This window comes from Odontesthes bonariensis, chromosome 19 (genome assembly GCF_027942865.1).
Source record: "Odontesthes bonariensis isolate fOdoBon6 chromosome 19, fOdoBon6.hap1, whole genome shotgun sequence".
Taxonomy (NCBI): Eukaryota; Metazoa; Chordata; class Actinopteri; order Atheriniformes; family Atherinopsidae; genus Odontesthes; species Odontesthes bonariensis.
In genome coordinates, this window is record NC_134524.1 from 18,512,074 (window position 1) to 18,583,827 (window position 71,754).

Sequence of the window (71,754 nt, forward strand, 5' to 3'; positions counted from 1 at the left end):
TAATAATAATAATGTACTATTGTGAGTTCTCACGAGAGGAGTCTTAAGGCGTCTAACTTTTTCACTTCGTGTCCCCTTTGGGGGGTCTCGGCAGCAACACAACAGCTCCCATTTATCGTTTCAGGAAAACAAATAAATAAAGGGATCAAAGTTGAAGTGATGAAAGTGCCTAAAAATGTGTGATTAGTTGTCAAGTGATTTGATGAATGACCTTTTACCTGAAGCAGCTGATCAAGTGGGCCGAGAATTCATTGTTTGCAGCACCAACATTTATCATTTGCACAGCTCTGTTTTTTATTGCCAATCTGAAAGAGAAGAGAGGCGGGTGCTTCGGTCAACTTAACTGTCTGCAGAACATCAAGCGGCTCCTTCACGATTTAGGCAACGGTGTAACATTTTGGCTTGCATAAATCAAACTATTTCTTTGTGGTCACATCAGCAAGAGAGCAGATCATCTGTTCTCTTCTTGGATGATGAAAGAACAGGGCCACTTAGCCCCCTCCAGCCAGAGGTCAGAAAAGTTCATCCCTAAAGTGCATCCTAAATGTTGGATGCTATAAATCTTAAATGGCCCCCAGCTTAGTTTAAAAATAGTCAAATCAAATCAATTGACAATTTATCATTCTACTTTTCACCTCCATTTCCGATTTAAAAATCCATTTTCCAGGCTTCAACTTTGACCTCCTTTCTTTTGTTATTTGAGGTCAATTTCCTGATTTTGTCTCGCAAACCGTGGCTTTCGGTTTGGTTTGAACCAAATCAAATTTAAATGAAGCAAAATACTTGGTCGTTTATTGTTAATGCTAGTTACTGTTGTTGAATGGAAGGTGAAAGCTAGCGAACGCTACCAACTGTCCTCTGAACCCGATTTCATTGTTGTACATTTGTGTTCCAAGATGTCGGAGCTCTCGGAGCGAGAACCTCTACACCATCAGGAGCAAGCACCTTACCCATCAGGTTCAGTTAGCAGAGGTTTGTTTTAGCTGCAGATTTTAGGGAGAAGAGAAGATTCTGTGAACATTTGCGTGAACAAAGTGACCTACAGTGGATTCTGCAAAAGAGACAGAACTTAACAAATCAGTAAACGTGTGCTTCTTCAAACACGCTTGAAAGAAATGCAATGTTTTGAGTGTGTTGTGTTCCCATCGATGCCGCCACAAGTCGGAGCAGATAAATACCTGTGACTACAGCGGGGGTCATTGAACTTGGGACTGAAAGCCTCCTCAGGAAAATCTTTCCCACTGCCGTCAAAATGCAAATGTTAGCAGGTGGTGGTCCATGTAATTGTCTACAGGCTCCGAGGTAAAACACAGTGAAAACAAACCACAGTGAAGTCACGAACGGAGCCGGAGGTGTTTAAAAGACATCAGTTTTACTTTGACTCGAATGAACCAGAGCAGCATATCAAGAGGAATAACACACAGGTCACGGTTTCAAGATCGTAACATGTAATAAATAAAACATTAGACGGTTGTAAACTCGTTCATCGTGACACCACACGATATTAAACTCGTTGGTGTTCGTTTGCAGGCCGTGAAATAAATTTGTTTCTGCCAACCAGCCAATCAGGAATAAGAAAGATCAGGAGGAAAAGTGCGAAATATGAGGATTTACTGCAGTACAAATGACACTATTGAGCCATTTGTGATGTTTTATTCAAATCGGCTCTTTGAGACGCACTTCGAGAGTCAGAGAACAACAGGGGCAAATATTTCATTCAACAGAGTCCGGCGGAACCGCACATGCAATGCGTTTGGCTGGTGGCTAACAATTCATTTCAGGGCATCTTTTTTTGTACAGACATTCCTTCCTGCTGTCTAGTAACACAGCAAATGGAGTGGGCTTGTCTTGCCTCAACTGACAGAAGCCACCTCCGTTGGATTTCAACAGACAGAATTAGTGGTAAAGAGGCAACTGCACCGATTCGATGAAGCCAAACAAGCAAAAACCCCAATGAAACAGAAAACACAAACAGAACACACAGATCAACCAACAGAATTGACCAATTTCGTCAGCACCCCTGATAGTTAGCACACACGTCTGGACAGAAAAACATTTGCAGTTTGAAATTTTTTCCACTTGTTTTGACAACACGAGGTGCAGATGTTTTCAGTTTTGAGTGCTGGTTTGCTCCCTTTTCTTTTTTTTTTCTTTGGACTGCTGGTTATCCAGACAAAAATCTGAATGACAACTCTGACCCAAAAGGTCGACTTTAGGGCGAGACTCCTTGAGACTCAACCCAGTGTCCCTCGTGATTTCAGCGAAAACATTTCAAACCTCGATTTGTTTTACCCAGATCGTTAAAACAACAGAAATGTTTTTGTTTTTTTGTAACATTCCCTTCATGAACATTGCACAATATAAAATACGAACCTTCATATTTACAAAAAGAACCAAACCTGGGCCAGGTTTACGGTTGTCTCTATATGTGTGGAGAGCTGTTACGAGAAACGTTATGGAGAGATGATTCATTTCAGGTCAGTCGATACATATTCATTCATATCCTGAAGTCACTATAAAACGATACAAAACAACTGTAATAAGGCAGCTTCTATTCCCTTCTTAGACATGCATTCACAATAAGGACAAAGGGATCTATATCGATTACCTGGAGCCCACTGGCTGATAATCCGGACTGCTTTAAAAAAGTAGTAATAGTAAATGGTCAAAACGATGAACTTTTGGAAACATGGAAAGTAGTTTATCGTCGAAAGGTAAATTAGTCGTTCCAATCACCAACTTTTGAGCCACTCAACCGTTTGCATGTTTTATTTACATGGTAGTGTGGTCAGCATTGCAGCCGAGTAAACCAGTCCTCTTATCCAAGATTTCTCTTAATAATACAGGAGCCCTTCAAATATTTTTGAAAAGCCTGTATTCGTCAGCCTCTGCATCAAAGACATTTGACAGAAAACTGCGAGACAATAACCTCTGCTTTTATTGCAGCTTATTGCTTTTTTTTTTTTTTTTTTAAGCTAATGATCATTAACATAATTTAAAGAAAAATGCATTTTTTTCAAGTGGCTTGAAAATGGCAATGTATAAAACATGCTCGTGTTGCCTCCGGCTTAAATTAAAGAACCGAAAAAATGTTCCCAGTCTGAAAGGGATGCACCGGCATATGTGGTCTCCACTCCTAATGGGTCAATAATATGACGGATTTAATAGTTTACAAGTATCTCGCTATTCTCCAGCAAAGGGAATTTGAGAAATGCAAATGATCTACTGCTGCCTGTTCACTAAACTCCAGAAAATTGCAGTCACCCTCGCCAGCAATCAGACCAGAAACTAAGAAACCTTGGGGCTAAAGTGAACGGGTAGTATCTTAGTATCTTATTATGTATTGCCACTCAATGGTTGTGTTGAGCGTTGTGCAGTCGTGTTCTGTTCTATATTTAGGGAGTCAGGCAGCCAAACAGTTTAACGCAAATAGTAGCCAAGTTGTTCGCAGTGTGAATGCAACATGACAACCCTTTTGACAACTCTGCATGTCTCTCATAACATCTCTCCAAAAATTTGAATGCTTTGATAGAAACTGAATAAATACACTTGAGTAAATGTCTAAAACGTGTTTGAGTCTCCTGAAAAAAGATGATCAAGCCATGTTAAGTCACATGATTTAAGAAAAGGGGCTTTTCAGGGTAAACAAACAGTTGAACAGTTGAATGAATAATCCATATAATTCACTGAAGCACTTGTGTATTTGAAACTTAGCCCAGGTTGGACACAATTCAAAAAATCTACATATGCATACATAAAAACACACTGCAGGGTGAAGCTGCCTCCGTGTTGTATTTCAACCAAGAAGTAGTTGGATGGCTACATGATCTGCTACCAAGGTAATCTGACAACTTTAGGTACGACTTAAATTGCGGATTGAATCTTAAAATAAATAAATAATGTGTGCGTCTAAAGTCATTTTGAGGTTAAAAAAAATAATTAACAGTATTTTTACAACATTTGCTGCTTTTGAAAAGTTAACAAAAAGTTTCACCAAAATAATTTGGGTTTATTCATAGTAACTGGTGTAAAGATTATAGAAAAAAATTCAACAACTGAATTTGCAAGCCTGGGAATACTAGTTTAAATCCTAGGAATACTAGTGACTAGCCAAGGAATGATAGCTGAAGGACTTGTAGCCAAGGTACACTGGCTCATGGTACACTAGCTCAAAAAACTGACACTGGCAATGACTGCAAGCTAAAAGCCCAAGAATGCCATCTAAAAACCTAAGAATTTCAAAGACTAGCCAAGGAATGCCAGTGGAAATTCGAGGAACTGTAGTGACTAGTGTAGTAGTGCTGTGATGAGCCTAGGCATTGTAGTTGAGAGCAGAGGAATACTGGTTTTAAACCGGGGAATATCAGTTAAAAGTCTAGGAATGCTAGTAGCAACCCTAGTAGCACTGGCGATGAGCCTAAGTATTCTAGTTGAAAACCTATGACAAATTTAAAATCTAGGAATGCCAGTGACTATCCAAGGAATGCCATTTTAAAAACAAGGAAGTCTAATGATTAGCATTAAAGCATTAACTTTTCTTAAAGTTAAGAAAATCTAGGAATGCCAGTGGCTGCCTTACTAGTGCGAGTGATGAGCTTTTGCATTCCAGTTGAAAATCTAGGAAGACTATTTTAAAACTTTGAAATGTTAGTGACTAGCCTTTGAATGCCAGCAGAAAGCTTAGGAATGCCCGTTAAAAGACTAGGAATAATAGATAAATGTAAAACTGGTGATACCAGTAACTATCCTATGATTGCCATCTAAATGCCTTTGAGTTCTAAAGACTAGCTAGGGATGCTAGCTAAAAATCTAGGGATGCTAGTAACTTGGTTAGAAATGTGGGTGATGAGTCTTGGCATTCCAGTTGAAAGCCAAAAAAGTTGAAGCCCAAAGAATACTACTTTAAAACTGTCAAAGCTAGTGACTAGGAATTATTATGACTAATCTTGGAATGCTAGTTGAAAAACTAGCAGTTAGATAAAAGCTGAACATGCTTGTGGCTATCAAAGTGAGTTACTGTACCAGTCAAATGTCTTTTGTCTTTTTTCTGCATCATACCTGAGTGCATTTCAGTATCAGTAGAACAAGCATTTTCACATGTGTGGAACATTCTCTGATAAAACTAAATACCTATAAACCAAATAGCACTTTAAATACATATCTCTGACTACCATATATGCATTCTTTTAAGCACTTTTACCTCAGTAACAGTAAAACTCGCTGTCATGGTTTCTTTTGCCTAAGTATAATATGGGAAAATCTAACCATCAGCCTTTCATTGCCTTTTTTACAGTGTGTCAGTAGCATAACAATGAAGCAAATAAAGATCATCATTCCTGCCTAAAGAACTTTAAATACATTTAAGGCTGACACAAAGGCAGCTCCACCCCTTACATGAAAATACACAATTATTGGTAGAGTTAACAATAAATAATTTAAGAATTCACTGAGATTGAGCAGAATACTGACAGGCGTACTCTGTATGTGTGTATAAATGTCAAAGAGCACTACTTCCGCTTTTCAAGGATAAAATTAGAGTTAAAGAGTGCTGTGACAGCAAACAATCCTTCCCGCCCAATCAATCCTTCTTTTGTGATTTAAATCGCACATGTTTGTGTTTGTGTATGTTGTAGCAGTAGAGTAAATCTGTAAGTTTAACACAGTTTAGTTAGTAGCATGTCAAAGTTCTTTAAATAAAACACGAGAAGAATTTTGAAAAAAAGAGAATCCCTTTGTGGAAATTCGCATCTTCTTGTTTTCCAAGAAGCAAAACTCCCAATGCATCCTATTCGTTTGTTAATCTCTGGTGTTTGATCATAGGTTTGTTTGACCATAAACACAACTGCACACCCTAACTATGGAGTCCAAAAGCATGTGGACAAATAGTTCTGGATCGGCATAATTTGCTTTCGGTGCCGATAGTTTGGGAGGGCCCTTTCCTGCTTTAACACGATGAAAGGTTAGATACGAGAGTATTCAGCCAAACTGATCTGCACAGAGCTCTGTCCTCGCTCTCGGCCAACATTTAAAGGATGAACTGTGACCTGGATTTTACACCCTTTTGAGCGTCACAGAGATCCACTTTTATGACTTTCAAATGGAAGCAGATCTCCTGAAGTCTCCTGGACTTCTCACCAGGGGTGCGTTCAGGTGTCTGCACACTTTTGGCCATAAAGTCTACTGTAGTTTGCGCTGATTCAACAACAGAATTAAAGTTTGACCTGCATTTTTTTTTTTTGCACTTGTGAGCTCAATAAGCTCCTATAATAAAAATATCAAGTATTGACTTTTCCCTTAAAAATTCACATCAGTGCAGCTCAAATAATAATAATAATAATAATAATAACAATAGAGATTCTGTCCATAAAAACTAAACTGTTCATGTCTTTTTGACAACTATGTTTAAAACTACTTCACCAACCTCGTGGACAGTTTTCATTGGTAGGAAGTGGACCTCAATTCAAAAAGCCCCTGACCTGCTTTAGTAACTACATGTCGAGGCCGATGGTTGTTACAGTCAGACATGAAAAAAGCATGTGCTGAAACGTCCATCAGCATAAAAACTGGCAAGAAGTCAACTCACTCCAAAACAATGCCATAAGGAAAGACACTGGGATTTGACTGATGATTATATCACCACAAAAATCCCTAAATTTTTCCATCTTTTGAAAAAAAAAAAAAGAGAGAAAAAAAAAAGAATGTGTATCAGACGTGTTTCCGTTGAATGGTGTGAAGTGAATAATAGAGGCTGCGTAGAGTCATCAGAGTTTGGCAGTACAGGCTATGTTGCTATTAAAACTCAATCATAGAAATGTTAAAAGTTGATAGGGCAAAAACTGCTACTTCACTCACCTGTAGTGGCAAAGTTAAGGTTTGAAGGAGCCGCTTCTTTCAACTGTGAACAAAGTGTAGACGCCAGCATCCACACAGTAGCCCCCACCCTTCCGCCTCCATAACATTAGCCTCATACCTACATCAGCACAACATGGCAACTCACTGCTATCGATGTGTGCTCCCAGGCTAATGGACGGTGGTTTGGAAGTCATTTATGGCTCTTAATATACAACAGCTGACTGGATATCTAAAAACATCTCGTCTCCGTATATGTATACGACAGTCTGACTACAAACTATTGACGAGTTGCGCTTACTTCGGCTGGATGCAGAGCTAGGTAATAGAATGGAATGATGTATATTTAGGCGTGTGGTTTTTGTTTAAGACAAAAAGTGAACATATTTTCTCCATCAGGTTGTAAGTAAGCCAGTTTTAACTGTGGGTTACAGCACCCGAAAATGCTGGATATGAGATTTATAGGTGGTATCCAGTTACCCTACTATTTCTTTGTGGTTCCAGTTTTAACAGAGAATATCCAGAGTGTGTGCGCAGATCTTTTATGGTTTTTGTATCAGCATGTAAAGGTTTCCGTGGAAGGTTTTGGTGGCCAGCACGTCTGAAACTTTGGGGCTGGAAAATGTTCCATTTTGAGAAAGCTGACAACATGAAACGATTAAAACTCCCCAGTCAAATCCCAGTGTCCACAGAAGGGTCGACTCTGCCAAAAACATGAAAGTAATCCAAGGCTGCTGGTAATAAAACAACAGATCAGGGCACGAAAAGGGCCATCAGTGCTCTTTCCTTATGCCAGGAAAAACAGGAAACAGGCTTTCATGATTGTGGGGTCTGAAGCTGAACTTCTTGTTTGGGTCCTAAGTCATCAAGACTCGGTGACTCCCTCATTCAGTCGTCATATGTATGCACACTCACTCTGCTCATTCATTCCCACCCCCTTCCTTCATCTCCCTTCCTCTTCACCCCACAGGTCAAAGATAAGACATCGTAGGTAGGCAGAAAAATACACATTCCCACACATTCACGCAGAAAACCTCCCTCGCCATCTATTTCCCCCCCCCGTCTCCTCACGAGCTCACAGGTTAAAAGATCAGACATCGTAGTCCGGCAGGGCGGAGTAGATGATGCCGCCAACTGACGGAGGGCTCGAGTGGAGGGGAAGCAGCCAGCAAAAAATTGAACCTGAATGGATAAAGGAGTGAAAACTGATGAATCAGGTTTCGGTTTTGGTGCCCGAACGATTGGAAAATGTGGGCGACAAACGTAAAAAACCCCCACCTCGTCCGAAGACCTCCCGCAGCAACGCGAGCTTTGGCTTGCGGGTGTGTGAGAGGTTGTGGGGCTGCTGGGAGGCGGCGGAGGATAAGGAGGATGAAGATGAGGAGCCCCTGTCCTTGACCATCAGCCTGTTTCTCATCTGCTCGATGGGGGTCTCGTCTGTGATTATGGAGACCAGCTGAGAGGAGAGACTGAAGCTGTCACATGTTGCATCAGGTGAAACACATTTGTCGTTTTATTAAGAAATTACAACGGTAGCGTCTCACGAACAAGACTGTTGCTGGAGGTTATCATGTAGTATCTCAGGAACTCTAACATAGCATTTGTACTTGATTTCAGTCGCCGTACAGTGACGCTAAAGCAGGTCTGATCATCTGCCGTCGATAGTTTTTTAAGTCTTTTGTCCTCAACTCTAATAAACCAACAAATGAAGCACATTTTTCCATACAAGAACTGGACCAAAAACAGTGACAAAGCTGTCAAAAAAAGAGACAAAATCCCTTCAACAGACTGTGAAAAGCAACAAGCTGCCTGGAAGATTCTGACTCTGTCCTTGTGTGTCATGAAAGAGGGAGATAATGAGTTTCTTTATGTTTAAAAAATAAATCAATAAATAAATCAGCTGACCCAGATAAACAGGGGTTAGCGACTTTAGCCCCGACAGTGGGAAATCGTTTGAAAAAAACCGTGAGGTGTATGTATACCTGATCGTAGAAGATGACCATGACAAACACTCCGAACAACACCGACTCCACCAGGAGGATGATGTAATGAGCTCTGTGACAAAGAGAAGAGAAACGAAGGAGCTTGAGTGAGGGGCCGACAGACTGAACTGAATGTGAGGCCAGATGGCCTGAAAAGTTGTCTGAACTCACACTATCAGGTGTTTGCTGGGCGTCTGCTCGCCTTCTTTCTCTGCGTCGCCTTCCCTCTCAGTCCGTATCCGCCACACCCACGCCCACACCACCAGCACCATGGAGTACAGACTGGCCACGCCTGCACACACAGAAGAAATCACAGCTGCAGCCTGCGGACTTTCCATGCAGAAATTTCAGACTTCTCCAGGCACGACTTTCCTGATTTTTTTTAGTTGGTTTCACGGGGCATTTTGACACCTAAGCAGAAACATTGAGATGCTACACATGGTTTTGAAATCCGGTGGTGAACATGTATGATATATTCTGAATATCCTTATATGTTGCCAGTAAATAAACTGGTCTGTGTTACCTATTGCTATTCTACTGTTACCTCCCGTGTCATCAATGAGAGAAGGACCCTAAATTTGAATTGATTTGTTAACCTTTCTCCTGATGAGTTTATGGTTTCAATCATCATGTTCAACTCTACTTTAATATCAAATGATTAAACGGTTTTCATTTTGTCCGTCGCCACCTTGGAGCTTCTCAAACACGACTGCTCAGTGATGTAAGGCTCACAGAAGGACTCTCTTGCGCTAGCTTTTTGCTGCCGTCCAAATGTCGCTTCCGCAGCAATTGGGACAGTCAGCACTAGGGCTGAGCAATTTTATCAATACTGCGATTTATATCGATATTCAGTTTCCCGATAAAGTATCGATTTTTCAGCCACGAGTATCAATTTTTTTAATTAAAAAAAAAAAAAAAAGCAAACTTTATTGAAAAGTCAGACATTACAATTAGTGAAAACACAGAAGATTAAGGTAATACAATACAATGCCAGGGGGTCACATTATACAAAACAGTGATAAATTAGTTCATAAAAATGTTGTATAAAGTGCATAGCTATCATGTTTGTGACACGTTCTTTGTTTCTGTTTGTCTGGCTGTGTTGTCCTTCCGGTTCAAAGGTTGGACCACCAGTCCAATCAGCGATGATTAATTTCAAATCACACTGTCCTCCCCCCCCAGAAAATCATGTAAGTGTATTGAATCGTATTGAATCGTATCGTGGGCTGAATATCGTGTATCGTATCGTGAGATCGTGTATCGCTACAGCCCTTGTCAGCACTGAGATACTGTTGAAACCTCCTCAATTTTTACGCGTTTTTCCTTATGTGGGCGCTGAGCTAGCGTAGCCGCACTGACTTTTGTCCGCTAAACGTCACCAGCAGGGTAAAGTCTCAAATCACAGGAGGAGCCTGGAGTGCGATTTACCTCCGTGTGGCCTTCCTCTGGGAAGCGTTTAAAACTGAGCTGCTGACTAAATAGTGCAGAATGCGTCCCAATTGTTGCTGGTTGTATCTTTTTCCATTGAAAAAGAACTGTAGTAAAGTTTTTTTTTTTATTATTCTGGGACTCCAAATGAGTTTGTTTAGTATATACTGGCCCCTTTTCCACAAATAAAGCTTAAGCTTTGAATACGATATTCCAATCGAGTGCTGCAAGACTCTATTAACAGCAAACCCAGATTTACTGTGGAAAAACTCAACTGGTCTGAGGTGGTCTTAATCTTAGCAGGAAAAAGAGAGCAAATAAGCGTTATATCAGAGAGTATTTGGTTTGTTTTCCACCTATTTGCCAGCATAAGCTAGTTGCTGCTCTGTGCCTCTGTAAGGCCGTAGAACCCCAACGTGTGACCATTGGCTTCCCCTTTATTGTTGCAAAAATAGACTCAAGCTGCAGTTTTCTGCATTCACTCACCAGTGTAGAAAAGGAACTGGATGAAATACTTCTGGTTTAGCTCCCCGACACAATTGTTGATCCTGAGAAACAATCAAAGACATGAAAGGAAGGGTCAAGTCAAGCCACTTTGGAGTTTTTAGCACGTTTAAGATGACAGAAGTCTACTGTAAGTGTTTTTCTGTTCAGGGTAGATCAGAGAAATAAAGAAACAGATAATAAAGACAATTAAAAAAAAAAAACACAACACAGTAAAAGAAAAACAAAACACAGTGAATGAATCTGCAAAATGGTTCAAACAAATGTGAGACATGAATTTACAGTTAAAAAAAAAAAGCTGCCACTAATCAAGCAATTATAGAATATAAATAAGGTGAACTTGACAAAAAGACAGAATTACACAGAAGTGAAAGCAAGAGAACAAAGTTAAGCCTTTAAATCTTATTTAAAATGGCCAATGACGGCCAAGATTTAATACGTGATGGAGGACAGACACTGGGAACAGCAGCCCTTCTTACTTTCAGTGACCTGGTAGTGGAGAGAGCAGTGAACATGTCGGCACTGGTCTGTGGAGCTGGACCACGAGAAGATGTTCAAGACAAAACGGAGGAGGAAAAAGTAGGACTGGAAAAGTTAGAAACGTGAAAGAAAGGCCATTTCTCACCAGGGGCAGTGATGGTCCATGCGGCGTATGCACCTCTGGCAGACACGGCAGTGGTGCGCTCTGGGAGGTCTGTAGGTTTCGCAGCGACTGCAAACTGTCCAGCCCTCACAGCCCTGAAATCAGTAACATCCATCAGCAGTGATTCCCACTTTCATCGAAAAACACCAGACGACAGAGACGAGCTGGAGAGGTTTCATTCAGGCCTTTACTCAAGCCAAGAGCAAGAAGGCAAGATTCACACGTTTCAGTCTTCAACTTAGTCTCACTTCCATTTCAAACATCAGATACACCTTCCACGCCACGTTAAAGCAGCCCAACGAGGACACTCTCACATGGACAAAGCAGGCAGCACCGTGAGGATCACGTTCTTTGATTTCTTCAGTGCTTTTAATGCAATACAGCCTGCAATGTTGTGTGAGAAACTCCGGAAAATGCATGTTGATTCCTCCACAACCACCCTGATTACCTCACAAACAGCCTGCCGTTTTTTGAGACAGAGGTTGTGCGTCTGAGGAGGTGGTCAGCAGCACAGGAGCACCGCAAGGTACTGTACTCTCACCATTTCTCTTCACTCTGTACACCTCGCTGTTTCTATCCTGGGAGAAGAGATAGAAGCAGTGGAGGTACACAGATAGCTGGGAGTCTACCTGCCTCAGCAGACCACACTGGAAATGCAACACTGATATTGTTTTCAAGAAGGGGAGGAACACGCTGTACCTCTTAAAGAAGGTTAAGTCCTTCAGTGTCCGCACCAAGATGTGTATTTTCCACAAGTCTTTGGTAGAGAGTGCATTCTGCTTTGCAGCCCTCTGTTGGGGCAGCAGCATCAAACAAACTGAACAAACTGATGAAGAAGGCTGGCTCTGTGCTGGGGACTGCTCTGGAGTGGCTGGAGGCGATTGTGTTAGTGCTGCATAAAAGAATGAGCATAACGGACAATACTGCCCACCCTCACCAGTCAGAGGCTTCTTCAGCTATTTTCTGCAACCATAAAATACCACAGGAGGAAATTCCTGCCCATCAGCAATAAATCTACACAATTACTTTTTTTTTAAAAACGACCACTGATTAATAGTCGTTATTAATTCCTTATGATGCAAAAATAATTTCCCTTTCAGTAACTAACAAAGAAGCATTCAGTTACATTCATTTTAGAAATCTGACGACACGAAGTCAAAAGTTTCCCTTTTCTGGGGCAGAAGTCAAAAAGACGTGACTGTTGAGTTCATGACATGAACAAACCAGACAAAACTTTTTTTTTCCTCGATTAAAACCTTCAAACGTTTAAGGATATCGATCATGTTTTTGATCTGTGTAACATTGGAAGTTTTTAAACTCTTTAAACCTCACATTTTCTTTTCCCAGATGACAAGTAAATCAGAGTGCTCTTCTGCCTTATGAAGCGGAGCATGAAGCTCCAGATGTTTACTCCCTGCGACGGACAACACTTACCCTCAGAAGAGTAACAGTTTGGAACTTATTGCTTTGCTGGCAGTGATTTCCGGCAAAATGTTTGAGCTGATTTGAGGAATGCTTTTTCATTGTTGAGGGATTTACATACATTTCAAGGAATTAACCAAAGCAAATAAAAATACCCGCAACTTTTTTTCAAATATATCCCGCGCTGATCTGTACAGCTACGGCTTTGCTCAGCAGTGAGAGGTCGCTCTAAAACTAAGTTTTAGACTTAAAGGAGAGAACCAACTGACCCGCTCGTTCATCCGAGACGACTGGGAGCGCAGGTCTGAGAAGTCTATGGCTGTGTCAGGGAGAGGCACCATACCTGGACACACAAACACATTCGCGCAAAATGTCAAAACAACAGCTTAAACGTTCGGTTGATTTACTTTTTCCTGTGGGAGAAAACCGTCTTGGGTCAGATGGAGAGCTTCAACTGACCAGAAAGTTGTAACAAAAATTGCAGCTGTACATCATCTGAGGTCCAGATGATCCATGATTTTTTTTAACTTTTTAACTTTTTTTTTAAAATAGGCATGCCACTGATTCTTTTGTCCTCCACCATACTGAGATAAGCTAAGTTTCCAGCTAACAGCTCTTTGGGAATCACCTTGTCGGTGCAATCCTACTATCTTTTGTCCATCAAACTGTGTTATCTTTGGCATTTTTCAATGTAACTAAATAAACAGGAAGTTGTCAGTTGTCTGTCATATGTCAAACACATTTCTCTGAATTTGGTCAGGTACAGGGAGTAGACTGAAAATGGGAGACAAAGCAGACTAATTCCAAAGAAAGGGCTTGAAAGATCCTCAGGAAACCTGGACAACTATTGTCCAAGGCCGCTTTAAAAGATTACAAGAAAGGTTTATTAAGTCGTATTTTAGTCTCCTCCTGACAAAGAGTGAAAAAAAACCCAAAACACCAGCAGAGGACACATCTTAAGAGATTTCACTGACCAGGATCTGAGAAGACAGCTTTGGAGTGGCAGGCCAGCAGCAGCAGCAGAATCAGGTTGAAGACTGACCCGTGGAGAGTGCACCACACACTGTCAGAGAGATCAAAGAGGATTCAATGTACAAAAGGGCTCTCATTCTCCCTCAAAAAGCCATCATCTTTTATGAAACGCGCAACACGTTTGCAGGTCTTCATACCGGAGAGGCTTGAACAACCGAAAACAAGCAAAGGTTAAAAGAATTTCCCACTGTTGTCATTATAAGCTAACTTACTACTTGTTTTCTTTATCAAATGGGTCAATGTCAAGGTCATCAAACGCCAGAAAAGAGCAAAAAGTGAATTTCTAATCTCTTCTGGGGATAGGGGAATGTCATGAAATTGCTTACTTTTTTTCCACCCATCCGCCAAAGTCCAAAAAAAGATCACATTCTTTACCACGTAAGACAAAGTTACTGAATAAAACTCCAATTGAGAATAAATAAATAAGTTTATCTACTGTTTTTTACATTTTTCTTTGTGTAATTTGTTATGTAGCCATTGCAAACCTGCAGTTACTGTCAGTTACATCAAAACACCAAAGGATTTTTCCTGATCTCATCATTGCTCGGCATGAACACACCAACTGTGAGACCATTACAGCTTCTGTAAAAACTGATGTAATGATAGATATTTCGTGTTTCTAAACCAAAAACATAATATAAACAAGCTACAGTGTGATCTTTAAAGCGCTAAATGATCAAAAATCAACAGCTACACGTTGTATCCGGCAAACAGCCGACGGGCTGTTTTCATGCTCAAAACATGCAAAACAAAAAATGTCATCTAGAGACACCCCAATATAAAATCATCACCTTACATTTAAAGACACGTTACTGCGAGAAAAACGAGTGTTTTGCCGCAGTAAGGGGGTAAAGGGATGCTGATAGACCTGTTTGCTGTCAAATGAATGGAGGCAACGCAGAGGAGCGGACGTCATGTCGGTTTTAAGCGGTTTTAACGACATTGAAACACACGGTACTTGCCTGTCAGAGTAGGCCGGGATGAGGACATACTGTATGACCACGTAGTCCGCGTAAAACACGCTGAAATAAGTTAAAATCAGGCAGATAACCCCACAGGGATCTTGCTTACAGCGGAGGAACGCCATCTTCTGCTGGGCTCCGCCCCTAATTCCACCGCTTCCGGGTGACGTCAGATCAAAAACTTGGTCATTCTTAAAGGGACAGTTAATCAAAACTGGAAAGACTTTTATTTGTCCGTTGTTAGAATGTCAAAAATGCATTTGAACGTCTAATGTACAATATTTGGTTATGTTATAAATATAATATCATAAAAGCAAATCATTGACAATCTAGCAACTCATGACCAAGCATAGTGAAAATATGAACTAACTAATGTTAATATAAAATCATATACTTTCTCCAAATATCTAGAACAAACTTTAAACAAGTGTTCTGTGTTGTCATGTATCAGTCTTTCAGCTCTCTTTGAGTTCATTTGCGCTTTGATTTTTTTTGGTTTCAAGCCATCTATCAGTCTGTTATTGCATCATAGATATGAAAAGCATGGTAGACTAATTGATTTGAATTTCTTAGTCTTAAACAGACTGCATTTATATAGCACTTTTCTAGTCATGTATAAAAGCGCTTTACACTGACAGCCACATTCTCACACACATACATACAGCACCTCTAAGTTTATACAAGCTTAACAAATGAAATAATCTTTTTTTCTATCTAACACTAGACTAATAAAAGTTGCTGAGGCACTGTGCAGTTCAAAGTCTTACCCAAGAACACTTTGACATGTTGACTGGAGATTAAATGACGGACCCTCTAGTTGGTAGATGACCCCTCTCCTAAGCCCTTATTGCTTCTTTACGTTTGTTTTTAACATTAGTCAGATCAGCAAACGTCTTTCCTGTTCAATAAATTAAAGGCAGGGTAGGGGATCTTTTTCTGGAACATTTTTTTACATATTGTTTGAAATACTCTTCACACCCCCATTGCAACCAATTAATTAAAAGTTTTGACACAAATATGAAAAGTTTTAGTGGCCTCTAGAATGTACAATCTAGGAAAAACAGTATCCAATCATTGTGAACGGACCGTTCACAATGATTGGATACTGATGCCGTCTATCAAACTGCAATCTGCTCCTCCCTCCCCCTCCTCCCCCCCGTGCGCGTACCCTGCTCCGTGAACGAATTACACGTCCAGAAGCTTGGCAGGAAGCTAAACTAGAGGCAGCTTGGCTAGCACCTAGCATTATTAAACATATAGTTAGCATAAACTAAATACTAAATACTAAATACGGCAACGATCGATGCTTGCTGTCAGAACAGCGCTCGTGCACCTTCGTGCTCGTGCGCGTTCATGTACTCTAGAGGCGTGCCTTCGGGGGGAAAGTGAAGAAAAGGGTTGGGACTTTTTACCTGTGTATTTTCAAAATGCAGCTTCGCTGGACTCAAAATCCAGGATCTCCTACCCTACCTTTAATAAATAAATACATTAAGTCAAACAAACTGACAGAACAAATTTAATTTTGGATTTATGGTGTTCAATACGCAGTTATCAACAGGCATTAGTATAATTAACTCACTTACACGATTAGTATTTATAAAATCAAGAAATATTTTCATGTGTGGGGCCTGTTCCCAGACATCAGACACATTTGGGCCTTATCTGGCTCGATGATGGCATTGGCAGTGGTGGAACTAGGCTTTTTTTCTTGGGGTAGCAATGGGGTGGCCAAGTGTTTTTCAGGGGGTCAATGGTTTACACCACACACAAATAAGTTTATGCGCTAACAGTGATGTGGCACCAGAAGAACATTAAACCATCTGTTAGTAATTGAGTAATGTACATCTGTTTATTATTATTGTATTATCATTATTTATTCCTATATGGACTTACGAATGTTGTTCTCTTGTATTGTGTTCTTCTTTGATATGTCATGACTTGTGATAATTTTTGTCTTATACTATATATATATATATATATATATATATATATATATACATATATACACACACACACACAATTTCCAGGGACTACAGATGAAAGATGTGAAGTGATTATTTCTGGTGCCTTTACAAGTTAATTAATGTGTATTGATCTTTCTTATATAAACCTATAAACAGTCATTTCAATTTGCAATAATGTTTAAGTAGCCACGTATTAAGCAGACAGAAGATGCCATTTTGAGTGCAATTTTTAGTTTATTTATGTACAAAATGAATATGGTGCATTTACCAACACCCTGATACCATTGACAGAAACTAAAATGCACATAATAACTGAGTCACACAGTTACTCAGACACTGGGTCTGTTACACAGTTACTCTCACACACAGATAGTCAGTTGTTCACACAGTCAGCAGTCCCTCAATTGTCAGCAAAAAAACAAACAAAAAACCCAAAACAAAAACAAAAAAGTAAACTGACAACAATTTGACATGACATACAAAGACTGACAAGGTTTTAACTAAGCAAAACATACTACACAGGTAAGTAGGACACAGTGCAGAGCATGGCCATAACCAGAGACAAACAATACCCATCTTAGCTTCAACAAAGCATAGATCTTCTACCTTCTAGGGCAGGGGTATTCAACTAAAATTTAAAGAGGTCCAGTTAGAGAAAATTTCTCAAAGCAAAGGTCCGGAAGATCATAATGTCTAACTATTTAGTGTGATATATATTTAAGTAGCCAAGTAGTTGTATCAACATCTGCATGTAATCAAAACCTGAATCAAATGAATTCAGTACAATTCAAAAACTTTTTGACAATATTTATTGTCACATAACATAGAACTGAACATGTATGTATGACTGCAGATAAGTATAATGTTCTCGGTCATAGCAGGGGCTCCATCTGTGGTTATTGAAACCACTTGTTTTGGCTCTATTCTTCTCTTTGTTAACATCTCCTTTATGGCCAGATAGATGTCTTCTCCTCTTGTACTGGTCTGAAGGGGAGTGACACCTAACAGGTCTTCACAGAACGCTTTCTGGACTGGTCATATTGGGCTCTGAAATCACTTATTTTCTGTGATCTCACTTCAGATTTGAGTGGGTATGTTTGTTCAAAACCTTTATGTTTTGTCTCATGGCGTTTCACATTGGCACCTTTTATAAGTGCCACAGTCTCTGAACATATGAGACACACTGTTTTAATGCTCCCAGTGGGAAGTATGAACAGAAACGAGTCTGTCCATTCCGGATTAAATGCTCTATTTTCGCTGTCCACTTTTCTTTTTTTGGAGAGTGCCATTTGTTCCTTAATTTTCTATACCTTTCTCTGGCTCCGTCGTCCGTTCCTCTCCCTTTGTCCGTCTCACTCCTGTTTCTCAACTTTCTTCAAGTCAGTCGTCTGTATATCTCCCTTTGTTTTCTCTAACTGTATGCTATCTATCGTCTTTTCATGTGTGACTTGACTCAATCTCTTTTCTGTCTGCACTGTAGATTCGCAATGTTTACCGCCTGTAATGCACAGACTTGATTGGCTGAGTAGTATCACGTGGGATTGGTCTGTGCGTTTCCATAGCAGCTGAACTGCTACCGTAAAGACTACAAAAGCTACGCCGGTGAAAATGGAAGCGCTCCGTCAGGTTTTATCACAGCAGCTGAACTGCTACCGTAAAGACTGCAAAAGCTGCGCCGGTGAAAATGGAAGCGCTCCATCAGGTTTATCATAATCTTCTGTGCTGTAACATGTCAATCATCTGGGGGGGCACTTGGGGTAGCCAATCAGATTTCAAGGGGGTCAAATGCCCCCGTAGCCACCCCTATAGCTCCGCCCCTGGGCATTGGTAAGGGTTATGTCGGCCAGATGTGGTCCAAAGGTCACAAGTTCAGGTTGACTTTGGTTATGGTGGCGTTGCACTGGCCAAAAATGGCCCAAATATCACAAAAGGCTCTGACGCGTGGACCAGATGTGGCAACAAATGCAACATCTTTACCATTTACCCTTTAACGACTGCAATTGTATTCGGACATCTCAGTGGATTGGAAGGACGAAGAGAAATACGGACTAGATCCTCTAAACTTTTTTTGAAATTAACTTCGATGTAAATGGAAAACTTTCCCAATGCCTGTTTGGCAGCTGAAGTTTACGAGTTGCACCCGAAGGCAACATTTGACTTTCAGCTAAAACTTTTCATTTTGCGATAGAAAGTTACACAGGGTGGCAGCAGACATCTTCAAGTGTAAAGTTGACGCACACACACACTGTCGCTCCTCCCTTGAAGTAGGCAGTAACCAGCTCGTCATCCTCCTCCTTTGCTCAACACTTTTTTTTTTTTCTTCTTACTTCAGACTCTCTGACACACTTCGTGTTTTGTAGTTTGGCCGTTTCAGCCTCTTTGCAAACAAACCGCCCTCGCGCAGTTGGACGTATTTCTCCGCTTCGAGGCTAAAACCTCTTTTATTCTCTTCAGGGGACGGTCCGGTGATTTACTGTTGAAGCGGGAGATAAAGGAAAAAGCAGGAGTCGAAGAAGAAAACACAGAAACCTGGAGGAGGAAAAGGGCGTTCGTACTTCGACGTAACCATGGAAGTTCCTGGTATGCAGGTAAGTGCAAAGGTGGGACGCGGCGTTCCTTTTCACCGGGCTTTCGCTCTTTTTAGGCTGGAGTGTGAGCAAGCTGAAGCGGGTAAATCAGCAGCGAAGAGTACAGGCCGTTTATTCAACATTTATTACCTGGAGACGTAACCTCCGAGGAGTCTGTATTCAAATGAACGGCCCCTATGTCCGTAGACACATTATGTTTATGCATCTGGCAGACGCTTTTACCCAGGTAGGGTAAGGGGGTCTTGCCTATAGACCCCCTACTGGAGGGTAGAAACTTTCATGCAGGGGATTTGAACCCAGATCACCTACATGAAAGGTGGCAATCTTGCCACCATCCAGTCCCTTTACCTGTTTACCTTAATGTGACTGTAAACACTTCCTCTTGCTCTTCAGGTTAACACATAATCGAGATATTTTTTAATTCTCCACACGGTGACTTGTGATGACCGGCTGCTGTTGTCGACAGTTGAGTTTAAAGAAAGCTTTTTGTTGGTGTTTATATCCATTAAAAAGCCCCCCCCCCCCCCCCCCCCCCAAATGCATCTGCCTGTTGTGACTTTGGTGGGCAACGTGGTTGGAAGTTTGCCTATAAAATGCGTGTAAGAGCTTATATTTGGGATTAAAAAATGTCAAATTGAGTTGACTTGTGAATTTGTGGTGTTGGTGAGTTTCATAAGGAGCCTGTAGGGATTCATATTGTGACCTTCCAAATTGATTTACAGTGACTTTGAGGTCATTAGATGTCCATAAATAGCTCATATTGCGGATTAGATAGATACCGACTCTGGCTCTCTAGAGTTATCTTGACTTGATCGAGTTTAGTGTATTTCATCACACTCATTATGTGATAGAGCTGCTCCAAATTTAGCTTACAGATGACTCTGAAGTGTTTATATGTCTGTAGACATTCTTTAATGTTAAGATGGTTTCATTCTGGTGTTTATGTCTCCCTAAGTGAGGCTTTTATATTGCTTTGAAGACTCAAATTGGGATTTCAGAGCTTTGAAGTAGGTTTATAGTGTTTACATCCCTTCTTTAATTAGCACACATTGGTTTCAGAGTTGTGACAGCAACTGCTAACTCAGTTTAGGTGTCTTCTGCGTGCTTAAAATGTACATATTCCCCATGGTGTGACTCGTGCTTCAGGATCGAGTTTGTTGCGTCTGAATATCTTAAGATTTCCCCATAATTTCCCCATGATGGCTTATTATGTGATTCAAGTTCTCCATATCCGTCTCAAGATATTGTTATGCCCTCATGTTGTGTGAGGGATATCGTGTAGTGACTCTGAAGTCACCTAATGGCATCTTAACCCTTATATGTTATATAACATAACATATGTTATACGTTTCCGTAGCGACTCTATATATAGATATGGCTCATGCATATCCCATTTTGTTATCTGCTGAATGATATGGGTTATTGATAAACTACTGGGTGTGTCTGAGGTTAGTAACCTTCTTTGTGTTTGTGTTATTCCGCAGCGCTGTTAAATGCTTTAATTGGACCCTCTGGGATTTTAGTGTTAGTATTTTACATGCTTTAAAAGAGGAAATAGTCTGATAGCTCATAATGTGCACTCTGGGATAGCTCAGGCGGGTGAATTTTAAAGATACGCGAGTGTTTCTACCAGTTTTTAGAAGAAAAAAAAAAGGTGCATAATGAGAGTTATATGTGTGCGAAGGCTTTCATGCGGCCTCCCGTTTGGCCGGCTTTCAGGTGTGTCGACCTGTGGGACCTGCTCTGTTCATCCCAGGTGGGCGTGCCAGATATGGTGTCGGGTAGTGGTTGGATCAACACACACCTGACAGCCAGCAGCAGATGATGCCATGGCTTTCACTGGTGTTTGTTGCTACTGCCAAGACGTCCACTCATTCATGGTTTAATGTGGTGTGTGCACCGGGGGCTATCCTATTTGTTTAGAAGGCAGAAATAATCTTGCTGTTATTCGACTGTGATTTTTATTTTTATTTTTCAAACGCATTTTATTTACATTATGAACCCGACAGAGCTGTTTTAGTTAGTTGAAACGCATAAGTGACAAACTCGATATTTAGGCCAGATAATATTTGTTTAAACTTAACGAGGAATCAAATTTCTCCACGCGACTTAGGCGGGGTGTTTTTTTGCGATTAATTCACTGATATTGCATGACTGTGCAGTTCCCTTCGGATACAGACCGTTTTAGCATCTTTAAGCTCATTGTTTTGGTGTCAGAGATCTGTAATGTTACTGTTTCGGTCACTGGATTTGAGCAAAAAACACTGAATTCTATAATTGGAGGTGCAATAGGCTGCTCCGCTTTGATTTGAGCATTTGCTATACTGAATTCCAGTTTAGGTAATCCTAAACTGAAGTGGAGACACTTTTGGGAAACGTCTGCTTTTGTGGAAACTGTTTCCTCAAACCTGAAGTGCATCGGGCAGCTGGCCTTAGACTTGTTTATATGGTTGGACTGATGCCGCTCGGTGGATTTCACATCCTTGACTTGAGGCAGAAAAATTAGCTTGGTGTCATGTCTGAACTCTGCCGTTATTGCACAAGTTTCCCAGCTGACCCGTTATTTATAATGCATTCACTGTCTGCCATAAATGTGTTCATTGTTGAACTGTAACATTTGTTGCCTCAAGCGTCGCTTCGTTGTATTGGCTTTTTCAGGGGTTCCCACAACATGTTTAATGTGCTACATATATATATTATATATATAATATATATGTGTGTGTGTATGTTGAGTTTTGACGAACCCAAGCTCAAAGATACAGAAAAGTTAAAGAAAAGCAGCAAATATTCCCATTTGAGTAGGTTAACAGTTACTTTAGCATCAAAGATGTTGCTTTCTTTCTAGTGATTATTGGGCTATTCCTTCCAGTCCTAGACATTCAACAGGTTTGTGAAAAAAGAAGACGCAAGATAAAGGCAAAACCAAATTCAACCTGTGTTTTGTTTTTTGTTTTTTAAATTACAAAATGTAATTAAATGCTGATCTTGGATCAGTAAATAACAGCAATTTAACACTAATTTAGAGCAGTTTACAGCTATTTCTTGGGGTATAATTTAGAGAAAGCTGTATTATGAATGAGGGAAATCTCATTGTAATCGTGTCGTTTGACCCAATCTAAGAGATCTACGAAGAACTCAAATCTGGATCTTGACTAAGACCCCGAAGATGAGTTTATAGTCAGGATCCGGTGTGGCAAACATATCTCTCACCACTGTTTGGCCCAGACTGAAATGCATTGATGACTGTAAGATGGATGGTCATGAAATTTTGCCTATAAACATTCAAGGTCTGTTGTGGAAGTCAGGTAAAATGTTAAGAGCGGGAAACAGAAAGGGTTAGGGTTAGTATGAGTGAGAGTTAACATGTTCTCTTAACTGAGGAGATGTGAAGTGCAACTACAGCAAAAGTCCTCATCCAGCCCTTGTTTCTTTATAGTTAGCTCCCAAGCAGCCAAACCTTCTTATAATCTTTTTGCTGCTTTTTTTTAAGTAGGTAACACTGACCCTTGACTCTTCCAAGCATTAACAAGATGCCTAACTCAAGGGTTGAACCCTTGTTGTGTGGGACAGTAAACCGATGAAGAAGCATACGCTGTATGATAGTCACATAATAACAGTTGTCCCAGCTCAACACTTGCTTGCTGGAACTGTTACTTTGAGCTGCGGAGTGCATGTAAAGATGGACGGCGCGTCACTGCTTCCCGCTTCTGTTACAAAGGTGAAAGCAGAATATTGTGGAAATGGGCGCTGCCATCGTGCACGTCCTGTGATGTCACTTCAAATCATTCTGCTTATCTGAGTTACGTCGAGTCCCTGAGATGTATAAAAATGAATAAAAACCCCGCAGACCTCTTAAGTGCTGCTTCAAGAAAGTGTGTTTGGACTCCCTGGGACCTTTTGAAACTTGATGACTCAGCTCTTTATGCAGTGTGATAAGATTATCATGGTGTTGTTATTAGGGGATGTGCCGATTTGGGGGGGGAACCCTGAGGGTGCTTTTTTTCCGTGTTCAGGATGCAGGAGACATTTTTATTGATGCCTGTCCAATGGTTAGTGGAGAGTTTTAGTGTCCTATTTTGGTTCGAAGTTGAGTAGCATGATGCATGAGATCATGGCTTCAAGCCATGAAATGTGTTTATTCCAGAGTAGGTCTAAAACACAGCGGAGAAACGGAGGTTGGAACATCTCCTCCCCGAGGCCCTTTTCTCTCACTGCTGACTCCCTATGGGATCTGGACTTGATGCTCTGACCCCTCTTGATTTAAAAAGAGAAAGGGGAAAAAAAAAGTGACTTCCTGTGGAACTCCAGCAGGGGTTCAGCTCTTCAGCTTCAGCCAAACTTTCCCGCGCTCTTATGCTGAACCTTCCATGTGATCCGGTTTGATTTTCCAGCTCTGATGCGGGTGGACGGAGCGTGCGTGCCGGCTGTTCGCACTGTGGCAGACGCAGCTGGAGGAATGTTGACGGAGACGGCCCCACGATCAAGCGTTCACCTCTTTGTCATTCTAACGGCTGCACCTATTCAGGGTCTATCTCTCGCCGTGTGTATAATTACATGCTCCGCCTGACTGAAGCTTTAAAGGGACCGGTGCGTCTGTGTGTTTCACGCTGAGGAATTATCAGCAGAGAGTTGCCAGTAAGTTTTGATTACAATGGGTGAGTCAGTCTTTCTGTTGCATGAATCATGCAAGGAAAGGAGCACTTGCACACTCGTCTGTTTATGCGTTTGGCTTGTTTTGTTTATTTACTCGCATTTCCCTGGATCAGGATGTGACGACACGCGTTGCTTCTGTGTTGGACCGAGTTTTACCAGCACGACTGGTGAGTGAGGCACAGTCGAGGCGTTGCAATTGCTGGTTTTACTCATCCTTTACAGTCTCGCAGAGTAACTTACTTCCTTAACCAAATACTTCTGTATTCTACCACATGTTGGTCTCGTAGCTGTCATACGTGTTCACAGGTTGACATAGACACACTTGCATGCACAAACGCAGCAAAATGACCCACATTTTATAATAACAGGGAAGAAGCAGGGATATCCAGGGATTACACACAAACAGTGCTAACCACCACACCACCCTGCTGCTTGTTTGCGCAGGGTTTATAGAAAATTACTTATTTTTAAAAATCTTAAAAGCCGTGAATATATTTTTGCTCCTGTAGCATCTATATCGGGGCCCAAAAACTCCAGCATTCAGTTTAGGATCGGTTAATGACATAGTTGGGCTGGATTTTCCCCTGTTGTTTCGTGAGCAGACATTTGATCGTTGCTTTGCACAGACCCGGGTTCCAAAATGAACCATTAACAGGCAGGCTGAGAGTCGTCTTATACCGCGCTGTGAAAAAGCATTGTGGAGTATTTGGCTTGTAGTAAAGAGGGAAAAAAGACTTCTTTGTGGTGGAAGCTCATCTTTAGCATCGTTTTACAGAGGTGGTTATGGGTGAGTAAAAGCAAAGCATACCATGTAGAATATACGTTCCTGTGAGTCGTACAGCTCGGTGTTGAAATTCTTGTTTTGGAGGGGCCTCTCGTGTTGGATGAGAAACATCATGTCATGTTGTGGAGCCGAGTTAAAAGGAGACAGGAAGCATTAGAAAGTAGTGAGAATGCAGTGTTTTTACTTCCTTCTCCAGCAGCTGTGACCCCCGACCTCTAAAACACACACTTACACACACACACACACACACACACACAAAAACATGCTTTCAGAGTATCTATGGGGATTTGTTGTTGTTATTTGGACGTCACATGTTAACAAAAACATGGACCTCTCTCCTTCACTTCCTCTCTCGCATATAGAGTTAGTCTTGTCCAAGTATTCCCCGGCAGCTTAACGTTAGCATGTGTGACGGACCAGACAGAGTTCACTGACCTCCAAAACCAACTCGGCCCATCTCCGCTCTCTCTCTCGGGGTAGTTCTGGCCTGAATTTTACCCCATAACTATGATGGATGGTGATGGGAGCGCCACAAAAAGAGAAAAAAAATCTGTAAAAGAATAAAAATGTAAATGAGGAATGATGCAAAGAATAAATGTTGACATGCAAATACAAAAAGTTGTGGAAATTGATAGAATAATGATATAAATAAATTTTATTTATATTCTACTTTTTTGTTTTACTCAAATCTTGCCTTGTATTTTCCTACATCTTTCATCTTTTTTTTCTGAAATCACAAGAGCTTTCAGCTTCAATACTTCCTATACAAACGCTTCAGACTGTATTTAGACCCTTTCAACCTTTACACTTACGAGCCCACAAAGAGCGAGTTGAGTGCAAATTGACGACTGAAAAGAAATGTCAAATAAACCAGGACTAAATTTCTGCTTTTGACTGGACCAGAAAACGGAACTACAAATGCCAACTCTCCCTAAGATCTTGTAGAAGGAAGAGAGGGATACTTCTGCTCTGACAGCATTTAGTTTTGTCCTCTATTGTGAATCCACAGTGAAACCAGTGAGTAAGCGCGTTTACGTGTCACTAGAAAAAAAACTGAATTATCGTAATAGAGTTGAGCTTCTTGAAACCTGAGCTAACAAACCCAGATAATATGGTTGGGGATTGTATCTACAATTGGGTCTCGGTGTCCTACAGTTCCAACTGTACCATCCATTGCTTCTTTTTGTTAAAATAATAAAGTGTATGTGGATCTTAACACACACAGAATTCCCAATAATGCTGCTCTCATACACATGTTTTTCTGTTCCTTTTGTCAGACTTTTGACTGATTAGCGGCCTTTTAAGACTGTCAAGCATTTCCACACGGTCGCTCTGCTCTAATAAAAGTCTTATTTTAGAAGTGCAGCTATATCTGACAAGATCACCATTCAAGTAACTTGAAGACAAAGACTGTGCAGTGAATTCAGCTGCGCTAGAAGTGCTGCTGCATTCTAGACCAGCTGGAGGGGTTTTACTGAGGATGCTGAGACCCGTTTGAAGAGCATTGCACTTGCTGAGGCGAAAGATATCCACGGCCCAGTCTGGAGGCATCCTTAGTCAGATTGAGGCACCACAGAGGATGTTTTCGGACAAGGTTTTCATTCTCACTCAGGTTCCTGCTTGTAGCTTGGTTGGGATTTAGATAATAATTTACTAATGTACTTCCTTTAAAGGTAACCTAGTTCAAGCTTAAACAAAATCTTTATCAGGATGAGTCACATAATCTAAACACTCGAGTTAGATTCTGTTTGCCTAAACATGAAAGCCTTTTTGAGATCTAGAAACTGGCTTTGTTTGTATTTGTGTAGTTTCTCTTGAATAACTAATGAGCTAAAATTCCCGGACTGCATGTCTAACCAGGCTTGTCGAGAAACATTAACTGGAGGCGTGAAGGATTTACAGTTTACAGTTTCTGCAACTCTCAGTCTTACTGAAATACAACTTTGTCCAAGAAACGGAGCTCAAATGGTGACTAATGACTGAGCGAGCGTTGAATACTTAACTCCCCTCGACTTGGCTTGTTGTTCGTTCACCACACCGAGACTGAAAGGTCAAAGTGTGACATCAGGTTTACAAAATGCCTCATCGATGAAGTTTGCTTAGTCTTTGTTTATATCTCTGGCTCTACAGTTTACATTATAATACTTTCAACAGCTCTTAAGAGTCCTAATTAGCCTTAATGTCCTCAGACAGGTGAAAAAAAATCCTTGTCCTAAATAAAGTAGGGCCGAATATTCACACGGACTTTTTGAACCATTGCTTCCTTTTATTCAGTCACAGCCAAAAACAAATGACAATATGTTCCTTTTAAAGCACTATCACCGTACTGTTCACCTGTTTCAGTTGGACTAATAAGGACCATTTTGTTTTTGTACCTCAGTTTCCACATCATTTAGCCCAATAACAAAATAAACTTTTTTTTTCCTTTTTCTTTTTTTAGGGTGTAAAAATGCCTACATTTACTCAGTGCCAGTACTTCTGAATGACCTTAAACCTCAATAATAATTTTTTTTCTTCTTCTCTGGGCAAACAATATCTAGATCATATCTGGGGAAAATCTTTTTTAAATAAATTCTCATTTTGGGGCCGACAAACCAAAGCTAAAGTTTTATCTGGTGTGACTGTTGGTTTGACAGGGGAAGCCCTGATGCTTATCGTGTTATAACATCGGAACTGATATCGTAACAGCTGGTTTGAGCACAACTTTAATAACACGAGGTGAATTGTGAAATAGTTGATTACGTTTTCCCTGGATGACCCAGACACAGACACACAAAGTAACTGTGTTTAAAAAGAATCTGTTTAGTTTGGTAACATTTTTTCAAACCCCTTATTGTGTAACCTACGTACTACCACCCTCTTCCGCAGCGGTGAGTTGCGTCTTCTTGCACAGGCACACAGACTGCATATCCCGGCTGGTGGTTGGAAGTCATCTTTACAGCGTGTTTTACTGCCATTTTGTTTGCCCAGAAACCCGTCGCTGCTGGGTCTTTACGTTGGGTTGGTGTTTCAGAGCCCATGTTCATGGTCTCACTTTGGCTTTTGAAAGCTCAGTCTGCTGCTCCCACATATAAACAACTGATGTGAGATGGTAAAAAGTGTAAAAAGCAGAAATTCCCCAAGGAGCTCATCAACCACACTTGCATGGAAAAAAACCCCAAAAAACAAAAAGGTAAGTACAAGGTGAGTATTGTTGCAAAGTCCAGGGGAATGAATGAGATCACTTGGAGCTTGCTGGTGTCCAGTTGCATAATCCAGCGGGTGACGGACTATGAATCCAAATTCCAAAATGAATGCATGAGTCTAGTGTTCAGGAGACTTGACAATGCAATCCAGTGCTCGACTCGATCCAAGATTTCTCCTGCTGAAGAAGAGTGGGCCGAGATGAGGTCCAGCTCTGAGACTTAGGTCAGTCAACATGAACAAAAGCAGCAGACTCACTGCGTAAGCAACCAGGTATCTATGGAGGAGGTGAGTAATGAGCTGCAGCTGTGGACCGGCCCGCTGCTCCTGTAATCAAGCAAAGTGGGAGAGGGCGGAGGGAGAGTTTTTTTTTTTCTTTTTTTTTTCAGAAAATCGCAAGGAAACACAAACAAAGACGCAACGTGGCCAGAGCTGCTGAAACAGGCTGCCCCCGGTGCAGCGTCCTTCTGGGATTCAGTCGTCACGTTTGAGGGGAAATGAGGAGACGGAGCTGCAGTTGGCAGAGTTGTCCCTTCAGACTGCTGCTTTCTGTCAGACTGTTGTTTTGAAATCTCGATTTTTCTCGAGGCAGCTGCGAGAAGCTCATAAAATTGCCTCGGTAAAGTTCTTTGGTGTGAAGTTTTCTGCCGTTCTTAATTTCTCCAAAACTCTACAGAAAATGCCTGTCCACCATTTTTAAATCCAAACTAAAAACGTGTCCAAAAACAACAACAAACAGTATTTCTGGTTGGACGTTAAGGCTTTACAGACTGATGCTTTTACCTCACTGTCACATGTATTGTGCAAACCAGTCACAGCATTGTCATATGTAGGCTTTTATGATTGTCTTGTGAGTTGTTATTGTTGCTCAACACTGGATCTCTTTATTCTCTGTGCGTTTGCCGTATCCTCGCTTTTTCTTCATCTTTTTTTGTACTGGGCTGAAAATATCAGACAGTAAGCGCTGTGTTTGCTCACAGGGTGTGGCAACGTTGTGGGTACTGTGTGTGTCTCTGTATGTGTTCTTTTTTTAGCTTGGGGAGGAAACTCGAGCAGCATCATAGGAACATCATATGCTTCGGCGAGGGTGTTTATTATGCCAGTTTCTTTGAGTTTGAGGACAAAATGTGAGCATATGTCATAAAACGTGCGCGTCTGTGCTGGCCGAGGTCGAAATAACGACACTCGAAACACCGAACATCTGTCTTTTATTGGAAAATGTATGACCTAAAGCATCAAGTTCAGATTGTCAAACTTCATTTTCCACACGAGCAGTTATGTTTTTATTTGGATTTTGACCTTTTCTATTGACTTAAATTTTGGACTTCCAGAGTGAGGATAATTCAGGAAGTCATTCTGCAGAGGCGTGTAGATGTGGTGGTTACGTCGGCATTGCTGGCAGATGTTGGTTTTTTGACAGAATGTCAATCAGCTGACTGGATTTTTAGGTGTGTGGAGCTTTTCTTCTGTATTTGGACTGGATTTTTGGGAAAATAAGTTTTAAGAGATGGTGAATATGAGTGGAGGCCTTACTTTAACGTTTCCATTTTTGACCTAGTGATCTGCACCACCGGTTACTTAGCGTCAGGGTAACGAATCACACATTTTTGTTAAATATTACTTTCAAATTCATTCGCTTGTGGTGACTGCAGAATGACAGACAAGCCAAGGGAACTCGGAGGATTCATTTGCATGTATTTGGCTTTTTGTCAAAAAGAAAAAAGCTACTCGTCCCACAAAGCGAAGGGCCAGCTACGGAACCAACCGAACGAAGCAGCAGAAAATGGACAAAACCATTTCTAAGCTCAGAAAAGTAAGACGGCAAGGGCGATATCAAAGACTAGATTTCTAGTGCAGGGAAGACGAGTGGGAGAATTTGCATCCGACTGCAGTTTGAAAAGCAGTGAAGCATAGAGGTGAAGAAGCCAGACTTTATTTATTAATAAAGTCATTAGCTTTAACTGCAAACCTAAGGAAATGTGTGTCTGAATCTCACAGCAGGTTGATGACTCGGCTGTCTGCTGGGAACAGATCTCCTGTAGATTTGACCTAAGTCCTGTAGAGCTCTCCTTGATGCTCTCGTGTGGATGGATTAAAAGCTGCCCAGATGGTACCAAACACTTCTGTAAACCGAGTTGATAATACAACATTGTAGTTCTGAGCTTTAGTGCACCCATAATTGGTTGTTTTATAATCCTTTTTGTCTGAATACGTCCGATATTTGTGGCTTACTTGAAGGGCAGGTGTGCTTGTGCCATTTCCCTAAAAATACATTCTATTTAAAAAAAAAATGTATGGCATTTTGTCACCTAAAGCCGTACAGTTCACATGTTTTTAAGCGTAATAAAGTTCTTGAAGGTTTCATTGGGAAAGCACATTCTGCACCTCTTTGTTGCTGATTCTATTCAGTTTCCTTAATCCCCAAACTTAACTGCAGAGCGCCATTAAATTTACTCTCAAATGCAAAAATCTTTAAATTTGTGCAACTCTATTATGGCGACAAGACCAAGATATCAGTATCTCAAAATAAAGAAAAAGACCATTTTTTCTGTTTTTGAGGCTTGCTCAATGACGCCAACTTCAATATTCCGGTAGCGTTTATTTTTGAAGCAATTCTGTCATTTTCCGGCTTCATTTCTTTATGACATAATTTGTCCATGTAAAGGCAGAAGCGGTAAAGATAACAGAAACATTCTCATTTCTGAACTCTTCAGTGTTCCAGTAAAAGTGCGTCTTTTCAACACCCACAGCTGTTGTATTTAGGAAACGACTAAAATCCCTCAGCGATAAGTGTGGTGTGTGTGTGCAGACAGCTGTGTGTGTTCAGTTCCTGTTATCTTTAACTGTCACGCTTGTTTCCTTCTGCATTTTAGGGCTTTTTGTGTGCGATAGCTTTGTGTTGCTCGTAATGTTGCAAAGCCTCATATGCGAGGAAGTAAGTTGAAGCTTGTGGGAATGTGATGGAAACCTGCTGTTGTAGATTGGCGCCGTTTGCTGTTGTCAGGCTGTATTTTCATTTTTATCATTTACAATGCAATGTAGTTTTTTTTTTTTTGGTAATTCTTTTAAAAAAAAAAAGAAAAAGTCATATTTCTGAGGGGCACATAAAAAGTGTCACCTTAAATGTTCCTTCTTCTCCGTTTCTTTATTCTCAGATATTATTGGTGGGAGGAAAACATTATTAAAATGTCATATTTGGTGAAATTGTCACGATGCAACCGATCTGGGAAAACTACTCCTGGTGCCATAATGTGATTTTCCACAATCCATCTTGCCCTAGTGAGAACAACCAATCAGAGCCAGGAGAAGTCTCTAACCTCTGACAGTCAATGCCGCTTCTGTGCTTGCATAACGCTATTCTCTGTAGGGAGAGTCATTTTGGCTGAGCTGAAGCACAGCAGAGAGGGAGTGGGAAGGGCCAGCATGCTATTTTTATTCAAATTTTCAGTTCCACCTTCCACTGAGGATTAATGAGTTCTTTAAACCAGTTACTTATTGACAAGAAATACTTGACATTGACATAATAATCAGTAGATCAAATGTGAGATTGACTGCTGAGATGAATGATTCAACACGTCTCGTGAATAGGCTCAAACAAAAGCCAAAGCCAGTCTCTGCGGTCGTCTCATCCTTGCGTTTTGATTTTAAAATTCAAGGCCAAAGGAAGCAAAAGCATTTTGGTATTCTGTACTTAACGAGAACAGTTGCTGAACTATTTTTTTTTTTTTTTCCTTTCTTTCTGTCCTTCCTTTCTTCTTGCTCTTCTCAGAGTTCTCAGGTCGACCCAGAGGAGTTGTTCACTAAACTGGATCGAATTGGAAAAGGATCCTTTGGAGAGGTGGGCACATTTCCACTTCACATTATGTACTTTTGTAATATATATGTAATTTTGTCTTCTCTCCATTCGACTTTCATTTTACTTCGATGAAATCCTCTCTTCCTTTCCTCCTTTATGATCATTGTTCTGTCTTCTCTCCCACAGGTTTTCAAAGGTATCGATAATCGCTCTCAGAGTGTTGTTGCCATTAAGACGATTGATCTAGAGGAGGCAGAGGATGAAATCGAGGACATCCAGCAGGAGATCACAGTGCTCAGTCAGTGCGACAGTCCGTACATCACAAAGTACTACGGCTCCTACCTGAAGGTACGAACGTCATCATGCTTTCATTCAGCCAGGCTGATCTGAGTCACAGTTTCAAGGAAACCAGCTGGAACAGCTGGGGGTTCCTCCATGGAAAGCGTTTGATTTCTTGTGAAGGGGATGTAAGAAATAGTCTAACAGGAAACCGAGAATGAGCGTTTAAACTAGGATATTATTTTTATGATGTAGCAGCTCATGTAAAACACCATTTATTTTTATCTGTAGCTTCAGAAAACAAATTGTTTCTCTTTCAGGGCAGTAAATTATGGATCATTATGGAGTATCTTGGCGGAGGTTCAGCGCTCGACTTGGTGAGTCTTATGGCAGATTTCAGCTCAGTACATTGACCAAATCCCGGCTGTCGGCAGCACTCATTTACCAAATAATGATCAAAATTCTATGTGGATTTTCTCTTTTCAAAGCTTCGCCTTCTTTCCTCCTCAGTTTCAGTCTGTGTAACTCTACCATTCTGCACGTTTTCTCTGCTGAGAACACATTTGTGTCCAGATAAGCGGACAATTTCCTTTAAATTATGAAAAAAAGGAAAGAAATTCAGGAAAATGGTGTCAACATAATGCTTCAGTCCGGGAGAAATGACACATTGGGCAGAACTTCGTAGGAACAGTTTAAATGCTGTAACTGTTGATGGGAAATCTGAGAGTTCAGTGGATCCTGTGATTACGTAATATTCTGTGATTAGGCTTGTCTTGAATGAAACTGAGCGAGGTGTGTTCGAATACCTTCCCGTAGCTTTCGGTACATCAAATGTTTTCTTTTCTTATTGTTTTCACATGTCGTGCGTGTGTGTGCATGCAGCTGCGGGCGGGTCCGTTTGATGAGACTCAGATCGCCACCATGCTGAAGGAGATCCTGAAGGGGCTCGACTACCTGCACTCTGAGAAGAAGATCCACCGAGACATCAAAGGTGGGGATGGGTTGAAACTCTTCCGGTTTGAAAGACCACTTTAAATATGTGAATTTGAATTGGAAGACGAGATAAGATCATTGCAGCAAAGGCTGTAGATCTCGAGACGTGCATCTGCCGCGGGTGAAACGATCTGATCTGATTTAGAGATGTCTTCAAACGTCTAACGCAGGCTTTCTGTTAAAAGTGAGTCGCTTGTGCCGACATCCAAATGGTTAATCTGTACAAATGCAGAGAGAAATTTGGAATTAAAAACCATCTGACTGAAAAAGGTGATTAAAAGACGAAATGTTTGGGAACTGAGGAGACAAATGCTGGCGTTTTCCTGCTTACAGCAGATTCTACCTTTCTAAAGGAGACCCACTCCAGATGTAAAATAGTGAGATTAAGCCTGATGTGTACCTCTGGAAACGCTCTGTAGTCCGCGACCTTCAATCTCACAAATCCCAAAGTAAGCGTCGCTAAGGGTAACACAGGATGCACCCGAGGGGTTTTACGGCGAGATTAATGGCTCAGCGAGTTATGTTTAGCTGAGTTGTCAGTGTCGTAAAGGTGTCTCTCTTTTAACTTGCTAGATAACTCATAACTTACTTTGGGGGCGGTTTATGATCCCCCATTTCAGATCGAACTATCCGTAAAAAGCTCCATCCTGGTAAGATCCCAGATCGCGGCATCCGACTGAAACAGCATTTAAAAGTCAGACGTACTGAAAATTGACGGCTGACATTGTGATCAAATTTAAGCACAATACAATTTGAAGTTTTCAGCATTCAGACCATTTAAAACGTTATTCATTTCAACTTGGAAAGCAACATTTTTGTCAACGAGAACTCGGTGCAGTGTTATGATATATGCGTTTTCTCTGCAGCTGCCAACGTCCTGCTGTCGGTGCACGGTCAGGTGAAGCTGGCTGACTTCGGAGTGGCCGGTCAGCTGACTGACACGCAGATCAAGAGGGAAACCTTTGTGGGAACACCGTTCTGGATGGCGCCCGAGGTCATCCAGCAATCCGCCTACGACTCAAAGGTCAGACACCCGTCGTGTACAAACACCTTCACGAGCCTTGTCTATCCCTTTAAGCCCCTCAGCTTTAGCCTCGCCCGATTCCTTTATGCTGCCAGGGGAACGGGAAATGGGTGCTGCAATTCGTTAAAACACACAAATATAATTGGAATTGCTGTATATAAGGCAAAAACGAGAGTTTGTAAAATTCTAAAGAGGTTGAAAGTCAATATTTGGTCTGAGCACCTTTATTCTCCATCACAGTCTGAACCCTCTCAGACAAGTTTTCTTGGCATTTCTTTAAGGAGTCTTCAGGAAGAGTTCTCCAGGCTTCTTGAAGGTCCTTCCAAAGCTCTTCATCATAATACTGTTCTATGTCTGTCAAACAGTTTCGTCTTTGACACGTTTCGTAGATGTATCTAAAGAAAAGGGGAACAAATGACGTGTCCGTCCTGCAGACTGCTGTTAACAAAGTGCCTGAAGATACAATTTTAAAATCCCATATTGCGGTTTTCTGCTGTGGAACAACAACGCTTGACCTTTATTTATTGTTTTCCAAAAAAGCAGAAGTCTATGTCACTTCCGTGTGGAATCAAAGGCCTGCTGTGTCACAGATACCTTCCCTCCAAACTAAAACAAAGGACGACTCCTCAGGTGTGCCGTTTTCACTGTCATCGTTCCTCTCAAACAAACTTTGTAATCAGGACCTGCTTGGTAATCTTTTCAGGTGTGTTCTTTAAAGGCACACCAGGTCTGGAAATGCAGTTTATACCAATGGGATTTACTTGATGCTTGCAGTTAGTTTGCATATTGCCGTAGCAACCTGATCCACGTGGATGTGTTGTTGTGCCTGGCTTCGAGTTCGTTTGCATTGCTTCCAAAGCCAGTTTTATTTGCATATGACAGAAAGGCTCCAACCGCCTTGTTGTCTGGTTGCGTTTGATGTCCTTTGTTGCAGACAATGACAGGGTGAGCGTCTAGTTTTTCCAGTTTACTGGGATTCCCTCATCAGTCTCTCTTTTTTTTTCTTCTTACTTTACACTAAGCCAGCCGCCTCAAATACAAACGGCGGTATTTTTTACGATTCATGAATGGCAGATTTATGAAGTTGCGGTTGTGTTCTGAAGTAAAAGGCAGGTTTTTACACAATAACAAGGTAAACGAACACGATAAGGTTGGAAGACAGGGCTATGTGTGCACCGTTAGGGTGTGTTGTTTGGACACAGGGCAAATCCATTAGGGTGTGTGTGCTTTGTCTCTTGATGTGGTTTGGCTATGGTGGTGTTTGTGCATGTTGCCCATATAATGTGCAACATCTGACTTCAGGCTCACAACATCAGGCTCAGTTCTAGGTGACTTTTCGTTTGTATTTTTATTTACCATTGATTCATGTAGGGATGTCAAAGTTAACTTAAAATCTGAGTTCTAAGCACACGTGGTTGAGGTTGGCTTTATGGGGGGGGTTAACATGTTCAGGCTTTCCTCTTTATTTCTCTTTTGTTAAAACCTCCAGAAAGGGAAGGAAGACCAATGTCACAAACACTTCTGTAAACAACATACGTAACCCTTGCAGTTATTTTGAATCTCGCAAAGTGAGGACACCCATTGCACTAAAGTATTGTACTGTCTTGTGGCTTTGTTACAAAGTAGGTTTTGCACCATTTAAAATGTCGACCGTTTGGCGTCCAGCCAGAATGACAATTAAAGGTTCTCCGTTTTGTTTTAGTTGTGTTTTCTTTTCCCAGTGTTCATAAACCCCTTAGTTTTTCGAATACTGACTATTTCTGCTGCACATCTGGGTAAAAAAAAAGCATGGTGCAGGTTGGAAGCAAGAAAAAAATGATACCCAAATTGAGGTAATCAGAATGCTCACACATTACAAACAGAAGCAAAACAATACACACAAACTCAAACCAGTTTGCCAGACTTCATGTTTCATAGCTCGTCATTCATCGGTCACGCCACAGAGCATACGCCCACAATGAGCAGCCTCCGCAAAAAAGCTGCTCATTGTTTGATTGAAGCTTGCCAAAGTAGCCATTAAGATGGCGGAATGGACTACGAACGAGGTTTTTCAGACAGTTCGGAGATAGTCAATGTTGTACACCATGTACTTTATCTCTGCAGACCTTTAATAGCCACAAGAAATTGGCAAGCACAGTAATGGTAAAGAAACCCAGAGATGCTCAACAGACAACTATCACAGAACCACTTCACTGCATTGAGGTTAAGTCTTCAGCTGTGTAATTAGTTGTGGTACGGAGATACTGAACCCGGCCTGTGCACACACCCCAACTTCAAGACTATTAAGTCCCTGTAGCATGCCACAGAACGGATGGTTTGACCACGGGTAGCCCGTTTCGCAGTAGCAACAGTCACTCCCTACTCGGCTCCAAAGACCTAGTAGCCAAACAAAGAGAGACCGAGGCGACCGTATACACATCGAGAGATTCCTCCCTGGAGATCTGGGGAAAGCAATAGTGTTGGTGGATGGATACAGGAGGTTAATGACTATTCATTCTTTGGCCTGATATACCCAGGGTCCAGCAAGCAAGCTTTGCCATCGGATGTCTGATATCAAGATATTAATGCTGTTGTTTTTATTGAGAGTTTATCCATTACTCAGTACATCCACATTGAGTTGTTTAAAAAGGAATAAATGGTGAATATTGTAGAGGTTGACTTCTTTTGCATGTAAATACCTAATACTATGAATTTGTGGTTACTGCAACAGCTCTAGTTCTGTACTGGTTTGCCTAAACATATGAATCTTTCGTTTGGATTTCCTTCCAAAAGCTTTAGTTGCCAATAAATTAAATGATCGTGCCTCCAGCAACTAGCTAGAACCAGTTTTCTTGGCAGAGAGGTGATTCATTGTCTATCAAAACATACAGAGCTGTTGTATTATTGGGCTCTAAACTGCCTTTTGTCTATTAAAAAAAAAAAAAGAAAAAAAAAAGGTGTGTACTGCATAGGTACACTTCCAGTTTGGTTATGTTTCTGTGAAACCCCTTTGGATGATGGCTCCAAATACGTCAACACCTGCAAGCTTTGTGCGCCATTGCTATGAGGAGGAAACCTCTCAGGGATGGTAGCCAATTCAACGCACCCAGAATTCAAATGGATTCCAGCTGAAACTTTGGGCGCTGTTTTTGGTTTTATCAGACAGGCCTGTAGAAACAACAGTAAGCCTCTAAACTATGATCAGGAAAGCTCACACTATCAGCTTTTTAACCTCTGTTGCTGGATTACACCGAGGCTTTTCTTTAAAGATCCAGATATGTTGTAACACAGTTTATAGGAGATTCTTCTTTGCAGTCCACGCTGTTGGGAGGAGCCCCAGCTGTGAGCCACGAAACATTACCGCTGTTGGATGGTACCAGACAGTTTCATATCTGCTCAGTATGACGCACGAGCCAGAGGTGGTTTGGTTTAGCTTAGTTTAGCATTATATATAAACGGGAGGGGACACAACCTGGCTTTTTACCATCAGTCTGAAAGCTCACTCATTAACATCATATGCCTGTTAATCTGTGGAAGAATCAAAAAGGGATGGCTTGTGGTTTAATTTGTGGTTATGAGTCGGATTAGACTTTTAGGTTTTTGGACGCCACACGGAAAAACTGAAAACACAGTACATCTGTTTATCCCGTCGCCACTCGCGTGAAATGGCGAGCGTTGTGGGAGACTGTCTGAGTTTTGGCTGTGCAAGTAAGTTTGGATCACGACGACACGTCTGCGTTTGTGTTCCGAGCACATGCTGCCATATGGTGGGTGGTTAACGGTAATGGAGCTGGCAGAGTTAACAGTCAAACAGTATCTGAGCATCCTGTTGTAACGTGACCCCGAACAGCTTGGCTGAGTGTGTGTGTGTGTGTGTGTGTGTGTGAGAGAGAGAGAGATGCTGTCTGCTCTTTAGTCAGCCGATGCACAACTGGTGGAGCGAGTCAAGAAGAGACGTGACATTGAACCTGTGTGCACGAGCAGCTACTGTATGTGTGTTCATGAGCTAATGTGAGCTAATGCTTGTGTTTCCTTGTCTTACTGATTGACAGATAAATGTGCAGTGTGTATAAGGAGCGAGCCGAGCTCAGACTGTAACACAGTTGTGCTGAGATAATAAGATGATAATTGGTCAGCCAGTTAACTTGAAGATTTGCTGCTTCTGTCCATTTTATCGCATTAATTTAAATCCAGTCTGACAGTCTTTGTTTATTTATTTATTTTTTATCAAAGATGACTTTATATGGAGGAACAATCCCTCCCAGTCCTAACATGACCGCTACAAGTCAGACTGAAAGAAGATGCTTCATCGAGAGCGGGTCCTGCTTTTAAAGAGCAGACCTGAAAGGTTCATAAAGATCACGTTGAGTTATCGCAAACTGAATTGAGTGGAATGATTATAATGATGATAATGTGATGGAAAGGTGTGAAAGTGTCAGCTGAAAAGAGCCGTGTTATGCCCTTGTTTCACAAGTTGACACAATTGCCTGAAGTCTTAATGAAATGTCTACAACAGGCCGTTGTCCCTTTCCCTTGAAAAGCATCAATTTACAGCTCTTTTCTTAGCGACTTGTTTTTAGGGTGGGAGTGGGCAACCTCACTCCATCCCTCTTGGTTTAGCTCTTTTGAGATATACCAAGTAATCAGTAACCCTAGGAGCACATAACTGGGAGAGAGGGCATGTTGTAAATAGTATGCGGGCTCAGGTTATCGTACGATAAGGAAATGTTCAATCTATTTGAAATGTACAAAGACGGATGGAAGCTGATTTTATGAGTAAGATTAAGTAAAGCATTTACACAATGAACTGAATTAGAAGGGGTCCTTTTGTAAAGGCCAGCCAATAACAAACTATAGAACATTAAAGAGGCAAAACATATCCAACAAAAGTATTCCAGACGCTTATGCCAAGTGTTTAATGTGACGGCAGCTCTGTCACTCCACCAGAAATAGGAATGCATAAAACAAACAACATTAGTCGTCTCACCTTTAACCTACATTGCATTTTTCCTCGTTGCGAGCAGAAGAGAGCTTTAAGTCAGGTTGGAGGATTATTAGAACTCTTAACATGCTGGTCTTTTTGTTGAAAGATTGTGAGCGACACTACATGCACGACACAGGATAAAAACGTTGTCACGTTAACATGTAATATGAAGCATTAAAATTAAACGCAGTGCTTTAACCCATGAACATTGATGCTAGTTTTGGTCACAGAATTAGCTTGGATGTTTTAGGAATTTCAAGGTCAGATCAACAATAGAGTGTGTTTAGCTTAAATGGCTGAGAAATCCCCACGCTGTGCTGAGACAAACAGAAGTTGCTGACCGTGTGTTTGTGTCTCCGCAGGCGGACATTTGGTCGCTAGGCATCACAGCCATCGAGCTCGCCAAGGGGGAACCTCCGAACTCTGACATGCATCCGATGCGAGTGCTCTTCCACATCCCCAAATCGCCTCCTCCAACGCTGACAGGAGACTTCTCCAAGAGCTTCAAAGAGTTCACCGAGGCCTGCCTCAACAAGGACCCATCCTTTGTAAGACGCACAGCTGTCGTTTCATTCCTCTACAAACAGCTTGTGAACCTGCTGTGTTTCATGCACTAAAAAGCTCTTTTGCAAAGTATAATCTCGTGTTGCTTGTTACGCACAGCTCACACCTCTAGTGATCAAGCAAGCAGAGTGTTTGCCACCTGTACTATGCAGAAGATGAACACCGCATGATGTCTCCTCTTGGCTCATACAAACATTTTGCCGTTTTTGCCATTGGCGTGTTGATTTTTGAGACCGCATGCTACTAAGAACCCAAAGACTCAGGGAGGCCTCTATGGCTCCTGAGTGGCTGAATAGGTGCCATAGATGACTGTGGTTCAAGTCGAAAGACAGGTTGCCCAGACGTCATCAGGTTTACGGCCACACCCCTATATAAGTGGAAGTGTCCTTGGGCAGGGCACCCAGCTCTGAACAGGCCATTTACCGTACATTACTTTACCATACGTTACTTTATCATCTGTTTTATTCAATCATAGAATACAGAATGATATCATGATTTGATTTAGACCTTAGACCTACTCAAAGTCAAATGAGAAGTAGGATCATACTCTCAGAAAACATTCAGCGAGGTGTCGCCCCACTGGCTACAAAGCACTTTCACACCGACTCGGTTTTAATTTTTCATTTTCGTCCCATCTTTAACCTTCTATGGTTTTACAGTGAGTGAAACTCCACCGCTGCGTGGGAGAGGGCGGATTTTTCTGCGATGCTTAAATAAAATGCTTTGCATTGGTTTGGTTTGGTGCCGAATTCAGTTTGAGATGCAGTTCTTGAAAATGTTTGTACTCTCACGTTAAAAATGGGATAAAAATTCAAAGAAATCTGGGTCCTGTCGTGGAGTTTTGAAAAGGGCAGTGTGTAGGAAACCCTGGAGGTTCCAGGAGGAGTGTGTGTGCTTGAAGTATTTAAGGAAATCACTAAATTCCTGCACTACACAGTAAATATTTAAAGTTTAATGATAAACATATTTTTTTTGTTCCTTTTACACAAATTCAAGACAAGGCTGCTTTTGAGCGTCATTGTCTCATATTTGGACTTTTCTTTCTATTCTAAGCTCGAGTGGTCTCTATTTCGTCCAGGCTTTTTATTTCGTGGCCTCTTCCTTGTGCTAGTGCTGTTTTGGTTGCAGCTTGCCGCCACCTAGTGGACTCTCAGCTGTCCTGTTTTCAACCTCTCCAACCAATGTGTTTTTGTTTTTTTTTCTCCTGCTGTCCACCTGTAAAGAAACGGTTCAAATGGACAAATAAGTCTTTTTCATTTTCCTTTTTTTTTTGTTTTTAATCTCATTAATAAGTTTGCTCACCAATCAGTCAATCCTCTCCCTCCGCTCTGTCGCCACCCAGCGCCCCACAGCCAAGGAGCTGCTCAAACACAAGTTCATCGTCAGACACTGTAAGAAGACCTCCTACCTCAGCGAGCTGATCGACAGGTACCGGAGGTGGAAGGAGGAGGGACACAGCGGCAGCAGCTCAGAAGACTCCGACAGGTGATTTCAATACTTGTGTGGCAGCAGTAAACAGTTGTCATTTTAAGATGCTTGTTGTTGTTGTTTTTTTCTACTCAACCGCATGTTAGAGAATATCTGCAACACATAGTAACAGTTGGTTTGTATGTTTAGTGAATCCAGTAATAAAGAGAACAGCGATTCTCCCGAGTGGTCGTTCACCACAGTCCGCAAGAAGAAGACGGAGGGAAGGAAGGTCCTCAATGGAACAGTAAGTGCAATCTGTGTAACAACATCTCTTTGAATAAAGTGGATTTGTTTATGTCTTATTTGTTGAAGGATTTTTGCAGAGAATTGGGTCCTGGTTTTTATAGTTTAGAAACATGCGGTTAGCGCAACAATTAACGCGTTTCAGACTGCTGGAAAGTCTCATGTTCTTCGTTTGTGGTTCACAAAACTGTTCGTTAAATTAGAAAAATGTCAAGCTGCACAGTAAGAAAACCTACTAGTTTTTGAATCAGATGAGAGTTCAAAGGATTTGATAATAAGGTCAGTAGAGGTGAACTTAAATAAATCCCCCACTCATTTTCATCTGTGCAGGGTCAGGATCAGCTGAGTAAATCTGCCAGTCTGACCACAGTCATCTCTCCTGTCTTCACTGAGGTTAGTACAAAGATTTGTTTTGCTTGGTGTGTGAACATATTGCTGCACAATATTTGTCCACATAAAACCTCTCAATGTCTACCAGGTATTGTCCAACATGGCAGAGGCTGTAAACCAATCAAAAAGAATGGTTAATAACCATCAAGTCAGAACATTTTCAAAATATAAATAAAGTCTAAGGTCTAATTTTGACCATATCTTCAATCAAGCAAAGCTGGTTGTAGTTTACTGCACATGCATTCATAAAGGTGGCTGTTTAATTTGCATTTCATTGATCTTTGTTGGCAGTTGAAGCAGCAGCACAAGGAGCACTCTCAGCAGCGGTTGGCTATAGAGGAGCTGGAACGCAATATTCGATTGGCTGAGGATACGTGTCCGGGCATCACAGACAGGATGATCACACACATCATTGCCAGGTACCAGAAATATGTTTTATCATGAATAGATATGTCTGCTGTGCTTTGTTCCCTTTCTTGTCTATTTTATCATATGCACCCGATGTCGTGTCTAGTGCTGTGCGATATTGCGATATAAAAATGTCTACCCTACGATATAGCCCTCTATTGTTTATATATATATATATATTTTTTTTTTAATTAAAGTCATACGTTGGATGAACAATGAATGAAGGCTAAATGCAACTGCAGCAACACTACCACTTTGCGGTAGCATTTTTGCGTCACCCGCAAAGACTCATTTACTGCAGTGCCAGGGGAGCATGCATGGATACAAACAACAACATGGCAGAGGCGGAAAGTACGATGGAAAACACAATGGAAACAGAACCCAGGGAGGAATTAGTGCCGAAAAGAGGGAACCGGAATTCCATAGTGTGGTTTTGGTTTGGATTTAAAAAGTCAGACAACGACCAGACAACGGTCATTTGCAAAACATGTCGCCAACAAGTCGTTACTAGCGATTCGAACACGTCTAATCTGTTCTATCACTTAAAGACACGACATGAAGAACAGTACAGAGACAGTGTGAAGATGCGACAAACTACCTCAAAACCACAAACGAAGAAAAAAAACATACCAAACGAGCCTGAACGAATCCTTGACCAAAGGCATCCCCTATCTATGACAAGCAGTCCCGCAGACACCGCAAAATCACAGACACCAATGCCATTCAAAAATGGCCATTCGTATATATAGATGTATATATCTCTCTATATATATATATATATATATATATGTATGTGTATATATATATGTATGTGTATATATATATATATATATATATATATATATATATGTATGTGTATATATATATATATATATATATATATATATATATATATATATATATATATATATATATATATATATATATATATGTGTATGTGTGTATATATATGTATATATATATGTGTATGTGTGTATATATATATGTGTGTGTGTATATATATATATATATATTTTTTATTTTTTTTCTGCTCATTTACAGTTTTATTTTGGGTGTAAACTTAAAGCGTGCTCTACGTGCTCTGATTTTCGAACGACATGACATGTTATGTTTCTTATATGGTACATTTCCCAGGCACCTCCTGTCGCCTCGTGTCCGAAACACTCTATTTTAGTTCCCGTCTTTTTAAGGCGCCCTCCTGAAAATTTTGTTTGTGGTGTGCCAGACTAGTCAGTAGGTAGTCACCACGTAAATCTGTGTCATGTCATTTCATAGCGAAAAGATCGACTGTTCTCCAAACGAGTTGTTTTATCAGTTCAAGGGAGTCTTTAGTGGAAGAGAATAGCTCCCTTTGGTGTGGACCTCAGTGAACTGGAAAAACACAAAAAGCACATGACCTCTAGGTTTTCTTTGTTTATGTGTTTTATATATATATATATATATATATATATATATATATATATAATTTTTTTTTAAATTTAGAGCAATATGTGTCCTTAAGATAATTTACTTACTTCACAGATTCACAACAAATTGAAGGACAGATGGATGGGATCAATTAAAGAAAGCCAAGAAGAGACTGTGTCTCCATACGGTGACTCTGCTGGAAGATGAACACAGAGGAGATTTGCTGTGCGATGTCTCCTCGCTGTACACACATATCTCAACACACACACTCACACATATATATGTACACACTAATAATGTAATATATACACTAAATTTTATATATTCACTGCTGCTGGTTGAGGCCACAATGCCCCCCCCCCCCCCCCCAAAAAAAAAAAAACAAACAAAACGTCAGTTTCATTTGAAATACAGCTGCATTTTGAATGAAATGGTCTGAACCATCAAAAATATCATCACGTGCCTTTTTCCCTCCTTATTCTTTTTTTATATTATTTTCTTAAAGAAATTGTAGTTTGTTTTTTTTTTTGGTCCAAACCACGTACAGGGAAGTATAATAGACGAGAGGGTTCTTGTCCATCAGCAGTGGTAGCCTTTGTTTTGTCTTAGAACTTGCTTTGAGTTTGTAGATGTCTTATTGTGTTGTAGCGCTTGTGACAGAATTTAGGCCAATATTACATTTATTTTGTTGTTTCTAGTAATGCTGTTTGATTATAGTTCCTTGATCCAATAATTCTGGATTACCCATTCAAGTGTGACGGTTTTCACAGATTGTTTAACTTTGTAATTTTGTGTAAATTTGTAGGAGTGGAGATTCTCAGCTTCAGTTATAGAATTTTGTGGAGACTCTTTAACATTCAAGAAGAAATAACCTGCCCTAAAATCATAAAAAGTGGAGAATTTTTTAAATTATTTTTTTTTACCTTTAGGTTTTCCGAGGAAGAATCTTGTAGCTTGGGAGCTACAAGAAACTAGCCATGCTAGGAAGCTACTTGTTTGCTTATCAGTGAGCTAACTAGCTATTGTGGGTCCAAAGTGATTAGCAATATTAAAGTTGGCTTGCTGGGACAAAATTAAAATGAAAAAATGCCTCTTTTTTTAAATTTGAAACTATTTTAAGTACAAGTTATCCCTGGGAGAGTCTTATTTTAAAACTTATCAAGTAGACCCATTTTTTATTTCTTTGTTACTCAGTTTTTGGAGCTACAAGAAACTAGCTAAACTTGAAAGCCACTAGCTTGCTAGCTAGCTATTTGTACGTCCAAATTAATTGGCAATATCAAAGTTGGCGAGCTGGGACGAAAAAGAAACCAATTCGTAAAAATGTCATTGTTTTCTAAGATTTGTGTTATTTCAAAAGTTTTTGGTTATATTGTGATGGAACAACCTGCAAGCAAGATACAAATGTCATAAACAGGCTTAAGTCTGTGGTTTCTTTCTAGTATGCACATTATTTGGGAAATCTTTGTTGAGAACTGTCAAATGTTGTCTGAAAGAAGAGTCTTAACAAATATTTGATGTTTTTAAAAATGTTTATATATATATATATATATATATATATATATATATATATACATATATATGAGTAATAGAAAGTAAGTTTTTATTTCAAAGACCATGATGGAGCTGCAATTAAATGTATTATTGACAGTTTCTACCAAAGACACTATAAGACTTGGTCATTGTATATTTTTCACTTTTTATATATAATAAGGGATATACGACGCTTGCTGAGGGGAGGAATTGTAAAAGGAATGGTGTAAGATTTTACAGTAATATACTCATTTTTCTGTGTGTTTGTGTGTGTGTGTATGAGTAGCGGGACTTAGAGTTTTATGAATAAATATTTAAATTTGATTGAGAAATGGTTTTTTTTTTCCCCTTGTTTTTTTTTGTTTGTTTTTTTTTAAAACCTGATTTGGTAAAAGCAAAAAAAAAAAAAAAAAAATCACCCATCTTTGTACTGCTTAATGGTTTTAATGCAATGGAAACAGCCATGCGAACAAGAACGAACATGTCTTTTGAGTTTTAAAGTTTACACATCGGGACATAATAAATAATCAACTGGTCCTCGACAAACCTTTCATTAAGGTCTGTACAACTTCAGATGAACAACAGCACATGACAGTACACGGTGTCATAAATAATTTAACTAAACAAATTGCAGAACCAATGTGTGAAAACTTAAGTATAAACTTACTGCTTCCATTGGAAGAATACAGTAAATTAATACATTTGCATCAATAATCAATGTATTTTATTAATTAATCATCATTGTGAGAACCTCTTTAAAAGCAGAAGTTTTCGGTCTGGGACGAGTTAGAAGGCCATTTCCGAATAATTTAGAGTCTATTATTCTACAATGAGAAAGATTATTCAGAAGAGGAAAACCTTCAAGACGATTGCCATTTAGCCATAATGCAGAGGACTGCGTTTTGAGAAGACCAAACCACAGCATATAAGTGCAAATGTCTCATACCAACTGTCGAGCACGGTGGTGGAGGTGTGATAATTTGGGCTTGCTTTGCAGCCACAGGACCTGCACACTCATTGCAGTCATTGAGTCAACCACTAACACCTCTTTATACCACAATATTCTAGTGTCAACTGTGAGGCCATCTGTTCAACAGCCGAAGCTTGGCTGATATGGGTCATGCAACAAGCAAATCTACAACGGAATGACTGAAAAAGAAAAGTATTCAGCTGTAGCTGTGGCCGAGTCCTTACCTCCACTTTATTCAAATGTTGTGTTGGAGAGCTGTGCTAAAACAGACACTGGCACACCTCATTGAACTGAAGCAATGTTAGAAGGTAAGAGTGGGACAAAATTTCTCCACAACGATGTGACTGACGGATGACACCATACAGGAAATCCTTATGTCCAGTTATTACTACTAAAGGTGGTTCTACAAGCTGTTGAATAGGGTGGTGTATTTTTTTGACAACTGGAATTTTATTTTTTCGAATTATTGTTAAATAATTAATGAAACATTGTAATGTGTCATGTGTTGTTCATATGAGTCCATTTACCACATTTGAAGACGAGCCCCCCCCCCCAAAAAAAATCTTTGAACTTAGGTTGTGCTGCAGTTGTGCTGTTCATGTGATTCATTGATAAATGCAACTGTAAAGGCAATCAATAGTTGCCAGTTTTATGTACAGAATTCAGTATTTACATAAAGAAACGATACGTTATTGGACTACATCACATTTGGGTCACAGCCACACACCAAGACTGGTTAATAAAGTCTCAGAAGTACTCTTTACAAGAGGCGTCAAGCTGATTTGATTCTTTTTACTTAATGGACAAACAGAGTGTCATAGTTAATCTATGGTTTGCTACAGTTTGGGTATTATTTTTGTAGCTGGACCATTGGTTTCGTCTGGTGATTTGGAAGATGGTAACTAAAGAAATGCTATAGTGGCAACAAATGAAAAGATTCAGCTGAAGCTGATGGTTTATGCCCATTGAATAATACTTAATTTGGAGATTAAACTTAGCCTGAGCACACCTGTAATGTTGTAAATTTTCACCTCCAGTTGTTTTTATCATTTAAAATAAGTCCGATTGTAGGGATAAAGGTCGCAAAGCCTTAACAACAGAACCGTCTGCCGAAGGACCTCTTTCAATGTCTTTTTCAGTGGATAAAAAATACAGAGTCCATTACAGAGTCTTAAAAACTACTGGGCAGAGCTTGGTGCTGATGCTTTAAGTCAGAAATGTAAAATTGACTGTACAGGCTGAGGAGAAAAAGCTGCTATACAGCAACTCAGTTAGCCGCTGTTGGCGCCATTTTGACATGCTTAGAACAGATGTCACAGTGGAAGCGGTTGTAAAATTGTTACGTTGCTTTGTGAGCACTGCAAACAGAAGGGCTAAAAAAATTAAAGTCAGTTTGCCGTGAACATTTATGCCACCTTATGCCTGCTGTGGAAAGGCACGTACTCTTAGAGGCAAACTGAATGCAATGAAAATTAGATTCTATTGCTTAAGAATGAACCAAAAAAAAAAAGCTTGTTTGGGTTTGGAATCCAGATATTTCTGAATCCCAACTAATTAAGAAGAAACGGATTAATATAAACTGTGGAAACCCCTCCCCCCAAAAAATTCTACTTCCCAGCCAGCATGTAATGCCAACCCAGCAGACAGCCTGTAGGCAGATAGTCTACACACTCTGGTGTCTGAAAATAGTATTTCCTGTTGGTGTATCAACAGTTCCCCTTTTTTACACCTTAGATATGCCTCGTACGGCTTTAATTGCATGGTAAGCTATTACGAAAACATAACGTCATACAATTAAGTCCTAAAATAGTTTGACACAGTAATAACTTATTTAATTGTAGCTGTTTACCAAAACAAAGTTGAGTCACATTTATACCTATAATGAATAAGGGTTTAGAGAGCAGACTTTCCGTGTACTTTCAGTTATCTTTTTTACCTCAAAATTGGTAGAAGACTTAGATAAAGCTGTTTAATAAGTGTAGTCAATGGTAATATTTGTGATTTCTTCAGTAATTAAGCAGGTAAAGAGTCTGGAGTTGATTCCAACAGTTTGTTTTACATTTTATATTGCTGTGTACCTTCATGTGGTCATAGGAGCCGCCAGTGAAAACCTGTCACAGAAAGATGGTTAAATCGGCAGTTTGGCACACACAAGTGTGACAGCAGTGGTGAAAGATGGCAGGATCCTACAGAGGATTCTCTTTAAACTATTAAAATATGAACCTTTTGTTTATGATACCACAAATTTATCAAATTATATTTGAGACCAGAAATGGCAAGTGCAACATATTAAATACGGTCAAATTAAAGCTGAGAGCCTACATTTAAAACCTTCATTCATTACGTGACTTAATTTACATGTTTTGGCAAACAGTTGCAATGACAAAAAATGTTTAAGGGCCTATCTGGATGTATTGATTATCAAAATGATGTAAGGCGAAACATCAGCCAGTACTCAGAATCTGTTTTCACTTAAATAAAGGCAATGATTCATTTTAACTGCCAATACACATTTAATCCCTTATCTACAGTCCACAGAGGGTGTAATTTATAAACCATCCTGGCAGTTTCAACTGCCAATCGTATCTTGAACCTCTTTAATGTCTTTATCTACAGTGTCACTTGAGTGATCTTTTTTTTCCCTTTCGTGCTCTCTCCTCCTTCACTTGATTCTTTCTTCTCCTGTTCATCCTTTAACTTTTTTTTTTTAGCAGTCTCCTCAGCTGCTCCATCCATCCTCTCTTCCTCCTCTCCCTCTTCCTCCTCTTCAAGTTGAAGGCTTCCAGAGGAAAATCTCATTCTGGCTAGTCCGGCGGGCCGTACAACCCTCCCCGGCTGAGGGGGTGGGCAGTAATACGGGTAGAAAACCTCCGGATCAGAGTCACTGTAGCTTCCTGTGGTGCCACCAATCATGCATACTGAGGTGGGACGTTCGGGCAGAGGGGAGGAGTTGAGAGGGAGATAGGTGGGTCTGGAAGGACGTGTAAGATGAGGGTAGTAACCTAGGGGTCGAAACTCAGAGGCGGGGTTTGTACTCCTTGCGAGATGGAACTTGACATCCGGTTGGCTTGCCACGCGGCGAGGCAGCCCCGGAAGGAAGTTGCAGTCATCACTGTAATGCCCTGCCTCTGTGTATCCAACTCCCAAAAGCCTGGACCCATTGCTTCCTGGCTGATAGGCCCTGGCCAATCCCAGCCCGCCTGAGCCAGACGGGTGAAAGTTCCTCCTCCTTGGTGAAAGAGGTGGCAAGTCGTGCCTGAATGGGTAAAAAGCTGGCCGTGGTATGCCTCCCACTGGCACATATTCCTGTCTCCTTGCGGGAGGGAAACGCTCCAGCGAGGAAACGGCAACGTAGTCAGACAAATAGGGGTGTCGGTTGAGTGGCGAGGAACCAGATAGCGGGAAGGATGGAAGGATGGGGTGATACTGGTATGCGGGGGTGTTTGGGTAAAGGAGAACCAGCTGCTGTGCAGCATCGGGGTGGGGCTGGGGGTTTGGTCGACGTCGTGACCGGTTGCCATAGACACCTGCTAGCCTTTGGGCTTGTCTTTGCGCTCCATTCTGTCCCCCCCTCACGTCCTCCGTCAAAGATGTGGAGGGAGACCGTATCTTCGGCGAGGGGGTTGACTGGTATAGAGATGGAGAAAGGGCAGTGACGTGACAGAGGGGGTATGGCCTGTGGCTGACCTCAACAGATGATTGGCTGCGTTTAGTCCGTCCGTCGCGGATTTCTACATTATTAGCACCTCTGTGTTGGTCAATTTCATCCTGACTATAAACCGCCAGAGCACGACTTGACCGGGGAAATGGGTGGAATGGGTAGGACTGTTCATACAGCTGAGGAGGTAAGACACACACAAACAGTTGTGTATACATACTTGGATTCAAACAAATGATTATTTTTATTATCAACTAATTTATCAATGATCTATTTATTCATTTCTTTTGGCCACTACATTGAGAAGGAACAGTGAAAAAGCCCATCATCATATCATAGAGCCTGAGGAGATGCTATGAAATGCCTTCAAATGCAGAGATATTCCATTTACTAAACTAAAAATCAGTCCTCACAATCAAGAAGGTCACATCTTAAGATATTGGTCATTATTTTGACGAAAATTCGCATTAATTTGTAATTAAAAAATTAACCAGATCATTTTCTGTTGATAAAATGTATGCAGTTCTACAGTTCTTTTATTACCTCTTTGGAGACGTCGGTGAGGAGATCAGGAGAAGATCGACACTGTCTCGGATCAAAGTCTGACTGACCGTGGCTCCTGGATATAGGGAGGGGAATAAAACAACAGGGAAAGCTCATCAAAAGCAAAATTTCCCTCTCGGATCTCTTTAGTGCGGCAGTTTATCTCTTTACCAAACATTTCTTTCTTTCGTAATTTTATGGAATATTTTCTCTGATCTCTGACCAGATCAAAAATGTTTAAGCAAAAGCTTGAACTTTTTTTCCTGGGCAAAATTGCACATTAGTATGTGGTGAACTTTGTTGGTGTCTGTACGTTCAATGGCATAATTCTCCTTGTGAGAGCTCAATATCTACTTGCCTTCACTGTGTGATCTATCATTTCTAGGCTTGTAAAAATTCATTTTTACCTCTCCAAGTGTAAAGGCTTCTTTTCTCCTGATCCCATACACTCCAGGAGCTGTTTCTGGGTTCTTCCACTGCCACAGCAAATTGACAACATGAAATTGTCAAAATCATATTTGCAGATATATTACAGTGTCCTACTACATGGGGAAAAAGGAAGACAGAAGAATAAAAGAGTAGTTATAAGGAGACAGCTAACAAGGCTGCTAAATGCCTCTGAACATTTACATGCTGCAAAAACAGGCTAGGAAGTTAAAAAAAAAACAACAAACAAACAAAAAAAAGCGGCAATGAGTGCGTGTGTCATACCTGTATCTGAATCTGGAGCCCTTACAGGTTAGCAGAGTTTTATGTATGGTCTTTGGTTCCTCAGCGAGCCTGAAGAAAGCATGGTACTCTGCACACATCTTCCAGAATGATTTACACACATCACGACTGGTCATGGCAAACTCTAGAGTATCCTTACATGATGGCTGGATGGGCATGAAATAACACTTAAAATGATGCTTGCACTCATAAGCCAAACACTATGGCCACCTTTATTGACTCTACAATACCCCTGAAAGTGTCTTGTGGTATCTGGCACCAGCATGTAAGCCATTCATTCAAGTGGTTTAAGTTGTGCGTTCCAAGGCTTCCATGGATCAGCCCTGGTAAAGTACATTGTCCACACCCTAAACCAAAACTGTTGCACTTCCACAGTTTGGACCACTAGTATTACTTCTGGTGAGTTTTGTTCATAACTAATCAGGAACATAACACACATCTTGGCGTTTTTTTCCCTTCTTTTTTTTTCCTAAAATCAGTCTCATCTAACACTGAGTGAGAATGTTCTCCTAAATATGACCCGGTGAGTCGTTTGCTCATGCACGCCATATTTGAAGAATATAGCCTGATTAAACTTGGTCAGGTTCTCACCCCAACTTTGTCGTGTAGTTTGATAAGAAAATGCTTGCGCTTGAAGCTTAGCTTGCGAATCTTTGCCCAGCTGAATGTGTTGATTTTGGTGTTTCCCTGGAAAGAAAACAAGAACAAAATCAATGAATATGTACCTCAATACACAAAAGTTGTGATAAAACATGCTGTAATGCAATGCATAATAGTATTTTATTATGTTAGTCTCGTAACTTTTCCAGATTCAGTCATCAATTTTAGATGTACATATGAGGACATTTTCCAGCTGTTGGTGGCACTACATAAAAAGTCAAGGGATCACCTAAGTGTCAAGTACTCATCCTTTGGATACCTTCAGTGAGTATCCCAAATTTGATGTCAGTTCAGTGGATGTTTGTCAAGATGGAGCTCACCGTTTTAACAGTGGCTATGCAGGATCTTTTTGTGGTAACTCCTTGCTTTACTCAGGGGAAATAATTGTGTATAAAAGTATTTATAATCTTTTGTATGTGTATTCACATGTAAAAAAAAAAGCAAAAACATTAAACTCATGCCTGAAAGACAAGTACTCCAGAGTGTGTGACAGCCAGGTTGATCCTCATTCCCTCCCCGTCGTGGGCAGGGTGAGGCCTGATGCCGTACATTTCCAGCTTCCTCGCCACTTCCAGCAGGTGGATGTCGGATTCTGCTGGAGAGACTCCTCTATCGAAAGAGACAAAGACTTAGAACCATTCCACAGTCATTTCTTCAAAGAAGAGCTCCGCTGGATTAGAATTTTCACACTTTTGATGCCTTTGAGTGAAGCTTTCCTCTAAAATAGTAATCTTGTGTTATGTTGTAAAACTGTTTGCACCATTTCTCCAGGGGGTAAAAAAGTGTGAAAATTGATTCAGTGTACACATTTAACCCCATGTCATTTGTTTCATGTCATACCTGTGTTTCTTATGCAACTTGATGATCTTGTGGTCCAGATATTCCTGGTTGGGGACATAGTGCTTCATCTCCAAATGTTGACAGTCCAAGTCCTCATCATAGTCCCCTATCTCTGCTATAACACGAACATACAAACCAATACTGTGTGTACTGGCTATTCACTGTGTTTCCAACTTTCTATCCCGATATGTTTAAAGTATTTGAGGTGAAAAATTAATGGCTTAATTAGCTCTTGATAACAGCTATTTTATGAACATTTGTGCTCTTCTTTTGCTTACATTGCAGTATATGAGAGACCAACAGGGCGGCGCTGTTGTCGTTGCACGTTAGACTGCCATTAGACAAATCCTGCTTTATCTGTAAGGCAAAAAGATACCTGCACATACAAAACAATTACCTTGGATCATATCGGAATAAAAGGCATACTGACATGATTGAAAACCTTTACATATATAGTAAGACATAAATGCTCATGAGACACACAGCAAATGTCTCTGGCTCGGGGAAAAAAAATGTGATGATACAACTGTAGAAATTGCAAACTTTACCTTGTGAGGCTTTTCTTCAGTTGTCCAGGGTCTGGTGGGAAGAATTTAACAATAAACCTAAAGAATAAATCATTGTTGCCTGTCAGAACGAAAAGAAAAGAGCCAGTGTTATTAGTTTTGTCTCTGTTTGGAGAAAACAAAAAAACAAAAAAAAAACATTAAAAGATTTTATATTTCACCAAATCAGCTAACATAAAGTTCCAGAGAAAAAATATTGCAAAAAAAAAAAAAAAGTGAGCAGAAAACAAAGATTGTTTAATGACTTTTATTCATTTTTTTATTTGAAATGTCACTGAAAGCAGAAAATGACAAACAATGGCGATGACAAGGACATCAGATCCAAATGCTGTTGGTGGGTAGCTAACTGCTTCATCCTGGCTGGCAAACAACTGCATCATCACAATAGTTTTTATCTTTTCTTTCGTCTTTGCACAGGCTTGTAACTTTGCCCCTGACATTTGTTCTCATGATTCTGAATCATTTGATTCAATAAATAGAGATAGATACCAGTTTGTTTGCATGTTAGCAATTAAGTATTCTAAATAACTAAATAACTAAGATAATAGGTTCACACAGCTGATTATGTAATTATTTTCTCTTTTGAAGGCTCACTGCGACACTGTTTAACATCTAAATTTCCAAAGCTTATTTATTGTCTCATACATAAAATCTTGAAAATATTGTGGAAAATATAGTATTCAATATATTTTTTTCTTTTTAATTTCTATTACTTGTTTGAACCTAGTTTGATAAACTAATCATGACTTACATACATTAAGCTTAATCACATAAAATGACATAAAATCCACCGGAGTAAGAGGCTCTTATTGGGTGGTTATCTTTCAGCTAATTAGCTTTTGGGGCTAACATTTTGAGCTAGTTATTTTAGCCTGTTTAACCCAAATAGCATTTATATTATGCAATACAGATAATAACATTAACAATGAAAGATAACATTAATATTGTGAAATTGTAAACGTTTAGTAAAGGCATGTTTTCTGTCATGTTTTTCAAGGTAAGCTCGAGTGCTTTCAATTTGGTTTCATTGTCAGACATCAACATAGATTCAATATTCATGGCAGATGATGATAGATAAATAATAAGCTAGTTCTAGAGAAGCAATTTAAGCAAGAAGTCAGACTCTGTCGTGAAAACACAAACTTCCTCAATAATTGGAATAGTATAAGAGCCATGAAAACAAATAAAAACCATGGCACAGCATTATAATTCTATTTTTTATTTATCTTTTTAAACAAAATTAAGTTCTTGTCAACATGTGACATATTCACAGTTTCTAGGTTAAAACATGTCTTTCAGCACCGACTCATGCAGTGCGGGGAGGTCAGGGGCAATTCATGTATTTTTGTGAGACTAGGCTGAATATAATTATAATAATATAACCCAAGACAGGAAGTCCAATAAAAGCTCCTTCCTTTTAGCTTTTGCCATTGCCTTAAGTTTCACATTTTGCTTTTGTTAGGTATAAAGTCATCAAAGTTGAATTTGAAAAAATAGCATGAACATTTTGCACAATTTTTGTCATGTCAAAATGAAATGATTTCGAGGGGCAATCCAAATAATAAACCATTCCTCTCCTGCTGTCTTATCAAGTCTAATGTTAATGAGAATACTCCATACAAACGTGAAATAATCTATTTGCTAAATTCTTTTTTTTTTTTTTTTTTTACATTAGGAGATAAACTTACATGTAATCTGTTGAACTAGGGGCTTCAGCAGTTCCAACCAAACCTGAAATAGATGCAGAAAAGGTTTATGGTCAGATATTAAAGAAGAAACTAATTCTGAAAAATGTGCATATTAGTGTGACTTTGTGTTTCGTACATAATGGCCACTGTGGTGTCTAAACTCCAGTCCAAAGTACTCTTTCTCCAGCAGTTTCAGATGACCACACACTTTGTTGAAGAAGTCACCACCTAAAATCTTTGGCTAAAACGAGGCAGAAAATGAATTAAAGCATGGTGTTAGTGGGAGGGATAATTGGATCTTTTTTAATTGAGAAGTTCTTAAACCTTAGGTCTGTGGGTACTCTAGGGAATATTCCTCAGCTCAGCTACTTTATTCATCCAAACTTTCCATAATGGAAGTTTGTATAAGGATGTACCTTCAGTTATGAGCATTATGGTCATTAAACTATACATTGCTTTCACAGTAAGCCAAAAATAGGGTAAGCTGTTGCCATGTGCTAACACAGAGAAAAAAGTACTCATTTAGTTTACACTAGCCAATGCACCTTCCACTGTTCTATCAGTTGCATTGCGTAGCATACTCATATCTTCATAAATATTTGGAAAAAGTATTGTCAAATGAAAATGCTGTCAAGAAAAAAAACTCATAAAGAGCATCTATGCAGGGATCCCTGTCAGTTTGTTTTGGTTTTTAATACGGACTAATAAAATACTCATATATTTGGCCAATTGAATCAGTTTACACATATCTGCATGTTATATGCAAAGACACAAATTAAATGGGAAAAAAAAAAAAACATTTGTTGACAAAGAATGACACTGAAGGCATGCAAGGTTTTTGGAAAAGAAAATGTAGTGATTTCACCATTTTTGAGCTCTTATAGTGAAACTGTTACGTTTTGCACTGTGGACCAACGTAGCGATACCATATTCTGGAGCAAGACTGTGTTAAAAATATGTACCAATAGATAGGTTCATTCAATATTTATCTTCCAAAGACCTTCGGTGCTCATTTTACTCATGAGTATGATAATACAAAACAATCCATCATTGTAGATCAGGAACATGTAGAAAAACCTAGGGGCAAATCTCTAAAACAGAGATACAATCAGCTACGAATATAAAGATAAAGAAGAAGAGCAGATGATGACTTATTAATTGTAGAAAATAATACTACAAGTTTTACAATAATAATTTTTTCGTTTGCCAGATATTTTGTTGAACCTGTCAGGTTAAAAATGTTGCAGTCCTCATATAAATTCCATACAGTTATAGGAGCTAAAATCTAGCATTAACAAAATTTGACTTCTCAACCAAACCAAAAAAATGTCTTCCTCCTCCGGTCTCTATTTTCTGCTTCTGTCTTCTTCCTCTGTCATCTCTCTAATTACCAAGATGGTGTTTGTGCATTGTTCACCTACTGCAGTGGCAGAGTTTAAATACTCTCTTTTTTTTTTCCCCCTCTGTCTGCTAGCCTGTGTTTAGCACCCCAGCGTGGGTCACTGGACGACCCTCATTAACTTGTCATGGGATGAAGGAGGAGGAACAGAGCAGCTGTTAGAAATTATAGAGAGAACACAGGCCTGGTTTATCATTACAGCAGACAAATGGCCGCCTTCAGAGCAGCAGAGCAGTTAGCGACAGTGTAGGAAGAGGATGAAATTGAGTGAAATTCAGCTGTGTTTTCACTTTCTACCGTCATAATCAGTAAGTGTTATAAGTCACTATATTGTTAATAAAGGTTTGCTGTGTTCTTGGAACTTGTATGTAGTGTTTTTAGTTTTTACAGTGCTTTCAAATTTTGTAAGGTTGACCGGGACAGAGACATCATTTTACAGACCAGACTTACAGTAGGTGAAGGGTCCCTGCATACAAAAATGCAAATGCAAAAAGATTCTTTCAATATGAAGTTACCATTATTTGATTTGCACAAAATGACACTCAAGTTTAAAATGTGTAAATGCGTAAGTGACACATGACGTATCCGAAGTTACGCATTGCCATGAGATCATCTTGTGTGGTGCGCTCAGTGTTACTTATAAGTTATAAGTGAGCACTTATTGACTATTGATGCAGCTGGTGTGTCTCTTACCTCTGCAGAAGAATAATTGGTAGTATGCAGCTGTAGAGCACTTTGTCAGAAAGTGAGATTGGGAATAAGAATGTGTTGGTGGAGCTAAACCAACAGAATCTGTTTCCTTCTGTAAAAAAACAAAACAGCCCATAACCCTTTAATTGGGTTAAAGGAGATCTCGGTGTATCGCTTTTCAGTGTAGTGTTAGCTATAAATTATGCTTGTACTTCCAAAGCCATAACAAGCCTTTTCCCCCCAGAGAAACTCCCACTGTACACACAGTAGATTTGGCTCCTGCTCCTTTACACTCCTTACATCAGTCTGCTCCTTTCTTTTTCCCTGTATCCTGTCCAATCATTATTGGGGATTTTGCCCTGAAGCTTGAAGGATCGGGGTCAGAGAAGAAAACCCTCTCTCTTTTTAAACACACACACACACACACACACACACACACACATTTCTACATTAAAATGGACTCCCTAACCCCTCTTTCTAAACCCGATTCTAACCTAATTCTCTTTGGAGGTTTGAACCAGCACAATTACCCCCACAAATAGTCTCACTAACAAAGTCTAAAAGTCAAACTGGTCCTCAGAAAGATAGATGTGCTGTTCCACTCCTACTTTTAAGGGTTGCAGCATCTGCAACTCTCACTCATTATCCTCCTTGTTTGCCAGATAGACTATATTTATCACAATTTATTTTTGCTCCTGCCCATCCTTCCATCCGCACTCCCTTTTCCTTTCGTTCCCCCTCTCATTTACTGTTTGTGTTTTTCCTGTGTTCCCTCTTCTTGTAAAGATGCTACTTATGTCCCAGGGGCCACAGGGAAACTGTCAGGGAGCGAAGCATGGGCGGGGAAAATGGAGCAACTTCGCCAACACAATACGGCGAGCTACACACACACGTACACAAGCAGAGAATCGCTTTTTAAATTGCACTAGTGCCTCGCAGGCGACGTCACCATGTTGAAAAGGCGGCCTGTCACTCAGCATCTCCTGACCTGGATAGTGGAGCACATGGCAGCTCATACCGCACGAGTCTCATCCAGCTGCTCACACGTCGCACAACTGGTAAACATCTGCAACGGTTTTGATTTTTTAGAAGATACAAGCGCATTAACTAAATTCCCCTCAAAGTTTATTCCTTCAAAATGAATCTTCTTTGATTCTTTCTTCTTGTCTTCTTGCTGCACAAAAAAAAATGAATATACAGAAGCTAACTACTGTATCTTTTTCAAGAGGTTGATTTGCATAACTGAATATAATTTCTGGAGATGATCTTTGCCATGTTTGTTTGACTTTTTTACAATGTACAATAAATATAAAGCACCACAGGTTGTTGTTTCATGGGGACATTAAAGGGGGGGGGGTTCTTAAGCTTTGTTTAATTTAATTTTTGTCCTAACATAACACTATTTCAGTGTGGACGAGTGGATGTGTAAAGTAGCCAAAGTAAAGAAAAAGTTTGTGGATGTGTTTTGTCAGACAGGCGGTGGTGTCCTCCTTGTCAGCTGCATTTGTCACCATAACAACCCTTTTTCTTTATATTTTTTGGATATATTCATAAAACGTTCATGCAAGACAAAACAAAACAAAAAAAGGGGGCAAAAAGAGTTTTCTTTCTCTCTCTCTTTGTTTAAATATCAAAAACAGACCCTAAACACTGGATAATTATTATCATGGCAGTGCTGTTCATTCTCTGACCAACTGTAATACACAGATCAAATGCACAATTAGGCATTGTACATTGCTTCAGTTATTCTCCGCACACGATCACAACAATTGTCGGAATTAACTGCTTCCCTGCCTTTTGAGACATGCCTGAAGATAAGTGAGCTCTGTTATGTGACTGAACACACTCACAGCAGATTGGGTCATTGTGTCTACAATGACAACATTTACTCCAGCACCATTATTTCTTTTCTTTTCTTTTTCAGAAGAAATGGGAAGAAAGTGACAGTAAAAGAAGAAAAAAATGACTCTGAAATATCGTAATGAATGTGATACATTCATACAAACAAACAACGCGACATGCATTTTACGAAATGAGCAATTCAAAGTATAACAAGAGATCTGAGCAGACCGGTAGATTTAAATAAACGCGCGTCTGTCACCCCTCAAACACTTACCTCCACCTCGAACGTGCGCTCACTGTCATCCAGAAAGATCACTCGCAGCCGGAGCTTGGTCTCCTTGGAGACCCGGGATTTGGTCGCGAGACTCCTGAAAGTCCCGGTGCGCCGGTTTGGGTCCCCCATCTTCCGTCGTGCGTCTCTCTCTCAACACAAACTATCGGGATCGGCGACAAAATCCATCTCCCTGGCAGTAAAACCCTCAAAGATCGGCTTTACGCGCCACCAAGATCATCACAGGTCCTCCGGTGAGCCGCCGCGGCTGCTGTAAGAGCGCGCGCTCTCCATATGCGTAATGGCACGCGGTCGTCGCCCTCAGACATTAATTGACTCAGTGTCTGTGCAGCTGGAGGAGGAAATCCTGAGTTCCTTCACTGTTAAATCGGTGCCCAAAAGTTACTACGCCCATATACTGCACGTGCAGCTCAGTACTATAGAACATCCAAGCAGTGTGTGGAACTGTGTGTGAAGTGTGATGCACTAAAATGACTAAAACATAATTTAAACAGCGAGTTACTAGAATTTTCAAAGCAATTGGATGTGATTGGATTGGAATGGCATGATTTGCTGCTGGTTCTCCTTTCAAATGACATTAAACACGATCATTCTGAGGTTTGAAGTTTTGGCCAAACAAAACAGCCATTCCAAAAATGAGCCGTTTTTACAGTTTGGGGTAATTGTGAAGTTATTTTCCTTTTTGTATATACAGTAATGCTGTACACTTGTTAAAAAGCTCCAACATCTATATGAAACATTGATTTCTGAGTTATAATGATATCAAAGCATCTAATATAAGATGTGACATTAAATAAGCTGAACTCAGCCTCCTGCATTGAGTACTTTTATTTTTGATACTGCAACAGTCTTGCCCGTCATGTACCTTAACATTTGCATCATCCATAGGTTCTGTATTTCATACCACGGTTGTGAGTGTAAAGCTAACTACAGTAGTGCTTTAATACTGTGTAAGTAGCTACAGTAGTTTTAAAATATTGTTAGATAAGATGCGGTATTTTACAGATTTTTTTCTTGAACCGTACGGAAATAAACAGTCGAACACTGCAATTGAATATTATAGCTATCTACATTGCAGAGCTACTGTGTACCATATGGCTACTTTACGCTATTGCACCCGTTACAGCATTTCTTTTCAGCTGAAGTAAAATAAGAGGGAATGACGACGGCAAACTTAAACATAAAGCCAAATACTTATTGTGCAGTCTTAACAATAATAATAAACCATCCATAAAAACACATTTTTATCAAAGTACGATGGCATAGATGGTCAAGAATCGACAACAATGCCTCCCTCTTGGATCAGAGTGAAAGGTATCTGGCAAAAATAGACACACATCTACAGGCTCCAGTTGGAATCTGGAGGACTTTTGGTCCCACAAAGGGCAAACAAACAAACAAACAAATTAATACACTGATAAATAGATAAATAAAATATATGAACATTAATGTTCAATGTAGACATCCAAAAACTCTGTTAAGAACAACTGAGTTAGCTTTAGCTTCCACTGGGCGTTAGCCGAAAGCCAGCATCGTGAAACACGCCACTTTCAGGCTGATGCCACTAGTTTGAGTCTGCTGTGGCAACTGGCCTGTTGTGTATATGGCCAGGAATATTCTGCGTTTATTTGGAGTACAGTTTGTGCACGTCCTCAAAAATGAATGCAACACGTTTTTGAGCTGCAATACGTACGTGACAGATAGGCGCAGTGTCGAGCCACATTTGTCTGGCTGTGGGGTCATAAGGTCCGCAGCAGGTACAAATGGCGGGAAGTTCTGAATACAAGTTTGTGGAGAAAGTCCGCAGTTATCGGTATCTTTAGAACATACCTTTGCCACACAGTGACAAATATGTTTGTGAAAATTGCTGGTGAAAGATTAGTAATATTTTTGGAAACGGAAAAATGCTGGAGAAACGTTGTGGTTACTGCACCGATGGCGTGTTTTTTCCAGCACAAGTCGTCTGGTGTGCACCCTCAGGTAACAGGCGTAGTAAGCAGGTAAGTATGTGAACAATTACCCCCATGATGGAGCAAGTTGCTTAAGTGAACATGTGAGTTATATTATTGTTATATTCAGTGTAGTATATTTTTGGCTCAAGCAGACCCTGGTGCTGAGCTGAGCCGCTTCTGTTTGGTATATGCAAACTCCCAGAGGGGAACAGCGGCAGCTAAACAAGGATGTCTTCTTTTTAGATTATTTTTTTGACAAAGCAAATATTTTTGCACTGCTGTCCCTTTAGGCTTGTAAGAGAAATACTGTTGTTAACATCACTGCATCCTGCTATTGTGACAGCTATGCTAGCTACCATGTATCCAACTGCCTCACACGCTAGTTACAAAACAGCATCAAAGATTTTTTGGGAGATTTTCCGTAATGAATATTAGTATAATGTTTGTGCAATATTTGTATGCATGAAAAAAACTGTTGCAAACAAAAAGTAAAATAAATAAGACCTAGAGCACAAACATTTCCACAAAAATTCAAGACAGACCCAAATGTGAAGATGGGTATTCGGTTGTTTTTCGCAGTCAATTAATTACTGTGTTTAGATTTATTGTGGCCTAACATTTTCCCACAATGCACTGAGAATCCACAGTCCCTTACGTTACACTGCTTATACAGCAAAGAACTGGGAGCAAGCGTATTACTGTGAAAAATAACAAAAATCACATCCACTTTTTAAAAAGAATAAAATGAAAATACTGAGAGGGCATAAGTAGACAAAACAATCCGTGAGTAGACTCCAAACATTAAACAAAATGAAGATATCAACAAACTAAACCGAATCAGTGTATTTAAAATGAACATGACGGTTACATGAAGCTTTACATCAGGCCTGAGGACAACTGTCAGGCTATCGCTTTAATAATTTATTTTGGTATTTCAAGTCAATTTTGTCCATCCATTTCACAGCTCTGATTATTTCAGCTGCAGCCTCTGCACACAGAACATCAGCACATGAGATATATGTTAAAGACTAAATACACACAGAAATCTGCTGAAATGAGACCCCACTTCACCAACAACCGCATTAAAACATCAGTAACTTCCTTACAATAATGTGGAAGCTGGAAAGATATAGTTTGAAAAGGTTATTTAAGGAGCTCCATATAGATACAATATGAGATGTTACTGAGTGTGAGTGTGTGTCCTCTATAGGAATAATATAAATTTCACGGTGGCTGGATGCTTTTAGAGTGGCGACCTGTCCTAAAGTAGGCTAGTAGTGCAATGCCTTCACTAGCCTGCAGCATGCACTGAGCACTTAGTGTGTGTACTTGTGTGTACTCATTTTTTGCTCCTTCTCCAGGACCTCTTCTGGTATAATTACTGACCTTGTTGGGACCAGTAGTCGTCATGGGGACCAAAGCTCGGTCCTAATGAGGCAGAACGTCACTTCTGGGGTCTGTTCAGAGTAAGGGCTGAGGTGGGAATTGAGGTTTGGTTAAGGTTAGAGCGTACATGGTAAACAGAGGTCAGTGAAATGTCCTGAAAAGAATAGCCGTGCAAGATTGTGTGTGCGCGTGTGTTTGTGTGTCGGGATGGCACAAAATGTGCGTCATGTTTTCCGTTTCCTCCGTCTTGTTCCTGGATTGACACACAAACACACTCACAAGCGACATGAAAAAAATAACAGCCATCCTTTCAGAAGGGTTTGCCCTTTCTCCGATCATTTCCATTTCATGTCACTTAATCCTTTTTACCCCAACATAAATCTGAAGTAAAAAGCATTTTGCTGTTTTACGCCACATTTTTAAATCACAAGTTAACTGGCGAATCTGCAGATATAACACACAGCATGACGATCTTTTAAAGATTATATGAAACAAAGTAGCAGCCTTTTGGATGATAAACTGTTTATTTGAGGCAAAAATTACATTTAATTGTTCCAGCTTTTCAAATAGTTAAATATGTGGCATTTTTTTCCCTAATTTTCCTGTAATATTCCTGCAATACACCAATAAATAGAGGACAGGTGTGGAGCAGTCTTCCCTTTATTACAGAAAGTACAGATTGCACATGTGCTGTACTTGGATTATTTTCCTGTTTTGTCTCGTTGACATACATATAAACACATGATGACAATATATCCTCTTTTTAGTCCTGCGTGCAGCTACAGTATCCCTTTCATTCAAACAGAAAATATTGCTGTGCAGCTTATTATTCCTTCATTGTACCAGAATGGATTTTGTGTCGGTAGGTTTTTTTGTTCCGTCTCACTGTTCTATGCGACCTTCTCTCTGGTTTTTCAGCTTCTATGTGAACCAGCTGCCCTGATCATTCGGGAGCCTGTGCATCCTTTTTATAATCAGAGCTGTTTACCATGTGTATTCTGTTTAGCTTCTTGTGAGCTAAACAATTAATTTAAAACAATTATAATAATGAATAAAACATCTCTTCAGCATGAATTAAACTAGAACTATGAATATGATCACATCATTTGAGCGCGGAACCAAAAATTGGAGGTCCGAGGCTTCAGCTGCCACTGTCTGCTTTCATCTGAATGATGATCCAGATTCGGGTAATTCAGCTCCTCCAAACAGGTTGGCAAAGAAAAACTTTGCTGAATGCTTTTAAAGCAAAGATTGAAATCAAGCAATGTGTCGAAGAACACAGAATAGCAATGAAATTAGAATTCACAGATGGAAATTTCTTGCTTTTCTTTTGCTTTTCACACTCAAACCACTAGATGGAGCCGAAGACCTGAGCAGAATGGAAGCAGAAGGACTGAAACACTATAACATACATACACGCACACATGTACTGATGTCTTTGTGATTGCACCTACTGACACAGTACTTACTCCGACATAAACTGGAACTTGAACTCTTTTAACCCGAACTCTGAAAGTCTGAATACTCAAACAGTTTTTAAAGGTCTGCCCCAAAGTGTCTTCCTCAGGGTCTCAAACTTTAACTGGTCCTCATAAAGTTTCTTCCACAGCAACAACATCTGCTTGTATAAAACCAGCCTTTACTCTGACCAAGTGTTCACCCGAAAATATACAGTTTGACCCTTGAGGACTTACTTCTTGTACCCAAAAACAAAGCTTTTCTCCAGAAAAGGGTACAGCTACAGTGGTACACAGTGCAGAGCGTAGCAGTTCTACAATAAAGACTTGAAAATTCAATTCCATTTTGAAGGCTCCAAAAGTATTACATGCCCACGTTTTTCTTTCATTATCTGAAAGTGCCTTCAGGTTGGATGGGTCTATGGTTACCTTAAACTGCAGACCGTAACCTGAGAAACAAAACCAAGTGCCATCTGACCTGATATTGACCAACAACTTTTCCCTGTTAACCTTTGCTGTTAGTCATGGTTGGTAAGAGTGAAGCATTAAAAAAAAAAATGTGTAGGCTTAAAAAAGTTGATAAATGCAGGCTCACATGAACTGAATGCTCTATCATATGAAACAACATGCAATGAAAAATGTTACCATCTCACAATTTTTGCATCTTTAATGTGACGTTACTACATTTTGGACCTATAACCTGTTTTCTTTTGAGACGAGGGCTGCCTTTCCAGCGAGAATTGGCTAAAATGTCTTTATATTCCCAAAATATGAAACCTGTCCTCACAAAGAGCAAACACCCTTACCGTTTAGAATTTCAAGTTTTATCTAAATGAAGAAGCAAAAATAAAACAACCAGAACATAATGAGGACGTAGAAGATTCAACAAATTCAGTGGTGACCCAGTGTCCTCAGAAGGGAGGCGACTCTACACACACACACACACACACACACACACACACACACACACACACACACACACACACACACACCTTAACCAAAACTCTTACTTAATAAATATCAACCATAACCGTCAAACTACACAACACTAATTTGTTTATCATAGGCAACGTTTAAACATTTAACTCTCCACAACAGAAATATTGCTGGTACACACACATATTTGTAACTTTAAGAGGACACTCCTTGATGTAATGTGCAATTTCTCATCTTGACGTAAACAATTAACCGGAGCTCTGACATGATCTTGATTCCGCTCTGAACCCTTTAACCACTGTTTGAATCTACAAGGAGAGGCTAAAAATGTCCTTCATCAACAAATTGTTAAAAGAAAAAAAAAAGAAAAAGGCACACACACATACATGAGTTAAACCTGAGCAGTTCTTCTGATACTGCAACATGAACCTGCCTCTCTCCGTCTCCGCTCACCATCTGCCACACACACACACACACACACACACACACACACACACTTTCCATTTTTCCATCTCTCATCTCCATCACCCCTCTCACTTTCTCCCTCACACACACATGTAACCTGCCTGACACAGTAGCATCTGGCGTCTTAATGCTGCTGCTTCTCTCCTGAGGCACAAACGCACACTTGTACTGCAGCAGCGGCGGGTTGGCAGGTTCACATTTTACCCTCAGTCTGATGAGAGTGATACAGCAGCGCAGAAATTTAAGATATCCAGCTCATGTGAACAAACAGCTGCCTTTAAGAGCAACGTACAAATTCAAAATATACTCGAAAGGTGATAAGAATCAGTGCTGCTGATTGCTGTTCAACGCTTTTCCAGTTTTTGGATTTTCATGTTCTCAGCTTTCTGCCTCTGAGCCCCCGCTTTACTTTATAGAAATAAACCACCTTAAACTGTTCCTGCCAGCATGGCCCTTTGGCCTTGTGACAAAAACTGTGACAAGGACAGTCATGAGCTTTTGGAACAAGCTGACAGTGCGAGATGCCTTTAGAAGAAGGGAGGACTCTGAAAAGACATAAATGTGGTGTGACTCATATAGTTTTTATTCATTACTTATCCATTTTCTTTTTTTTTTAAACTTTTCTTGTCATTCTTAATCTCTTCCTGTACGGCTGGACAAATATTTGTGTTCCTCTAGAGCTAAACGTCAGCCACAAACTTGACATGATAGCTCTGTTGTGCGTCTCAATCTGATAGCACATAGTGGTTTGACAAATAAGACATTTTTTGTTTGTCGTAGATACAAAATACCCACCCGAAATGCTTTCTAGCCCACATGTGCCGTTTCAGCTAGCATTAGCATTCATATGAAAGTCAGATGCAAGACATCTGTAATTATGAACGTAAACATCAAATTCAGTTTGTTTTGAATTGAAATCGAACAATTAGGCTTTCAAAGAATTTAAAGAATATGCTACCTCTAGTGGCCGTGAGGGCAACTGCATGTAAATGGCAAATTTGGCATTCATGACTTAAGGTTGCATTGTTAAGGAGGTTTTTGTTTTTTTTAAGTGCTAATCATCTTCTCTTGCTAACCCTACACAGGTGATGTTATTTTCTAAAGCCAACCACAGCAGGACAACGTCTCATGATAACGGGTCGTGTTTAGGCGTAAAAAAAGCAACCACTAAAATGGCGTCCTTGAGGGTGATCGTTATGTTGTACAAAGAAAGTATTTTAACTCAAAAATGATCTTTTTCTAACCCTAGCCAAGTACTTTTATTGCCTAAACTGACCATGTAAGTAAGGAGCATGGGGGTACGGTGCCTTGCTCAAGGACACCTCAGCCGTGACAAGGAGGTGGACTGACACCCCTCCAGCTGTCAGTTCCACCAATCTTTTTTGAGTGGCGAGAGTTGGAGTCAAACCTGCCAACCTTCCGGTTATTGGACGACCGACTCTAACCACTGAGCCACGGCCGACAATGTGCTGTCTGCAATGGTTGCTGAGATAACGATGGAGGTGTCAGTAACTATATCTGCGCTGGTTGCATGGCTTTCCAACTTAAGGTTTAACCAAGCTTCGCCTCTACTGAAGTCTCCCCCTAAATCCCAGTAGTCGATGTGTTTTGGCATCTGTCCACAAACTTGTTTTCCATGTGGTCCTCTATAAGTTGTAGTACTGTCCTCTGTGAAGTGCCCCCTAATGAAGTGTCTATTGGTGAAGGTGTCTGTTATTGCCTTGAGTGTGCAAACTGAAACAAATCTGTAGAATATGTTGGTAATGCAGACCTTTGGTACTGTTCAGATGTTCTATAATATCTCTAGATATCCTAAAAACCAGAAGTAGTTCGAAATCAAAAGAAGACCAATAAAAAGGAAAATGTAATGTTGTCTTTGGGAGTAACTCCAAACTAATAATCCTTCGTCACATTGAGAAGTTCAATAATGGCAGCTGTAATGTTCTTGTGACCCAATGGAGCTCGGGACACAACCAAAAATGTTTTACAGTGTGGATCGTAGTTTTGGTGAAATTTATAGTATGTAATCGCCTTTAGAGACAGGGTGAGGAGCTTGAGCATCCGATAGATCACACAGCAGATCGGTGACTCCTTTCTGTTAGGAGGCTCCATGAGATGATTCGATTTAATCCCAAATTCGTTTTCTGGCCACCCAATCTCATGACACACCATTAAATTACTACACTGGTCCACAAACACAAAACATTACAATTTTACAAAAATTGTACAGTTACTTGCGGCAATTTACTTACTCAGTTACCAATATAGACACAGTTGGGGTTTCTATAATCAGCACGCAGACATCCATATGTGTCCCTACGTCATGTCATCCACTTTGTACATGTCACCAGTTTAAACTGGCCACAAACACTCAAGGAGGAGGGAGGGGATGATAGAAGGCACTAATCCAAAAGCCACTGTTTTTTTTCTACTTCACTCCCACCTTTGATTCTGAACTTTTACACTGTGCTCTGGGCTTACAGACTTTCCGGCATATCACATGAACGCTGGCAGACAGGCTGATTTGGATAAGTGGACAAACGTAGCTATCAAAAGTTTTCTGGTGAAACTGGGCTGTTTTTGGGGATTGTCCTTCTGGTGTTTTATGACATCATCTAAACTGTACAGTGAATGCTTTAATATTAGCTCAGACAGACTTTGAATCAATAGGATTCTAGGCATAGACATGGAAGACCATCCATAGAGGTAACAACACCTAGAAATTATAATTACCATGCTTCTCTCTGTGGTTTGCTTCTCGTCTATTTTGGTTGCCAAGTGAGCTCGATTCTAAACCCTTAGTTTGAAGAGATTGACTTTACATCAAGAAATGCTTCTAAAAAGGGTTTCCTCGAGCCCTTTGGGTACAGAGGCCATCGACCAGTCCATGCCACCACAAGAAACTTTTGACAACTTTGAAAGCAGAGTTTAAGTTTCTGGCGCAACTTGACCTACTTCTGTGGTGCAATGAGATGGGAAAGACTCGAATTTAGCAACATATGTAGAAAAATACTGTTAGACTTAACGTCTTTTGGCCTGTGGCTTTCCTGCTCAGACTGACCTCAGTCAAGTGTTAGTTTTTCTGGACTACGTTATCCCACCTGTTCGCAGTAAGCAAGCACAGATAGGTGTCTGAATATATGTCGTTTTGTTTGAAAAACAAATCTACACTTTTTTCTGCATTTTTGTAACCTACAGACTTCCTGCAGCTTTATAAAGGAAAATAACAAACTGTCTTCTTTTAATGCAAAACGTAGTTCTGCGGCAAGATTTGAATATCTGAAGTACTCTGGTTTCACACACACTAATTTCTAAGAACTCTGATAAAGGGACTCTGCTGGGAAAAGCTGAGGCAAACAGTGCAGGACAGGTGCAACCCATTAAACACAGCATGGAAAGTCAAATAGGCCACTGAGTTTTTGTGTAAAGGAGAAAGTCTGTGAGACAACGATCATTTAAAGCTCAAAAGAAAATGATTTGCCCCCCCAAAAAAAGTTAAATTCTTTATTCCCTGATTTCTTTTATATTCTCCATCTTTCCATTTCTACTGTCGTTTTTCATACAAAAGGGAATGACGTGAAACAGAGTGACGTGATTTTACAAGTGAGTTCACCTCACGCAACACATAAAAACTGAAGAAAATATGACTCACATGATGAGATTTACCCACTTTCGAGTTTGATGATATCTTTTCTCTTATAACTATTGTTGGTCGGGTACGGAGGGCAATTTTAAAGACTGTGGGAAATCGTAACGGGCACTTATGACAATTTCAGACAAAAAGATTAAATAATTGGCAGCTGACAATGAAAATAACTCATAGTTGAGTAAACTTTATGTAACTGCTGTCCCAGAACTTACCATATTGTGATTGGATCTTTTCTGTGGCAGTGATGGATGAGCTTCAGCGTCTGGACCGTTTCCTGTGCCGAATGGGAGTGGATGAGGCCGAGGTGATTTCTCAAACATATCTGTGATTGTGTCGCATGCCTGCAGCAGCAGTCAGACTGAACATTCAAGGCCTGTAAAAGGTGAAAAAAAAGAGCAAGTTTCCATGGTTAATGGGAGATAATGAAGGTCTGATTGTAATGGGCAGCAGAATGGATCAGATGTGGGAAAACTGGGAGGCAACTGATGACAGAGATTCTATCTGCTGGGAAAAACCAGCCTGCTGTGCTGTTGTTCATCCTCTCTTACTTTTCTACTTCTTCATACTTTTATTTTTTTCCTTTTGTTGTCAGTTATCCTTTCAGTTTCCATTTGTTTGTTCTTTATTTCTTTTTCTCTCTTTCTTTTTGATCAATCTTTTACCTTCCTTTCTTTTCATGAATGATTTTATTAATTTAAACGATTCGTTTTTTTCTCAAGATGGTTGGAAGTCGGTTAAAATCCAATATATTATGAAATTTAATGAAAAGATGTTGAAATTAAAAGAAATTAAAATAGTTGATCTAATCCAAAAGGAAATTTTTGGAAATATTGTTGCAGTATTTTTTCCCCTTTTTTCTTTTTCAACAATCATAATAAGCTGTTATGATGTCTGGTTATTGCTGATGGCGGGAATAACCTCCTGTGATGTTCTGAAGAAGCCTCTGTCTGAACACACTCTGTTTCAACACAATGTCATGAAGGTGGGCAATACTGTCCATTATGTTCATACGATTTACTTTTTCTGTACTTGCTCTGTATTTTTTTTAATCATCTAAACCCTATTTTTAATTAAAATGACAACATGTCAAGGTCCAATACCAACTTATTCGCTTGGCTCTATACCATTCTATTTTACAAATGTAAGATACCTCTTTTCTTTGGTGGATCTGGGGGTAGGGATTTCCTAACGTTTCAACACCCCAGTTGAAGATAGATGACCACTACTCCCTCATCCACCAAAAGAAAAGGGTCACATTGCTCCTGCAAAAAAAAAGGATTAGCATTAAGAGCATATATTAGGATTGAGCGAAAATGCTGAAACTTCAAACAAGCAACAAGTTTTAAAAAAAAGTTGGGACGTAGATATTTCCACTGTATTGTATCACCTCCTCTTTAACAACGCTCTGTAGTTGTTTGGGGACTAAAGCGACCAGTGGCTGTCGTTTCAAAGCAAGCCAGTTTCTTATTCTTGCTTGTAATAGGAACAGTTTAGTCTTTAGTTACATAACATTCCAACATACTTTTCAGAACAAAGCTGTACATGAAATCATTTTGGTGTTTTTTTTATGTATTCTCCATCTTCTCTTCTTTCAAACATATTTTCAATCTCTTCTCCTGATTTCCCCTCAGCACCTCTTTCTCTCACCTCCTCATCTTCTAATTACCTCTTTGTTTTCTCTTCCTTCTCTTTTCATATTTTAGATTTTCTTTGGCTTCCTTTGTACCTTCTCATTTATTTTCCTCCTCTAACTTTACTATTTGTCCCATCTCAGCTTTCTTTCTCATTTCCTTATTTTCCTCATCTTCCTCTTTTCTCTGTTGCCGTTATTCATCCTTGATCAATGACTCCTTCTCGGTTTCTCCTCTACTTTCCTCCATCTTTATCTCCTCACTTTCCTTTTTCCTTCCTCCTCGTCTAACTCCTCCTCACTCTTCATCCTCTTCTGTCTCCTCTCACTTGCACCAGACTCCCCTTCAGCTAAACCCTCCCACCCCCTTTCATTGCCTCTTCTCATATTCCTTTTCTCCCCCTCATTCACATCCACGTGATCCCTCCATCTGCAATGATGCAGAGGACTCTCGATAGTTAATTACCTGCTTCAATTAGAGCCACTAACAGCACGACTCTACTTCATACCCTGCGGTCAGCCTCAAGACACACACTGAATTTGTAAAAGGGGGGGGGGGGGGGCACAGGTTCTCTCTTATTGTAATGTCTGTCTCATCAAACTGACATTGCATAATATTTAGTGTCTCTCAACCTTCTTTTTACCAGGGTCCCACAGTCAACACGAGGTCTGAGGAGTTTCCTGACGTTAATAGGAACATACATTTCTAATCAGGCGACAAAGACCATGAAAATTTACAGACATGTCTGATAGCAACTAGAACTAATTTTTTATTAAACGTCTTGGACTGCAGCAAAGACCACTTTTACAGGAGCATTGGTCAACAACTGGACATACTGTGTGTTTAATTTGTCATCATCATAATTGGAGGGGAAAATGTTTTAGTTTGTTTTTCAATTTTCCATTGAGCCTTAAAATCAAACAATAACATAGGGTTAAATAAATGCAATGAATTCATTATGCATTTCATCCTACACTGCTGGCATTAGTAATTAAAGCATGGCTATAAGGAATCTGGCAGTATCAGAAACATGTTAGTGGGATATTTCATTACCAAAACTGTCATGGGGAATTTAATGATACCGTCACAAAACAGGAATTTACTGATTTGTGTCAGGGGACATAACCTTCTCTTTTTTTTCTCTCCAATGTATGCAGACAGAAAAAAATATCTGCATATAAGGAAACAGTCTGACTACATTTAGTGAAACTGTCCTAAGAAGTAATCACCAGTTTTAAAAAGCAAACATGTACATATTTGTGATGGCTTTTGTGGTGGAATTACGTGCAACAGTTCATCCTCTGTCTGAACAGGTTTTAAGTTTTACTTTTATTTCA

At 40.1% G+C, this 71,754-nt stretch overlaps 3 protein-coding genes across 4 annotated transcripts; 1 reads left to right on the plus strand and 2 right to left on the minus strand.

The window, feature by feature from the left end:
• Window positions 1–1,371: 1,371 nt before the first annotated feature.
• Window positions 1,372–14,953, minus strand: LOC142369042 (palmitoyltransferase ZDHHC3). The gene is made up of 9 exons (XM_075451270.1): window positions 14,823–14,953; window positions 13,803–13,891; window positions 13,098–13,171; window positions 11,389–11,501; window positions 10,746–10,807; window positions 9,003–9,123; window positions 8,832–8,904; window positions 8,128–8,305; window positions 1,372–8,031 (listed from the first exon to the last, which is right to left on the minus strand). The coding sequence occupies exons 1-9, from the start codon at window positions 14,945–14,947 to the stop codon at window positions 7,940–7,942; spliced, it is 927 nt and encodes a 308-aa protein (XP_075307385.1). The 5' UTR covers window positions 14,948–14,953; the 3' UTR covers window positions 1,372–7,939.
• Window positions 14,954–19,010: 4,057 nt separating this feature from the next.
• LOC142368478 (serine/threonine-protein kinase 26-like) lies at window positions 19,011–45,396 on the plus strand. 2 transcript variants are annotated; one of them, XM_075450655.1, is made up of 12 exons: window positions 19,022–19,374; window positions 31,764–31,832; window positions 31,977–32,138; window positions 32,390–32,446; window positions 32,952–33,060; window positions 33,929–34,086; window positions 39,412–39,597; window positions 40,956–41,098; window positions 41,231–41,327; window positions 41,657–41,719; window positions 42,008–42,135; window positions 43,646–45,396. In XM_075450655.1, the coding sequence occupies exons 1-12, from the start codon at window positions 19,354–19,356 to the stop codon at window positions 43,659–43,661; spliced, it is 1,209 nt and encodes a 402-aa protein (XP_075306770.1). In that variant the 5' UTR covers window positions 19,022–19,353; the 3' UTR covers window positions 43,662–45,396. The 2 variants fall into 2 exon arrangements, with proteins under 2 accessions (XP_075306769.1, XP_075306770.1); XM_075450654.1 differs by lacking the exon at window positions 43,646–45,396 and having other exon boundaries at window positions 19,011–19,374; window positions 42,008–42,175.
• A 3,175-nt stretch (window positions 45,397–48,571) lies between these two features.
• On the minus strand, window positions 48,572–59,052 carry LOC142368477 (FERM domain-containing protein 7). Its single transcript, XM_075450653.1, has 12 exons — window positions 58,924–59,052; window positions 54,855–54,959; window positions 54,719–54,761; window positions 53,013–53,091; window positions 52,743–52,840; window positions 52,465–52,579; window positions 52,086–52,233; window positions 51,556–51,651; window positions 50,947–51,110; window positions 50,643–50,711; window positions 50,236–50,311; window positions 48,572–49,871 (listed from the first exon to the last, which is right to left on the minus strand). The coding sequence occupies exons 1-12, from the start codon at window positions 59,050–59,052 to the stop codon at window positions 48,645–48,647; spliced, it is 2,349 nt and encodes a 782-aa protein (XP_075306768.1). The 3' UTR covers window positions 48,572–48,644.
• Window positions 59,053–71,754: the final 12,702 nt, after the last annotated feature.

What these genes read in the sequence shown, in the direction of transcription:
- LOC142368478 (XM_075450654.1), top strand. Translation starts at nt 19,354, where the DNA reads ATGGAAGTTCCTGGTATGCAG. An exon ending in GGAAGGTCCTCAATGGAACA is followed by an intron (nt 41,328 to 41,656) that starts GTAAGTGCAATC and finishes TCATCTGTGCAG; the next exon opens with GGTCAGGATCAGCTGAGTAA. An exon ending in TCTCTCCTGTCTTCACTGAG is followed by an intron (nt 41,720 to 42,007) that starts GTTAGTACAAAG and finishes CTTTGTTGGCAG; the next exon opens with TTGAAGCAGCAGCACAAGGA.
- LOC142369042 (XM_075451270.1), bottom strand. Translation starts at nt 14,947, where the DNA reads ATGGCGTTCCTCCGCTGTAAGCAAGATCCCTGTGGGGTTATCTGCCTG. An exon ending in CCCAGCAAACACCTGATAGT is followed by an intron (nt 8,905 to 9,002) that starts GTGAGTTCAGAC and finishes TCTTTGTCACAG; the next exon opens with AGCTCATTACATCATCCTCC. An exon ending in GCGGGAGGTCTTCGGACGAG is followed by an intron (nt 8,032 to 8,127) that starts GTGGGGGTTTTT and finishes TTATCCATTCAG; the next exon opens with GTTCAATTTTTTGCTGGCTG.
- LOC142368477 (XM_075450653.1), bottom strand. Translation starts at nt 59,052, where the DNA reads ATGGGGGACCCAAACCGGCGCACCGGGACTTTCAGGAGTCTCGCGACC. An exon ending in CTGAAGAAAAGCCTCACAAG is followed by an intron (nt 52,841 to 53,012) that starts GTAAAGTTTGCA and finishes TTGTATGTGCAG; the next exon opens with GTATCTTTTTGCCTTACAGA. An exon ending in GGCTCCAGATTCAGATACAG is followed by an intron (nt 50,712 to 50,946) that starts GTATGACACACG and finishes TTGCTGTGGCAG; the next exon opens with TGGAAGAACCCAGAAACAGC.